Source organism: Schistocerca americana, chromosome 7 (genome assembly GCF_021461395.2).
Source record: "Schistocerca americana isolate TAMUIC-IGC-003095 chromosome 7, iqSchAmer2.1, whole genome shotgun sequence".
NCBI lineage: Eukaryota > Metazoa > Arthropoda > Insecta > Orthoptera > Acrididae > Schistocerca > Schistocerca americana.
In genome coordinates this window covers 70,309,575-70,381,663 of record NC_060125.1, presented here as the reverse complement: position 1 = coordinate 70,381,663, position 72,089 = coordinate 70,309,575, and positions in this window count along the sequence as shown.

Below are 72,089 nucleotides of genomic sequence, written 5' to 3'. Positions count from 1 at the left end.
ACAACGCTACTTGAAATGTCTAAGTCTGAGCGGCGACTGTGCAGGGAACTAGCTGGAAGCTGTAGCTAACCGTCGCAAAGAAAACAGTTTTGATTTTCACGGTGATTTCCATTTCGCGATCTATCGTTCCTTTCTTTCCGAATAGCCCTCGTAGATAAAAGAAGTGCTCTGGTTCTGGGCCCGGATGTGTGGTAATCCATATCAACATTGCTACAGTCTTGGTTCTGTACTTTTGCTATGTCGACGGTGTTGCAGTCCTGGCTGTGGCGTCGTGGCTGAGTATGTGGTACCTTATTCTACTATAAGGCATGGGCAATGGTTGTGTCAGCACAGCCCACTTTGTCATTTTCTGTGACTTCAGAGATAGGTTTCAATAAGCAACTAAATAGGCAATGGCTCAAAACTGCCTGCAATACACATGTCCGTCCTTTCATAGAGTACTGCTCTGCTTTATGGGGTTCGTTCCAGATAGGCTTAATAGAGGACATCCAAAAAATTGAAAGAAGTGACTCTCGTTTTATATTGTCGCAAAATAGAGAACAGAATGTCACAGATATGATAAGCGGGATAGTGAATCAATCATTAAAAGAAAGACGTTTCTCGTTGTGTGGAGAAATGAACTTCGTAATGAAGGAAGAGAAATCAGGAACCGTGCTGTAAAATTTACGTGAAATCATAGCTCACACCGAAAGGTTTACGTGTTAAATTTTCCGACCTGTTATAAGAGAGTGGAACAGTCGAGACATTTTTGTATGTCCATCGTTGTGATATATTGTTACAATGACTTTGGCTGTTCAATACGAAATGAAAATTAAAACACCTGCAGCCGTGTCTGTTGCGTTTGATTTACTAAGGCAACCAGTGTCGCTGTTACATTTCACGCTCTTCAGGCCCCTCGACAAACGGAATTTAGGAGGGACCCAGTTTCGTTTATGGTCATAACAGGAGCCATTATTAAGTAAGCAGTGTCCTTAGATATCTGGTTTACTTCACGCTAACCCTTAATTGTCCTGGCAGTCGTCGGTTGATGAACGAATGGATAGTGACATGTAAACCAGAGATTTAATATTGGCTCTTGTTATAACTGCACACGAGATTGCACCCTTCCCAATTTTGTTGGTGAAGTGGTCTGGAGCTGGTGTAATGGAACACCAAAGCTTGTAGGGTGACTACATTACATTCAAAAGAGACGGCTGCAGGTATTTTAATTTCCATTTCAGTCGAGAAATTGTCTCAGGGTAGTTCTGTGAGTTCCCTGCGAAACAGGTAACTAAGAATTAAAGGGCAGTCATGTAGCTCTACTTACTGTAATACGTCCAACCGCTGCCAATTTGCCCAAAAGGCCGGGAGGGACCGAGCAGGACAACCTGAGGCGAGCCTCCGGGTGCAGTCATCCTGCAGGGACACAGCGGGAAGCCAGGGCGGACGCCCTCGCCTCGCTGAAGAAAGCAGACGTTGCGAAAGGCCCGTCTGATAAAGAGAAGCGTGCCGAGAGCTGATGCACACCTGCAACCTTTAGGACGGAACGCCAAGAATGTACGCCCGAAAGCATCTGAGTTCTTCTGGCCTGGCGGCAGTTATTTCATCTGTCTTAGAAAGCAGGGATGTGCCGTTATTTCCAGCACCCAAAGGCACACGGAGCAGCGTGCAAAAAGCGCAGGGAATTGGCGCAGAGAGGCGTGTGAAAGAAGCCAGCATTCTTGATGTTTTCCTCGACAGTGAGGACAATGATGGATGCCAGCAGATTTTGAGATGGAGCCCAAACATGAGTGTGTCCAGGCCTCACGCAGAGATAGAGGTTATAAAGAAGTGTTGTGTAGCTGCTCTCCCAACAGCCTCGGAATGCAGGAAAGTTTCTTAAGAATGTGAAATCGTGATAAAGATGACAATTGACGTGCCACACGCCAGCCCACGCCAGATAGAAAATTTTCATCCTGCACGGGGAGGCGTGGCGGTGAAACGGCGATCTGTCATTGGGCTACACTGAAAATTTCGTCCCCCAATGTTAACGCCGAAAGCAAGAATATTGCTAAGTGGAGTTGAGCTGAGAGATGGGAGGAGAAGCGAGAAGTGGGGGAGTCGTGGAGACACCGCGGAAGCGACAGGACATGGACGCTCTTCAACCCAGGACCAACATCCGCCTTCCGATGCCGTGATTGCACAGCTTCGGCCACGCAACCGACGACAGGCAGAAAACTTGGGGATCGTACCTGGGATGCGCCGCAAAGCCGCGATTGCTGGTGAGGGCAGCCAATCCGTGCAGCACAGCTCCGACACGACATGCCTCACCGACGCAGCTCCTGCCGCCGACAGTAGTATACGACGAACGATAACGAAAACCGGTGAGACGATTCGTTCCCTCCTCCTTCCCCTTAATAACTGAGTCGTGTCTACGCCCAATCAATCGGCCCTGAGATTTATAATTTTGTTGTTTTTTTTTGTTTAAACAGCACGAAAATAAATACATATAAGAAACCTTTTACATTCATAAATGAACTGCTTAATTTTGTACCCGTTGTGTTTGATTCCATTTAATTATTGATATCAGTTAATTGTTGGCTACTAGTGTGGGGCAATCCCATTAGTCTTCTGCTCGTCATTTCGTGTTCGACAGCAGAGAGAGAGAGAGTAATTTCTCAAGTTCACCACATTTTTGGCGCCCAACGTCGGGCCACCGGTATCTGATGTCACAAAATAATGTCTCGAGTTCACTACATTTTTGGCGCCCAACGTGGGGCTTCGATTTTTCTCACGTTGTTGTTAGTGTGAGAACTAAGATTCGGGACAGGACTCAGGAAGAATGCCCATGTTAACCAAATTGTGTGAGATGTCAGGTGTACGGGTGGTGTGTTTGTGTGCCCATAGCCTCCTCGTATGTTTTGGTGTAGTTTTAGAATGTGTAGTTTGTTGTTATGAATATTCTGTACCACAATTTCCATAGTTGTATTCGCTGCTACCAGCGTTGTACTGTCTCTGTTCGTTCTGTGGAGTCCTTTTAGTTTTTAGTTTAGTTTTTCTGTGCAACTGAGGTCCGGGAGATTGATAAACATGGAAACAGTCAAGCTTATTTCCATGTCAGCAGGGCGCTGTTGATGGAGACTCCGTAATGGTGGGGGTGTGTGTGCACTTGAAGCAACCCAGTATACATCTACTCCCAGGGAGGACGAAGTAAGCTGGGTTGCCTACCTTAAGAGTCATGTAATATTTTGTGGGCAGATTTTATATTGCCCACTCCGTACAGTTTACTGAACCATAGTCTCCAGTTATGTAAAAAGGAACTCGGTAACGTTGGTTAAAAAAGGCAGAAGATATTCAGGCTTGAGTGGTCTACACTACTCGACTGCAGGGCACTTGGTGCTCAACTGCTCCTTCGCCGCCCCGTCCACCTTCCACTGACCGCAGTGCAACAGCCGAGAGGGAAGTAGCGAGTGGTCGCCGGCGCCTTCGCAGCGGGCACATTTCCAAGTGGCGGGCCCCGCCAATTACAACTTGGCCCCTTAACGGAAAGGCAAGCGGCGCGCGGCGGCGGACGATCTACCCTCCGCCCCCTCCACTAAACCTCGTTCCTCCCACCGTTAGCCGCAACCCGATTGCTCGTCTATTATTCATGTGCTGCTGGTGCGACAGCGGGTCTGCAAATTAATCCCTGCCCAGGGAGTTCCGACAGTCGTCTTTTCTGCCGGTCAGCTCCGTCGTCTCTTGAGGCACCCTTCCCGCATTCTGTGCGCAGTCTTCTTAGAGTGAAATGGATGACATTTTTGGAGGGTGTCTCTGTGCACCTGTAATATTCACTTACTACGGCTACAGAATTTTACACTGGTCACCGCAAAAATTGCAACATCGAAATCTTAGCAAATAAATAACTTTTCCTTGTCACACCTGTACACTATAGTAGGGAGAATACATAAACAAATTAATAGACTTTTTGGGAGTCTAAAATGTGTTAATTCAGTACATGAAGCTGCCGCCTCTACCAGTCTCTGTAAGTCCACCTTTCTACAGATGGCTCAGAACCTTGGCTCTTCAGTACGAAATATTAACTGAAAATAATTCCGGCCGTCTATAGTTTCAGTTGTTATTTTCTTTGAGCAGTAGGATTTCAGGATTTCAGCACTACATCAGAATCCTTTATTGTATAATTATATGATAGCGGAACAAACACTAGTAGCAGTTACTTCTGTAAAATATCTGGGAGTATACGTGCGGAACGATTTGAAGTGGAATGATCATATAAAATTAATTGTTGGTACGGCGGATGCCGGGTTAAGATTCATTGGGAGAGTCCTTAGAAAATGTAGTCCACCAACAAAATAGGGTGGCTTACAAAACACAATGGTTTGACCTATACCTGAGTATTGCTCATCAGTTTGGGATCCGTACCAGGTCGGGTTGACAGAGGAGATAGAGAAGATCCAAAGAAGAGCGGCGCGTTTGGTCACAGGGTTGTTTGGTAAGCGTGATAGCATTACTGAGATGTTTATCAAACTCAAGGGGCAGACTCTGCAAGAGAGGCGCTCTGCATCGCGGTGTAGCTTGCTGTCCAGGTTTCGAGAGGGTGCGTTTCTGGATGACGTATCGAATATATTGCTTTCCCCTACTCATACCTCTTGAGGAAATCACAAATATAAAATTAGAGACATTCGGAGACTTTCCGGCAGTCGTTCTTCCCGCGAACCATACGCGACTGGAACAGGAAAGGGAGGTAATGACAGTGGCACGTGAAGTGCCCTCCGCCACGCACCGTTGGGTGGCTTGCGGAGTATAAATGTAGATGTAGATGTAGATGTACGGCATCTCCAACCTTGCCCCCACCCCCGGCCCCCACCAATGTGTAGGAAGGATCCCATCTCTGGTCCAGTCAAAATAGGAGCCAGCATTCAGTAACTGGTATCCACAGATTTCTTCTAGACACAGCTATCCGTTCGATGATTACTTGTGGTCGGCAAGTGATGATCGAAGGGATTACTCTGTCAAGAAGAAGTCCATGGATACCAGTTACCGAATGGTGGCCCCTATTTTGTCTGGACCAGAGATGGGATTCTTCCCACATGTCGGATATCGGGCCTAAAAATGACATAATGCAGTGCTGAAACTGGGTAAAATAACAACTGAAAACTAAGACGGTGAAGGTCTTTTGATTCGGCATTTTATTTTGGTTCTTAGCAGGTTGGGCGTCAAGGGGAATTGAGCTTGGATCACAGGCTTGGGTATTCCATTCCATTCCACTTCAGTTGTATATCAGATAGCACCAATCATAGTGATTGCTCAGTGTCGCCGTGTCAGGCTTTCGGTAACTCTTCGAACATCTTGCGGCATTTTGCTTAGTCGAACGTTTTCTCCAGCTTTACGAATCCTATGAACGTGTTCTCACTTTTTTTTAGTCTTGCTTCCATCATCAACCGCAACGTCAGAAATGCCACTCTGGTGCCCTTACCTTTCCTAAAGGCATACTGAGTGTCGTCTGACACATCCTCAGTTTTCTTTCGCATTCTCCTGTATATCATTCTTGTCAGCAACTTGAATGCATGAGCTGACTGTGCTATAATTCTGGGACTTGTCAACTTTTGCAGTCTTCGGAGTAGCGTGGATGATGTTTTTCCGAAAGTCAGAAGCTATGTCACCAGACTTATGCATTCTACACATCAACGTGAACAGTCATTTTGTTGCCACTTCCGCTACAGTCTGGAACCGCGCGACCGCTACGGTCGCAGGTTCGAATCCTGCCTCGGGCATGGATGTGTGTGACGTTCTAAGTTCTAGGGGACTCATGACCAAAGACGTTAAGTCCCATAGTGCTCAGAGCCATTTGTTGCCACTTCCGCCCGTGATTTGGAAGATTCTGATGTTATCTAACCCTTCTACCGTATTTGATCTCAAGTTCTCCAAATCTTTCTTAAATTCTATGATAACCTTTCTAAACATGAACGACACTGATGCATCCTTTGGCCATTCTACTTGTCATAGAGATTTGCAACTCTAATGATTTACATACCCACCGATAATTTGTTCATGCACGAATTTTCATTGAAGGTGTCAATATGTATTTATGGTGTCAAAAAACTACATACACTCACATTAGTGTTCAGAGGCGGTAAAAACAAAACATGCAGACAGAAGTGACGAATGAAAATGTGTACCTGTACTAGGATTCAAACCCAGATCTCCACCTCGCTAGCCGGCCGGTGTAGCCGTGCGGTTCTAGGCCCTTCAGTCTGGAACTTCGTGACCGCTACGGTCGCAGGTTCGAATCCTGCCTCGGGTATGGATGTGTGTGACGTCCTTAGGTTAGTTAGGTTTAAGTAGTTCTAAGTTCTTGGGGGACTGATGACCACAGATGTTAAGTCCCATAGTGCTCAGAGCCATTTTAACCATTTTGAACCACCTCGCTAGCCAAATGCGCTGTCCGCTAAGCCACTCTGGCACAGTTGCTCTGCACAACTGCACGGACCACCCTAACACGCTTCCCTCCTGCCTTCAAATTCCCATTCACGCCTCAGCACAACTGGTAATCCCCTGAACACTAACAGCGCTGTAGAGACTCTCCAACTGTATTTGAGCAGCACCTCAGCATCGATCGAAATGGGGGATCCTTCCTGAAAACCAGCCAAAGGTGCTTTAATGAGGTGAAACTGTATGGCTCCAGAGAGCACTAGGCCAGGATGGCATAGCGCTTGACTCGTCTGCTTAGTAGCAGGAGACACAGGTTCGAACCCCAGACTTCGTACGAATTTCCATTCGCCACTTCAGTCTGCGTATATACTTCACAGACGTTTGATACTTAAGAAGCTCTCTGGAACCGTACAGTTCCTCTTGATTTCAACAATAGTGATGTTTATAGATGATGTTCAAGCTGCCCATGGTTTGTTGATTTGGAAACTTTTGCTGATAGCACGCAGGAATTAGCAACTGTCGATGTTACTGTGACCGTCAGTCGTGCTGGTAGTGCACTGTGAACATTTTGAGTGCACTGATAATCTTCCGTTCGCAAAGCAGTCTCATCGGTTTCATCGTACATTTCGCTTTTCGGTTCAATTCTGTCTTAAGTCTGAAATATTTTTTCATTGCGAATATTAATTTGCTATTTCTTGAGCGCTCAGTAATATGACTTAGTTTATTGATAAGCTTTACTTTTTGTATGACTGCGATGGTTGTTCAACAACCGAAATCGGTTATCTAACCGCTTCTTCATATTCCACTTGTGTGTATTATAGACATATGCACACTGAGGATCCACCAAAACCGCATAGTTCTGGGTACAGTTTGTTACAATTCTCAGTTAATAACTTACCTACTTTTAAATTTTCAGTAGACGGGAAGACGAAAAGTATGGTCGCATCTAATTCCTGGGCGGTATAGTGTGAGGACTAAACACGCAGAATTGTAGTGTAACAGATGATGCGTTCCTGGTGCGCATCTCGTTTCTTTTTCTTTTTTAGTGAACTTTAACAGCAGGTGTCTCTAGCCGTCCATTTTAGAGGTTTTGTATCAATGCAAATTTTACATCGGTAAGCTTTTAAGGCGGATGATACGAGTGTTACGTTCATTAACTAATCATTGCTCTCGCGCTGTTTCTGAGAATAGTAACGTTTTCCTCTTAATCTGTCACTTGGTTCTCGGATGTATCCATTATGCCGATTGAATTTCACATTAGGTGCAGAGTGCTCCACCACGGACATCGTCGATCGTGAGGAAAACTTGCGCACGGTCAAGTTGTTGCTAAGCTCAACGCTTTCGCGTCAGCTGACGGCCTATGTGGCCCGTCATCTAAGCAAATACGGGCTTGTGAGAGGGAGGAGGTAGTGTTGGAGAGACCAGTGACAAAAGAACAGTGGAAGAAAAGCAGCCGGCGCCCGCAGACCGGGGTGTTGACACGACCAGAGGTTAATTAGAGCCGGTGGGAGCGATGGCTGCGTGGGGCCGGTGGTGGGCGGGAGCGAACCGGAACAGGCAGCAAGTGGCGGCGGCGGCAGCGGCTCCCAATTACCGTGGGGGAGCGGGGGCGGCGGGGGCGGCAGGTGCGGAGGTGCGGCGGCTGACGTTTAATCAGATCAGAGTGGTAGCCGCGCGTGGCCAGTATTTGCACGGCGAACTGGGCTGCTGCTCGGCCAACACACACACACACACACACTGCCGGTCGTTGCCCGATGCCCGGTGCCCAACACACAATGCCCGCCCGACGAATGTCCCTTGCCTTTCCGTGTAGCGTAGGAAGTTGCGTGGGGGAGGGCTATCAGCATCTGGTTTTGTCAACATAAAAGACTTCATCGTTGGCCACTGGAGAAAAAGTGTCATTTTTTCGCTGCCACACACACATACACTAGCCGGCCGGTGTGGCCGTGCGGTTAAAGGCGCTTCAGTCTGGAACCGCGTGACCGCTACGGTCGCAGGTTCGAATCCTGCCTCGGGCATGGATGTGTGTGATGTCCTTAGGTTAGTTAGGTTTAAGTAGTTCTAAGTTCTAGGGGACTGATGACCACAGAAGTTAAGTCCCATAGTGCTCAGAGCCATTTGAACGACACATACACTATACAATTACACAAGCAGTATTTCAATGTGCAAATGTGGGAGACAACTGTTTGGAACGGGTACCTTTTATGTGTCTCATGATTATTACACGGTGGAGATAAGTCACTTGTATCATCAGAGACATTCACTCACGCTTCCACACCTTGTGTAACGAGGTATTTTAGCCAAATCGAGAAAGCGCAGTTCCGTCGTATCCTGAGATAAAGCAGTCGGCACACAGACTGTACATACGAACGTTGAGCGTTGATCGTGGCGAGTTTCTGACGTGATATCGTGGAAAAAAGCACATTGGGAAGTTTTTCCGGACGTGCACAGAACTATGTAGCATGTCAGATATTCTGAAGGTGCGTTTGAGCGTGCAAGAACTACACGTACGTCGCATGACGCCATCTCTCTTCAGTAAAGAGCCTCGAGACGCCACATTGGCTTCCAGTTGTAGTCCATATCTATATATGCCTCCTAAGCACCAGTGCATTGAGGATATCTCGTAAACACTTCGTCAATTATATGATTCTTTTTGCAATAAAAAGATGAGAAACGTCATATTAGTCCATAATGAATTATAGTAACGTTTGAATTATACACCTACACGGACTGAGGATCCAACAAAAACGCATTTTTCTTGGTACAATGTGTTACACTGAAACGCCAGAGAAACTGATATAGGTATGCATATTCAAATACAGAGATATGTAAACAGGCAGAATACGGCGCAGCGCTCGGGAACTCCTATTTCAGACAACGGGTGTCTGGCGCAGTTGTTAGACCGGCTACCGATGCTGCAATGGCAGCTTATAAAGATTTAAGTGAGTTTGAACTTGGCGTTATATTCGATGCTCGAGCAATGGGACACAGCATCGCAGCGGTAGCGATGAAAGGGATTTTCCTGTACGATCATTTCACGAGTGTACCGTGAATATAGGGATCCGGTAATTACCAAATCTGCGACATCGCTGCTGCCGGAAAAACATCATGCAAGAACGGGACCAACGACGACTGAAGAGAATCTTTCAGAATGATGCTGGACCATCAACAAGTGTCAGTGTGCTCACCATTCAACGAAACATCATCAATATGGGCTTTCGGAGGTGAAGGTCAAATCGTATACCCATGACAACTGCACGGTACAAAGCTTTACGCCTCGTCTGGGCCCGTCAACACCGACATTGGACTGTTAATGACTGTAAACATGTTGCCCGGTCAGACGAGTCTCGTTTCAAATTGTATCGAGCGGATGGACGTGTACGGGTATGGAGACAACCTCACGAGACCGTGGACCCCGCATGTCAGCAAGCTGGTGGAAGCTCTGTAATGGTGTGGGGAGTGTGTAGTTGGAGTGATGTGGGATCTCTGATACGTCTAGATAGGACACTGACAGGTGACACCTACGTAAGCATCCTGTCTGACCACCTGCATCCCTTCATGTCCATTGTACATTTCGACGGACTTGGGAAATTCCAGCAGGACAATGCGACAGCCGACGCGTCCAGAATTGCTGCAGAGTGGCTCCAGAAACACTCTTCTGCGTTTAAACACTTCCGCTGGCCACCAAACTTTCCAGACACTGTAGGTTATTGAGCATATCTCGGATGCCTTGCAACGTGCTGTTCAGAAGAGATATCCCCGTCTCATACTCTTACGAATTTTTAGACAGGCCTGCAGGATTCCAGCACTACTTCAGGTGTTAGTCCAGAGCATGCCACGTCGTATGGCGGCACTTCTACTTGCTTGCGGGAGCCCTGCGCGATATTAGGCAGTTGTAACAGTTCTTCATTCTCAGCTAACAACGTACCTACTTTTAAAGTTTTCAGGAGACAGTAAGTCGTAAAATATGGTCGTATTCCGTTACTGGGCGGTATAGCGTATGGTGTTAACACGTAGAAATGTTGTGTAAAAGGTGATGCGTTCCTGGTGCGTGTCTCGTTTTTGTCTGTAGTCTTCGCGTTCTTTATCTTCTTCGCTTAGTAGACGTATATTATATAATATTCGATGATTTGTATATATAAATTTGCTCTTTCAGAGAAGTGCGTTTGTGCGATGGTGCTTTCTGCAAGACAGCTTGCATCACTTTGCAGCCGGCCCGTGTGACGAGCGGTTCTAGGCATTTCAGTCTGAAACCGCACGACCGCTACGGTCGCAGGTTCGAATCCTGCTTAGGGCATGGATGTGTGTGATGTCCTCTGGTTGGTTAGGTTTAAGTAGTTCTAAGCTCTAGGGGAGTGATGACCTCAGATGTTAAATCCCATAGTGCTCAGAGCCATTTGAACTACTTTGCAGTAAGATATTTTGCACTTCCTTGTTTCAAGTTTTGTACAGGTATTTCACATGTCGCAAAGATTCTGCTAGTGAATAGGAACAGTGGTGACCTTAGGGTTTTACTAAAACGTGAGAATGATATAATAATTTTTATCTCTTTGGAGAACTATTGTAACTTGATAGTGCAATGTTTGTGAGGGAACTTTTGTAAGCCGATGTCCTTATTAACTGGGCATGGTACTTTCCTTGTCGCCTTATAACATATTCAAGGATATTTAAGTTTTTATTTATGTATACTGCAGACAGAACATGACCAGCATCTGGACAGGGGAGGAAATGTGCATTTAACATAGCTAGTGTATTTTATTCACACCCGTTCCGTAAACAGTGTGACTTGCGAGCCATATACAGCCGACAACCGCTGCTGCAGCGCGCTGCGATCTTATATACGACTTTGAGGCACAACCATCGTACGCACAACTTGCATCGTTTATGAGCGTTCAGCAGCACGTTGGATTCATCACGCAGAGCGTTGACGTGCGAAAGCACGGCCCACGTGCCGACGACTTAAGGGCACTGAACGGGATTCGGTCAATGGACACGCCAGGGGGCAGAATTCCGACACATTTTGCGAGACAGAGCTACTTCCCTCTTGGTCGCATTCTGGGGCAGTATGGTGTAGCAGGCAGTGTTGCCGATGTTTTGGGTAGTGTGAAGACGAAGGCGTTTTACAAAGAACCATCGGTATTAAAGCAAGATTACGGCGTACGTAAGCATTGTCATCACGTTCACATAACTGAGAACGACACTAGAAGTCATTCTGAAATTTGGCTGTTAAATTTCCGGTTACAATATTCAATTCTGTTACTGTCCATTTGAGTCATTTTCGCGTACCAGTTATCGCAGGGTTAGTGCCAAGATGAGAATCAGTACCTGGTGTCGACTACAAACAACTTTACTATCTTTCGAGGTTAGTCTCTGAGGACTACGGGAAGTATGTTTCGCGCTTTCAGGTGCAGTGGCCAATGAGAACTCTGCCCTCCGGTGTTTGAATAGGCACTTCTGTCATCCGCCGTGGAGTGAAAAGACGTGTTTGGGCTGAATGCTGCTACTGAGTTTGCTTACCATGAGACATCGTGTAATTCGGTTGCTCGTTGGAGATGGACATCTGCAATGCGTTTTCATGACTTATTCACGGCGTTCTTGTATTCTCTGGTTATTGTTTCCCTGATTCACGTAGCGAAATTTCTATCACTTCAGCATGTCGGCCTCTTATTCCACATGTGCTTACTGGTTCTTTGTGTCTTTATGAGGGCAACGTGTTGCGATACTTGGGACGGAATCTGCCTGAAATCAATTCATCTGAATGGGAGTACACTCAGTTTTATCATTCTTCCGGCCAATCATATTTTCTAAATGCTTTCCGACTTGTACTGAATTTTGTTTAAATCGTTTTGTTAACTATTAGAACTTTGATGTCTCGAGTTTGGTAGTGCACTAACAGTACTCGTATTATCATCTTTAAAAGCTTTTGCAAAGTCAGTTCCGAGCGTTTAACTTTGGGTGTTCTTGTTATTCTGATTCCATGACCACTTATTTGCGATTGGTAGGCATTAGCGTGACCATTACTATGCAGACAGTAGACTAACGCAGATCTAAAACGTAATCTTCCCCTTCAGCAGTTGGTAGCATTCTACAAGTCTGTTACAGTTACATTTCATATGCAAGCTAGCATCCACTACTGTGAATATTATCCGTCTCTATTTTAGCATTATTTTCGGCAGGTAAGCCAAGGCAAGTCTTGACAGCGCTGCAGATTGCAGGGACGTTATGCTTTGTTCTACAGAAAAATATGTGTTCGTTGGGAAAAAAAAGAATGCACGACGAACGAGTTATGCAAATTGGACACACATTGATATTCATACAGGTATCCGCGGAAAATTGCAAAATTGTGAACTTTGGCTGTCGACGGATGAATGTGTGACGCTGCACCGCAATTTCACCGCGCAGCTGACAAGGATAGCAACCAGGTTCAAATGGTTCAAATGGCTCTGAGCACTATGGGACTCAACAGCTGAGGTCATTAGTCCCCTAGAACTTGGAACTAGTTAAACCTAACTAACCTAAGGACATCACAAACATCCATGCCCGAGGCAGGATTCGAACCTGCGACCGTAGCGGTCTTGCGGTTCCAGACTGCAGCGCCTTTAACCGCACGGCCACTTCGGCCGGCTAGTAAACAGGATCTGCGTCGGTAGCGGGGAATGAAGTCTTTACGAATTTCCGTGTACTGAGTCCGACATAACTACTCGCAGATAGGCGCATGAGCAATGTATGGAAATGTCATCATTTGAGACACCACTTGTAGTTGGGCTCAAAGAAGCGGGTTGAAGTACTCGGCAATTGCTCGACGTCTGAATAGGAACGATATTTCTATTGAACGATGTTGGCAGGAATTGCTAAACCATGACCTAACACAGCGTCATAAAGGAAGCGGTCGACTTAGGGAGAAGACAGAACGTGAGACCGATCAGTCGTCAGAAAGGCACTCAGAGCCCCGGATTCATAGTTATCAACGATCCGACGTGCAACTGGTGCTTCAGTGACCACAGGGGCCACTAATAGGCGACTCTCAGGAAGGGGGCTCAGTCCACGGCATCACCTGAACCGACTATTATGGACCTCTGTCCACGCCTCGAATCTCATTGAGTGGAGGAGAATTGTCTTCATTAACGACCCACTTCGAAAGAAAACACGATGACCACCGACGATGTGTCTGGAGACGCCCCAAACAGCTGTGGGATACCAACCCGACTGTCGCCCGCCATACGGCCCGACAGCTATGAGTGATATATGGATATGGTGTCTGTTCTTTGGGACATGTCCGAAAGAACACACACCATTGATGACCTGCAGCCGTTTAGAACGAAACTAGACATGTATTAATACTTGCAGCTGATGACGGGCGTTGATATATATCAACGGGGCCAGGTGAAAATGTATGCCCCGACCGGGACTCGAACCCGGCATCTCCTGCTTACATGGCAGACGCTCTATCCATCTGAGCCACCGAGGGTACAGAGTATTGTGCGACTGCAAGGACTATCTCGCGCACTCTCCCGCGAGACTTTATATGTCCACACACTACATTCGTAGTGTCCCTACCCAACGCACTCATTGCTTGTGGAAGACATTACCCGACATTACCCGACACTACCCGACAATACCCGAACTCTTCCACAAGTAGTGAGTGTGTTGCTTAGGGACACTACGAATGTAGTGTGTGGACATATAAGGTGAGAACTTGGATGTCGCGGGAGGCGTGCGCGAGATAGTCCCTGCAGTCGCGCTATCCTCTGTGCCCTCGGTGGCTCAGATTGACAGACTGTATGCCAAATAAGCAGGAGATCCCTGGTTCGAGTCTCGGTCGGGGCATACATTTTCAGCTGTACCCGTTGATATATATCAATGCCCGTCAGCAGCTGGAGGTATTAATATATAATTCTAATTTAGTACTATGAGTGAGAGTGTGTGATGCCATTTCATTTCAGATTAGGATCCCCCCTTTGGTTATCCTCCAAATCACCCTTACAGTGTAGCGGTAATCGACTGTATTCTACGCCCTGTTTTGCTGCTCTTCATGATGATCCCTCTAGGGCTTACGTTTCGGCACGATAATGCCCTCCAACTACGCGGAAATAATATCCATCGCTTGTCTTCGTGCTTGGAAAGCGTCAAAGCTTTTCATGTTTATCAGTAAAGGAAATAATTGATTTAAAAATCAGTCATTAGTTTATTGTAATATATGAAGTGTGATGGAGGTGAATTATTGTGTCATTAAGCATCGGTAAAGGGCTATGATTCTTCTCTTTGAAAACTTGGTACACTTTGTGCATGAAACGAATTCTTCTGATGCGTTCCTAGCTAGAAAGCCCGGCAACCAGGTGGACACAGGTAATGCTCCCACGGGCGAGCGGCAGTCGCGCGCCTATGTCGGCACGCTTCACAGAGGGCAGGCCCCCAGAGGATTAGCGACAGGCGAAGACGCTGCATACATCAACACGCTGCCAAGGGAGGCCGTGGACATCGGTGCGTGTGCCAGAGGCAGCGGAAACTACAAACTTAGAGCGAAAAACAGTTTTGTCACGATTCTAGGTAACACGGACAGAGCGCCGAGTTGTATAGCAACAGCAAGACTTGGGTGTCCAAGAATCTCAAGTGGCCCGGGGAATTTTGGCCATTTCCCGCGGGCAGAACACCTGGGAGGGTACCGGCAATACTCAAAGGGAGAAGTCTTGCTTTATTTGTATACTCTGTCTCACACAAAGTATCGCTCTCTTTTCCTCGCGGAATGCGACGGCAAGGGGGGAGGAAATTTTGAAAGGGACTTTTTCATTGGCAAGAATCTAATGTTCGCTTTGAAAAATAGTACGAGCTACGTAATTTGCGGAAGGGCGGAGACAAGACGCTGGAGCGGAGCGACTCTTTCTCACCAGGTGCGAGGAGCGCACTAGTTTTGGGCATTCTGAATATTGCTTCTGAGGAGGCAGGAGTTCACTCTTGACTGCTTCCGATAAGTCGCAAGGATTCTCTTATCGCTTGTGATGAGACATTCGTCGCAAACAGCGTAGAGAGCAAAGTTTGTTAGATCCAAGTAGGCGAGGTTCACTCATTGTGCGCGTTATCAAGAGCTTAACTCAGGATCACGTTTTGATTTACTACATGTCCGATGACGGTACTACTGTTAGAACATTTTGAGCTTTGTTTAATGCAGTTTCACGTAGGTTGGCACTTGCAGGTGGACGCATACCGTCGTGCAGTAATGATAGCTTCCAGTAGCAGGTTTCGGTCACTATTTTTTAGCGTAGGGCATGTTAGACGCTATCAGCTACGTTGCCGGCACAGTCTTGACGCAATCAGCCGTCTCCACCGCCACGCCGACCCCGCTATGAACATGGTAATACAGAAAACGCCCGCTTTTCTAGCTGAGCATTCTTCTGAGGCTTTCTTCAATTTCTTTGCAATGTGTTAGATGCTCATAAAGACGCGAGGCACAGTATTCACCGTTTGCCCGCTAAGAGTGTCATATGTTCAGATGTTTTTTTTTTATTTTTTTATTCCTTTCTCATTTATTACACCAGTTCAACCCGTCTCGTGTAATTTATTTATATGTTAAATTAGAATGAAGTCAAACAATGCTCATGTTAAAAGGCAAATACCAGAGCAGGCACCTTACATTATTCTCTTGTTGTGAGCTCTTGGTGTCAATTCAGTTCTATTTGTTTTTTTTTTATATACTTTCTACGGTATCTGGCGACCCAATTTTTTTATTTTTGTTTATCATTATTTGAATAGTTTGTGGGTGAATGTTTAATGAATTTGATGAAATTTCTATAACTATTGCATTTGCAGTTTAATGCAGTTTCACTTAATAAACCACTTATATGTTGAACAGCACTCCTTGCATTTCATTTATAGGATCTAAATAAAATTCACACCTCTTTCTCCCTCCCACACGAGGTATCTTGCACGCTTGTCTTGCTTGGCCAGCAAGATCGCCGGATCTCTAGCTAACTGAGAACATTTGGATCATTGTAGTTACTGCCCTGTAATCAGATTGGTATTTTCTGACGTGGCAACTGCACAGAATTTACACGATATCCCTGAGACGGACATCTAAGAACTCTGTCAATCACTGTCAGGCCGAATGACTGTTTGTGTAGAGGCCAGAGGTGCACCAACGCGGTACTGACTTGCTCAGTTTGTGAAGCTTTTCTCTTGAATAAATAACCCATCTTTTCTGAAATATAATTATTTGTTTGATTATACACGCACATTACATCTGATTTCCCTCCAGTTGGGATACTTGCTTTGTGGAGTGTTGATTTTCTGGTCATAGAGTTTGTATTTCAATTTATTATTTTATTATTATTTTTGTATTTATTATTTATTTTATTTCATTTGACTTTATTTTTATTTTATTTTTTCATATTTATTTATTATTATTTTCATACTTTCCGAGATACTGGATATGATCTCTGTTACTCACTTAAATTCAGTTACATCTTGATATGCCTACTATCAACTTCTGCGCTCTTGAAGTAAGTGTTGACTGGTCACGTACTTTAATTAACCCTTTTGTAGTAAGATCGAGTTCCTAAAAGAGATGCACGGATCAAAACTTTCTATACGAAAGGCCATAGATTTTCCAAATCAGAGTATGTAAAGACTCACTTACACTGGTAATTCAAAATTAGACCAAGCGTTAAAGCCGCAACATAGGCGAAATGTTACTGTTTTCGCGTGATGTTAATTGCAGATTTCTCATATAATATTGCGTGTTTTTCACACCTTACTTGTTTCAGAAACGTGTTAATCTGAATATGTCTCCGGATTACGATCTGCAACTGAAGTGACGAACACCTTTCGAACTCACTTTTCAGGGGCTCTGTAGTATTATTTCCTCTGTGAATCTTATAAGGTGGTCGGAAGGAGTGGTAGCTATTTTCAGTGTAAGTTGAGCCGTCACCACCACTGAAAAATTGTAAAGTTGATGTTATAGGAGATTATATGAGTTCTCTATTGCATTTCCATAGTTTCAGCAATGTCATTCACGTGTGCTCACATACATACTAGATTTGTCACATACCTTTATGCGATGTCGTCTTGCATTCATTCTTATATTGCCACGGTTCGGGCGGCTCCCCCGTCGGAGGTTCGAGTCCTCCTTCCGGCATTAGTGCGTGTGATGTCCATAGTGTAATTTAGTTTAAGTTAGATTAAGTAGTGTGTATGTCTAGGGACCGATAACCTCAGCGGTTTGGTCCTGTAGGAACTAACCACCATTCTGTTCCTTCCTAATGTTTCCGCTTTACAAACAATTGTCAGCAGTTACTCCAAAAATGTTGGCTCCTGAGACTATGTGATTGAGGAGTATTGCATTCATCACAGAGACACATAGATTATAGGTTATTCGGCAAAATAGGTAAATCGGACCTGTCAATTCTGTTAACTCCGAGTAAGCTTTTTTCTCTCTTGTTGCGCTTTGCGTCAGCTTACTTTCTCCTGTCGTTAGTAAAAAGGTCAGATCGCGTTATCTTTCGGCCAAATTGATTGTCTGGGGATATATTTCAGGGCATAAAATGTCGTCATCACCTTGTATGAACACTTCTGTACTGGGTGGACAACTGAAAACGAGCCGGACTGAAACAAAGAAAGTAAACTGTTTATTACTTCAAAAGTAAACGCCATAGCTGTTAATACTTTTACGATATTGTAGTGTTTCTGTTCTCCCGAATTAAGATGCAATGTTCCTTTGGACGTGCACGGTTGACGACGTATGAAAGTTTGCGTCTGGTGGTGGGTCGTGTTTGGGTACCTTAATGGTAACCGAGCGAGATGGCGCAGTCGTTAAACACTGGACTCGCATTCGGGAGGACGACAGTTCAATCCCGCGTCCGGCCATCCTGATTTAGGTTTTCCGTAATTTCCCTAAATCGCTCCAGGCAAATGCCGCGATGATTATTTTGAGAAGGCACGGCCGGCTTCCTTCCCCGTCCTTCCCTAACACGATGAGACTGATGACTACGCTGTCTGGTGTCCTTCCCCAAAAACAACCCAACCCAACCCTAACGGTAAGGCGACCCCTGGCGATAAGCTTCGAGTCCTGATCTGGCATCAGATTTCGTTGTCGTCATTCCATTTCAAGGTTGATCGTTGTCCATATTCGCAACTGCAAATACATTTAATGTAGTTAATATATTTTTGTCGTTCTGTGGCAAGACAGTAAAGGCTTCTTAAGAAAAAAAGTGTGTCGTTACCTAGGGAATCATCTTCGTCCGAGGCAAATCGACGGTCACAAACATCTTTGTACAGGACTCAGGACTTCAGTCGTATAGGGATAGGATGTGAAGACATCTGCACTGTGTGGAGAATGTATAAGAGCTCTCTAGCGAAACTCCTGCCAGCCCACATCTTGCAGAAGTTTCACTGAGAAACCCTTACACGTCCTCCATAAAGTCCCTACCTCTCCCCAGCCGATTTCCATATTTTTGCAGCCCTGAAGAACGGCATTCGTGGCTGTTGATTTTATTCGAAGAGATATACGGCTGTGTACAGTCATGGTTTCGTAGGTGACGGAAAACATTTCCCCATGAAGGCGTTGCCTTTCTTGTCTGACAATGTTATAAATGATATTAACAGTAATGGTGATTATTTTCGAAGGAAAAAACAGTTAACATCCATTTTTCCATCTGTCTCGTGTTCATTTCACCACCCCTTATAACTTGTCAAAACATGAGGGAGGCTTAGAAACATGAAATGGGTACGAAGGGCTCTGTTTGCTTCGATAAGTAAATGATTGCCATCTGAGCAATGTGCTTCCGTTGCTAAGTGGGCAGTGTGTGCTTTGAGAAGGATCCGAGTTCAATTCCCTTTACCGCCAGTGGTTTTCTCGCAGTAGCATTGCCAGACTGAGGCACCCTCTGCCTTATGATTCCAACTGACGAGCTACTTGAGTGAGAAATATGAGTCCCAATGTCTGGAAGACCGGATACGGCAGGGATTCTACAATGAGAATAGGATGTTCCTATTTAAGATTTCAAAATTTACCCTCATCCCCAGCCCATGGGGTATATTTGTACCACCAGATAACTTTTTTAAAACTATTGAACATGTATGTCCCTATTTTTTAATCTGATGCACAATTTTTGAGAGATTTCGTTGCCTCGAGATTAAAAAAAAATCGCCCTGTGAAATATAAATAGTAATTACGAGTACAGTATTAAAGCTGGGAATATTACGATATAATGCGCATGGACATAATACATGATGTTCTGTGACGTAAAAACGTGAAGTAAATTGGTATTCTCCGTTTTATAACGCATATATATCAGTGTGGGCCACGTGCCACGTGTCTGTATCTGTTTTGTTTATTCGTTCCCGGAAGTACCCGGCACAGAGCAACGTTTCATTCAGTTTTGTCACGCGGCATTTTTCAGTCGGCACGTCTCTCTTCAGTTCCGCAGAATTGTGGTGTCAGCACTGTTTGCCCTTTGCTATTTGTTTGTGGTATCAAAAATGGTTCAAATGGCTCTGAGCACTATGGGACTCAACTGCTGTGGTCATCAGTCCCCTAGAACTTAGAACTACTTAAACCTAACTAACCTAAGGACATCACACACATCCATGCCCGAGGCAGGATTCGAACCTGCGACCGTGGCAGTCGCGCGGTTCCGGACTGCGCGCCTGGAACCGCTATCCACCGCGGCCGGCCGTTTGTGGTATCAAGGACGTTCACACGTCCTGTGGCTATTTGCGCAAAAGAGGCAGTCTGGCGATCTATCACCACAAACCTTTAAAAATGAAAATGAATTCTCAATATCTATTATGCAATCGCATAAGCGATGAGTACTGCAAGTTTGTAACGAAACGGTATTACAATACCACATTGAGAGAAGTTAAAAACTTAGTTGACAAAATTACAACGGTCGACAGACGGGATTCATTGTTCAGTGCCTCAAAGAGTTCATGGTGCGAGTAGTAGAATTTCTGAAGTCAAGCGCATTATTTCACTGTCAGTTGCAACATTTTCCGATGGAACTCAACGAAAAGAATGGAGAGTTTATTTATCAGTATCAAGTAGGTTGGAGCAGTCAAGGGGACAACCCTGGAACGATTTTTCGATTTAAAACTCGCTATTGTCAAACTCATGAAGAAAAAGAGAGTGCAGGAACGAAAATTAAAATATCCGAAATGGATTGCAGATCTCACATTTTAAGGGGACTTGACTGCGCAGTGTCCACAGCAAGTCACTGCAGGGTGCGAAAGACATCTTTCGGTTTTGATGGGATGCATCTAAAAAGAAAATTGCGTTATGGAGGGACACATACTGACAAACATAGTCCATGTCCTTAAACAAAACGATAAAGATTTCCGTATTCTTAGTGCCCTTGAAGAATTACAAGGATAGTTTCCTAACGTTTATTTGACACTCTCAATCTTACATGAGTTTTCGAGCTGTTTTCGAGACAGTTTGCAGTTCCAGTTGACAGCATCCCTATGCATGTGCAGATGTGACTGACTGAGCTGCAAGCTAACTTTAGTTTTAATAACAAATCCTGTTACGTTGAAACTGTTCAAGACGTCTAAAACTGCTATCCGCAGATAGAGATTTCAAGTATCCACAATGATGTTGTAAACTTGCTACAGTATTTCGATCGACATACCTGTGTGACCTTTCCTCCGTTACTGAACTAAATAAGCCACGGTTACATGACAACTTGAGTGCAAAGATCTTTCAAATTGTCAGCATCTGTCAACAGTTTGTCGCAGATAAAAATTATATTATGTTTTCAGTTCTCGAAAATAATTAAATAATCTTGAAAATTGGTTTTGTTTCTAGTGTATGTTGTTGAGAAATCAATATATATAACAAAAGTGAGTGAACAACAAATTCAGTAGCGAGTCCCGGTACGATCAAGGGAGTTACATGATGTGGTAGCCCTCTATACCCCATCCAAGGAGAAGTTTCCTGTTTTTACCTGAAGGGCATCCTTATGAAGATATAAGGGGTGCGAAGTTTCGCCCTCTAGAAATTTCTAGAACATTCCAGAACATTCTAGAGTATTCAAGATCAATCCACAACATTCCATAATGTTCTAGGATGTTCCACAATGATCAGGGATGTTCTGGAATGTTCTAGAATAGATTGGAACACTCGAAAAAATTCCAGAATACTCGGGAACATCCCGGAACATCACAGATCATTGTGGAACATTCCAGGACACTCTCGAATGTTGTGGAAAGTTCTGAAACTTTGTACAGAATTCGAAGCCTTTTTTGGTATGTTCCGGAATTCGCCACTGGTGGGGTACCCCTTGGCAGCGGCATATAAAGAAAGACTCGCCGTGGGTTCGAACGTCAGTTTCTTATCAGTGAGTGAATAAAAACAGACAGCGATGTCTGAGTTGTCTAAGTGATACAGTGACAATATAAATAGAACATAAAATGTGAAAAGTGTGTAGAGTGTACTTAGTGTAATTGTTAATAAAAAGTGGATGTGATTAATATGTTAGACAATGGCCAAACGTAAAAGAGGAGGACTATTAGCGAAACAGACGAAGAGCGCGAAGCACGTTTAAGTTCCCAACGAACGAGAATGACCACAGTGACAAGCACATAAACTGAAGAACAACGAAATAAACGGATTGAAGACTCAAGAATTGCGACTCAATCATGTAAGGAAAGACTGCGAACTTACGCCAACGACGAAAATACCTTCATACGAGAAGCGCGGATGAAGACAAGTAAACATTACAGCCTAACAAATGAAGAATTCCATTACTACCCGACGAAAGAATATAACATCTACATCTACATCCATACTCCGCAAGCCACCTGACGGTGTGTGGCGGAGGGTACCTGTGTACAAACACAGAGACATCATAACGAAAAAATGGAAAACATCTTCTAGTTTCGTAACGCGAAGAAATTCAATAGAGAAACTCCAGGATTCTGTTGCATGAATGTAAAAATTCGATTACCACCACTGGAAGCACCTCTGCTGGAATTTTTGCATTGCGCGACAGGAGAAACTGCAGAATCAGAACACTTTCCTCGAAAAATAAAAGCGTACAACGCCAGCTTCCAAATGACTTCTTTCTGTGTCACTTCCATCAGCATCGATTACGTTTATTCCTTCTAACGACAAATCTATCACAACATGGGATCATTACTACCACTGCCCAACGAAGACCATAAATTTCTGGAAGCGTATTTCATTGGAAATGAAGAAACAGAAATTGATAAGCGATGCACAAATATCAATGGATTGAGACTAGAAGTAGTCCAAGACATACAGAGGATCTTACACAAATGTAATCAACCGAAGCACATATTCAAAACAGCAATTCACCGAATGATTACTGATGACTATAACGTTATAATTCGAGTCGATAAAAGACCAACACGGAAAACACGAACGTCGATGTAATGCACCTCAGATAGACTAAGTCGCTCTCGTGATGTTGGACACTGAAAAAACAACCCGTGACATAACTGTACAACGCAGAAGAGAAGAACTACAATGCGCTGCAGAGACACAACGTCCATACGATGCTCACCACTATCCATTAATATTTCTGCATGGAGAAGACGGCTATCGTGAAACAAATCCAGTATGAAACAGGAGTAGAAAGAAACAAAAAAGTCACTTCCAAGGAGTTCTATGCTTACCTCTTAATTACCAGAGACGTGAAACATCAAAAAATACACCCCTGAAACATTAGATGCTGGATGTACACATTCGTACAGCAAAACGAGGACTGCCTCGCTCACACAATCTCATATGTCTACACGACAGAATTCACCCACGGATTTCGGCAAAATCATCCAAACTTAATTTCCCAATCCACAAGAAGATCCGGAACTGTACGACACAGTAGTGGAAAACATTGTTCACGGGCCATGAAGACCATTAAGCCCAAATTCGCCGTGTATGAGTGATAGAAAATGTACAAAAAGGTACCCAGAAGCATGCTTGGACGACACAAAAACCAGAGTTGATTATTCCAAATACAAAAGCCGATCTCCCAAAACCGGTGATTTTACAGCAAAAATACAAATACTAGACAGTGACGAACTATAAGTAGATAATCTGTGGAAAGTTCCATTTAACACACTAACTTTCGAAATGTTACAAGCACACATAGACGTACAATACTGCACTTCAGTGAGATCCATGAAATACGTCTCTAAGTGGCAGTGACATGGCAGTATTTCAAACAGCCAAAGACAGCGAACAACAAAACAGAAACGGCGAGGTCCTTATGTACCAACTGGGAAGATGTATCAACAGTAACGAAGCTGCGTGGCGGATTTTCGGTTTTCCCGTGCACGATTGCGAACCAGCTGTGCAACATGTACCAGTACATTTGGTGAATGGACAGAGAGTTTACTTCGCAAAAGACACCCTCAGAAAAACTGCAAGCGAACCACCTCAGAACACAGCACTGAAAGTTTTTTATCGATTGCACCAAACGCATCTATACGCTGATACATTACTAGATGTTGACGACCCTACCTATAACACGTGGAACACCACAGGAAAAACTTTCAACGACGAAAACAAGGAATTCCAGCAGAAGATCATCCAGTATCCATGAAAACTGGCGCACTAGGCCGAGTATACACAATCCCGAATATTTCTATCTCTGGATGTTGCCATACGAAATACGGGAACCAACAATATCAGAAAACTGTTGACGAGTACCTGCATCAGACATACAGAGAAGCGTGCCAACGTTTAGGACTGCTGGAAAACGACAACCACTGGGAATAAGAAGTACAAGAAGGCTCACTCACTTCCTCAGCTGGGTAAACGAGAGACTTACTCACCATAATTCTAACAAGATGTAACCCATCAAATCCGAAACAGCTGTAGGACTCCTTCAAAGAGAGTGTGAGTGATGACATACTGTACCAGATCCGACAACATCATCCTGAACTGATCATCGAATTCAACGATGACATCTTAATGAAACATTTATTCGCCAAGATGATAAATGTTTAGCAATAAACAACGAGACCTTAGAACAACTTAGGATGCAAGCAGCACGAAAAGATACTATCAGTGTGGTAAATTTCGAAATTACAATGGAAAAAAGCTACAGCATCAACGGACTACTTCAGTACATCGCTCACAACAAACCACGTCTCAATGGCAATCAAAAGGAAATTTACAGCGTTATCATGGCCCGAATCGCCAACAACATTGGCGGAATTGTTTACTTGGACGTACCAGACGGCATCGGGAAAATGTTTCTAATAAACCTATTGCTGGCAGAAAGACGTGATGAACAACTCATCACACATGCACTGACATCATCTGGTATTGCAGCCACACTTACGGAAGGAGGGCGAACTGCCCATTCCGGCCAACAACTACCGTTGAATATAGCCGAAGAACAATTCCGGGTATGTAAAATCTTAAGAGCCTCTGGACGGGGAGAACTTCTAAACGAAGCTAAAATTATCTTTCAGGACGAATGCACAATGGCATATCAAAAAATCACTCAAAGCCATTGACAGAACATTAGAAATTTTGCGAGGAAACTCCGAAGTGATGGGAGGAGCTCTACTCATACTCCCAGGAGGTTTTCGACAAACACCTCCAGTTATCCCCATGTCAATACCAGCAGACGAGATCAATGCATGCTTTAAAAAAATTCTCATGTCTGTCCAAACACACAAATACTGCGATTGACAAGAAATATGAGAGTTAAACTATCGAAAGATGAAAAACCATATTTTACTCAACAACTTTTACATATAGGCGACATCATTGAACTCAGCAGTGATTTCTGCAACATAGCCACTGCTGAAAACGAACTCATAGACCAAATTTAACCAAACACTGTTCACAGCTATTGATATATTGCAGGGCACTCTCACTTCTGATATTGTGTCATGCCGCTTAATGTTCTAAGGAAAGATGATCTTTATTACTTTGTTGCTGTACTGATACCATCTGACCTCATTCATATGACGAAATGGTAGGCAGTAGTTAACGCTCTTGCTTGTGTCCTATAGTGAAGGAATAGCGGTAAGCTTTACCCGCATTCAAAGGATAGGGTGCCGATTTAAACGACTGCAGTAAAAGCGTACTGTGGCTGAGGGCCGAGGGGAGCGTTTTTTCTGTGGAACCTGGATGACAGCATTTGCGGACTGCCCACTCACTCGGTCTCATTGTGCAGACACGTTGGATGGCGCCGGTCGGTCGGCGGCCGCGTCCAGGTAGGCTGAAGACTGCCGAGGAGTCACTGCTGCTATGGGCAGAGCATTGATGTCCGGCAATAACACAGAGAATGGGCCCTTCTTAGGCAGGAAGCCGATGAGACGACTGTGTGTTCCTGCGAGTTTCCGTGAGACAGGTCAGTGGCGCCCAGACGTCCAGACTCTGCCACAAAACATATCTGTGAAGGCACAAGGCTTTTAGCAAGTTTATGGCCGTTCTTTGGAAAGTTCGAAATAGACACAACAGGGGAGATAACGATCCTTTTATGGAGGGCGGCGGTTCCATCCAGGTCATGTTTTTAGGAAAAGACATGGGGTAAACGTGTGGGAAAGAGGCCGTGAAGCTGAATCTTTTTTCCTTTTCTCCCAATTAATTTTCAAAGTCAGTGGTTCTTCAAATCTGTGTATGCAGAGTAAAGGGCCGTATCCCAACTTAGAATGCCACGCTCCACCTCTTGATTGGCTTGGGCTAAAGTGGGTGTAGTCTAAGCATGTAAATGTGCTATGCTACTGAGCTGGCGAGGAAAGCTGAGAGGAAGAGAAGAGGGCACATTTTGTACTGGCACTTCGCTAGTAAAGAATTGCGGGTATTTAGCTAAATGATGAGACTTGTGTCCTTTGCTGATGTACCACTTAGAGCCTGTGCCAGCCACCATTTGAACCATCAGAGGTACTGCCTCTAGCATCACGCGCACAAATTCAAATGGCTCTGAGCACTATGGGACTTAACATCTGAGGTCATCAGTCCCGTAGAACTTAGAACTACTTAAACCTAACTAACCTAAGGACATCACACACATCCATGCCCGAGGCAGGATTCGAACCTGCGACCGAAGCGGTCGCGCGGCTCCAGACTGAAGCGCCTAGAACCGCTCGGCCACACAGGCCGGCTCACGCACACAACAAGCGATTCTTGGGTGTACTTATTTGTTTTGAGTCGGCCGTCTAAGCATTTGACACATTCCGTCACCCATAGTTATGGCACCGAGTCAAATTGGTTTGACAGACCATCAAACGGGTCCACCCGCACACTGGAATCCACTGGGGTTTCGGAGGCTCATAGGGAAGTACTTGCGTTCCGAATTAGCCGAATGCGAGGCCGCATACTTGCATTGTTTTCGGGCGAGCGCCATTAATAACAGATTGCTGCCGTCGATGACTGCAGTCGCCAAGCTCTTCAAATGGCTCTGAGCACTATGGGACTCAACTGCTGAGGTCATTAGTCCCCTAGAACTTAGAATTAGTTAAACCTAACTAACCTAAGGACATCACAAACATCCATGCCCGAGGCAGGATTCGAACCTGCGACCGTAGCGGTCTTGCGGTTCCAGACTGCAGCGCCTTTAAGCGCACGGCCACTTCGGCCGGCCAAGCTCTTCGTGGTGTGCTGCCCTGACCTGAAGAAGGGTAAGGTATTCGCTGTTATGATGTAGGGGTCCAATATATGCTTCTCAACACCCTGTTCTTTGGAACAATATCTTTCTTTATGGAGTAGTAGAGTATAGATGTTTGATAGTAGCGTAGTTTTTGGGCCATACCACCGATTCTCATGTATTAAGTCAGGTAATGTGATTGTTCTGATTAATGTTGTGTATTGATCCCCACCATTGTTCACCATACACCACATATCAATGAAAGCGTTTGTCCAATAAAAATGTTTGCGTGCCGTTTCTTTAGCCATTGTTTATGTCTTGTGATGTTCAGAATGAATAAATCTATTGTTATTTAGACCACAACTCCTCCGAGTGTTCTGATTAACATTACCTTTGCCATTTTTATTAAATGGACTGGTCATCTGAAAGGGCAACTGCAGCACTGAAGTGAAATGATGGTATGGGATATATAGGCCGGGATATCCCCTTCGGGGTTCGGCCGCCGTATTGCGAGTCTTTTTTAGTTGACGCCACTTCGGCGACTTGCGTGTCAACCGCGGCAACTACAAATAATATTGTTAACGATGTCACCTTCAATTTTCAAAAGCAAATTCTCTGTGAAGACAGAATATACAAATCGATCGGGACAATGGTAAACGTTGAAGAAAGTGTAAACTTACCTGCAGAAGTTCTAAACTCTTTGCAACATAAAGAAAGCAATTACACTGACTTCGACTCAAAATTAGATCTCTGATTATATTACTCAGAAATGTCAATTCACCAAAACTATGTAATGGAAAAAGGATGATATTCAAACAGCTACGAATAACATCATCGAAGCCGAACTTACGACTGTGAAGTACAAACGATAAACACCATTTAACCCGAGAACACCGCTGATCTCTACTGGACTGCCATTACAATTGAAAAGATTGCAATTTCCAAACAAATTAGCCAACAGTTTTACAGTTAACAAAGCGGAACGACAAACGTTAACAAATTACGCCATCAACTTCAAGGACTCCTGCTTCTCTCACAGTCAACTATACCGAGTAGGACATCCGAAAAATTAGTACATATAGACCCCCGATAACAAAATGAAAAATGCTGTTTATAAATAAGTGAAGTAAATAGTTATAATATCTTTTCAGTAACTTTTTTTACCTCTTATATGTTAACAAGTATAGCAAATAGTGAGGTTTTTTTAATGAAATTTTTTAACCTCTTATACTTTAAAGTTTATCCTTTTATTCCAACTACCACACAATCTCACATCAGCTCTCTGAGCGAAGCAGGGTACTCCAGCTAGTGTGAAATATGAATCAAGTTGTAAACATTGTGACTATTTTGCCATTTAATTGCGATACATTCCAAGTTCGCCCCCCCCCCCACACCCAACACACACATGCACACACACACACACACACTGTCCTCAAAGCGCTCAGACTGCATGGTGTCGGTATGTGGTAAATTCTCAGCAGCGAGAGTGAGCGCTGAAGCACTCGTGCCAGAACATGGCCCATGAGCCGAAATCTTGGCGCCCCTGATATACATTATAGACCAGAGGGATGATCAGATTTACAGAAATGAGTAATCAACGTCTACTGCGAAACAGGGGTCAGACCTTGGAGGATAGCCATGTGAGATGTGCTCACAATAGACGTCTTTCAGCAATTCGAGGCTGTAAAGAGACACTGAACTCATTATCAGGCCAGGCAAAGTTGTTGGCAATCGATGTTTTCCAGGTAGCTTTACGCATTACCGGACAAACAGACAGAAATGCATTTGGAAGGAAAATGAAATAAAACAACATCTAATCACAGTAAAATAAGCTCGTGCACAAATGTTTTGAGCTCCTTTCACCAGTATCACACTGTCTGAAATAGCTATATGTGGATTACGAGCATGAGGCCCCACACGAAGCGAACTGCAGGCTGCGTTCTGTTGACCAACTCATCGGGGTACTCGTGAACAAGTGATGGCTAGCATATTCTCATCTATACTCTCTGGCTCTCTGCCCCGAGGGTAGAAGTTGCTTTTACCCACCTCCACAGATTCTATAAGACTTGCAGTGACGTTGTATTCGAAATCAGTGAGGCCTGGGAATAAAGATAGATGGATTGTTTCAAAGTCTTTACATCTAACGTTATAGATCAAGTCACAGGGAAAATCTCTTATTCATGGGTCCTGCTGCCCATCACATCCGTGGCACTCGACAACCACATGTTCCCCCCTACCCCTCCACACTCATCTGGTCGCTCTAAATGGCGACCACCTGTGACGTCCCCTGGCAAGACATTCATAAAATCGTTGTAATATGTCTGAAAAAATGAAACATTTATCTGTATTATTCATTATTATTTCATTTCTGTATGAACGGTTGTCGATTATATAGACTCTGTAAAAAAGAAATAATATTTTTTTCATTTTTTTGTTTGTGCAATAATTATGTATCTATATTTTGCAAATAACGTCTGTGGTCAGCGACTGCAGAAATCAAAGCAGACAATGTTAATCAAATAGATAACAAAGATGCACATTAAATTGCCTATAAATACTGGAGGTTAAATTATTGCTCTCTCTGTCTTCTTGTAGCCGTTAAAGTTGAAAGAGCCTGTAACGCTCGATTGAATGCTTGGTTAGCTTTCTTTTGTTCCTTGTTTGAGAAAGACGCCATTGGAGGCTGATGAATGAAAAAGGTATGTAAATTTTTGCTGATTTTTTAATATAGGAATTGTTAAAAATACTTGTAATAATTTATTGCCAGCTTGCCCAGTATTTCATCCACATTTTTAGCCGTTTCAGCATATTTAGAATTTTTCGTGGCGCAGAGCTATGCAGAATTCGCGGGAGCCGCTGCCGCGGCAAATTCAAATTAAATTGAATGAAAGCAGTTTTCCCGCAATTAAGCAGACAGGTAACGGTGCATTAAGATTATTTCTTTCAGCTTCACGGAGACCTCGGAGGTGAATGGTGGATTTTATTACGTTATTTTGAGGTGGACATGGGCAACTGCTATTACAATGTCAGTGACGTAAATAATTAAAGTAAATTAGAGCAATAAAATTTTACTTGTGTGATATCAAGGACTGTTGTGATGAGACCTGTTCTGGCTAATAATACAAAAACCAAATTTCGTTTTTAGTTTCTTGGTCTCGTGTTAGTCGTGGCAATCAATAGTGTTTATGTATTAAAAAATCCACTGCAGCTTTTACGTTTAGCGAGCTAGCATGCTGTAACTACTGTACGTATAATAAGAGTAATTTTCAGTGCACTTCAGAGATGAAAGTAGCGAAGGACATGTTTAATTTCATAATTAGTTACAGTAATGATACCGTGTTTCATTTATAACAAGCCAGATCATGGTTATATAAAAATAGTTTGCAACTTAAAGATTATACGTGCACAGCAGGAAATCTTTTAGTGTTGTGCGAATCCCCACGATATAGATCAAGGTGCACGAAGTTAAAGTATCTTCAGCTGCAGAAACTAATAGTGAGAATCGCATTTTATCTGTTGTGCTCGCAACAATAAGCAATATACAATTAATTAAAATATTGTGCCATATAAACTGCAAATAAAGTCAAAGGCGACACACCTCAGAGACCTCAGCATTCACTTACTGGGTACAGGCTTGGCCACCCTGGTTCTTGAACACGAGACTGATAAGTGCCGCCAGCCCTCTGCAGCCACGACCTCTGGACATGCTTCACCGACCACCGTCAGCTGTGGCGATGGAACGTTGTGTACACACAGGATGGGGATCTTGGGTTCACAGTGTCGTTCACTAGGAGAGTGCAAACCTCAATAACATAAACCTTAATCTTAAGGTGAGTTACGCGACAATAAAATGCTTGGCTGTTGAGGCGACCTCTGGGGAACATGGCGCAACTCAGTTGTAGAAGGCTAACCTAGGCAAGTGGGGCCCTGTCTGGGCAGACAAATGAATCCCTAGCGAGCTCACGGAACCAGGATGACTCAAAATAACAATAATCCTTAACTCCAAGTGGAAGGGATAGGCAACGTGATGGTCTACCTCCCTACTCCACCAAGAGACATCAGGTGCACAGTCCACCTCATACATCTATTTCTATGTCCAGCACCACCACCAGAACAATACCATTTCGTAATAACTTATTCGCTGTTATAAAGCTAGCTGCGGACCGATTCCAGAGATTATCCGCATTCTATGTACAGAATGAAGTGGAGTGAATTGGTGGAGCTCCAAAATCTATTAAGTCGTTGTGGAATGGTAAACCGCTGATAGAGACAATAACGTCCCGTCAGGCATCAAAGTTTACTCACAGCACAAAACTTGGAGAACAATCAATTACAGCATCAATTACAGCAGCCTCAATTACAGCAGAGATGTATCAAGTACTGACCTTACGTATATGGAACACAATGAACTTTTAGCACAATCGCAAAGCCAAGATATAATTGAGATGTGAAATGTTTTTAAACAGGCGGATGGTGAATTAGAGAAGACGTGTACCTTGATGCTTACCTTTAATTTCCTACATTCCATCCATACATCACAAATTCTATTTATTTCTTAAGTCCCAGAGATCTGAATACACAGTTCCAGCATGAAAAGGGAAAATTATGAGTAGAAGTTGTGGTCAAGACTCTCTTAATCCAGGCTCACCAGGCACCTGATCCCCTTCTTGTCTTAAATGCTCCAATGCACATGCCTTCTGGTCCAAGGAATGTCCTCTAAATGTGGAGGCACAGACGATTCAGGCCCTTCGGGACACCTGGTGTTTACTATACATGGCAGCAGAAAAGACATTGATGCCTCAACACAAACAGTTAGTGCAGATGCTAGCACGCCGGCCATCGTCCAGCAACCAGTAGCCAAGTGCAAACTTATAGTGCAGATGCTGGCAAGCCCAACTGCACTTGTAGCTGCATCTGCAGACGCACTGCTGTAGTTATTAGCCTGCCAGATCCACCTGTGCTGATTTGTAGAAAAAAGCACGAGCTTCCACTCCAAAAACGAAGTCTGGTCTCAAGACAACTACTTCTACTTGTTTACCACATCGTCTCACCTCTCCCCCCCCCCCCCTTTTACAATAAGGGAAACTACTGGGTGCAAAGGAAAAGTCTAAAGGGCAGGACGTCAAGCTTCCATAATTTCTGAAGTGAAAGACTGTCTGATGGATCTAGACTGTAAATGGACAATCCACTGATCTCATCTGTTCCTTCTCCCAGACGTTTGAACTCCTCTCATAGGGCACAGGACTGGATGAGGGTTAAGCCAAATGGGTAATCCAACTCGCATTTTTCAATGAAATTTGAATGGTTTTTGTACTCATTTGGAGGAATTAAAGCTGCTCTTACTAAAGGAGCTTATGAACATCTGCCTTCAGGAGACGCACTTAAAGACCATGGATAAACCATTGTTGCAAAGGTTTAACCGCCACAGAAAGGATGACCTCATTGGCGACAGCAAAATGTCGGTGTAGCTGTGTGTAACAAAGAAGCACAGCACTGGTCGACCATCACCTTCGCTACTAAGTTTCAAGTGGTAGCAGTGGCAGTATATGCGTCATCTCGCCTTATAGTATGCTCTGTGTACTTTCCACAACACGAACCCTTTGATGCCACAGCGCTTACTGATCTCATGCTTATTCCTGTTACTTGGTGACATCAGTGCACGACATGCGTTCTGAGGTTCTTCCACCGTCTGCCCCTGGAGTCAGACAATCACGAGACTGTTGAAGGACGTCTGCTTAGCTACTGTTGGAGGACATCTCGTAGTGTTCCACTGACGAGTCCTAAGAGGGCGTAGAAAGACTGCAAGAATGCGCGACAAAGAACTTACTTGGCAGGAGGCCTCGTGATCGCGGGCTGCCTTCTGTGCACCTGCTCCACTGAAAAGAGGAGCTGGGATCTTAGGGTACACTGGATGCAATCGTAAATCCATGCATGCCAATATATACACTGGAAGTACCCCTGTCACATCCGGTCTATACAAAATTCTATATACAAAGTTTACTAACTGCCTTCTTAGTAGTGTAGCTTGTCATAGTTCCCTGAGTCTAAGTCCCAGTATAGCAGAGGCGGGCGCAGCAGACTAAGTGTCGACTGCATGGAAATAAGTCTAAGTCCCCTCATACACTGCTGGCCACCGTAAATGCAACATCCTGAATGAAGCATCCGAATCGAGTGAAATTTACACCATGAGTTTGCAGCGATGAGATATGCAACTGATTAGAATTTCAGCGCAGACGCACATCACGCGTGCCTGTGGCGCCACCTCATATCGCCATTTAGGGCTTGGCGATTTCGACGAGTGTACGTTCGGCACGTGTGTTTACCTTGTGGTTGTTTCACAAGACGATCAGTTATGCCTCGTAGACAACAGCGAATATCTTTTGATCAAGTATCCGAGTTCGACAGAGGAAGGATATGGCTTACCGAGATTGTGGATTATCATACAGAGAAATCGCTAGTCGTGTTGGACGAAACCAAACAACTGTAATGCGGATATGTGACCGTTGGATGCAGGAGGGTACGACGGACCGACGTGGTCGATCGCATTCACCTCGGTGCACCGCTGCACGTGCTGATAGGCAAATTGTGCGCATGGCAGTGACGGATCGCTCAGTGACATCCCGAACCATAGCACAGCACATTGCGTCTGTAACGCATCATCCAGTGTCTGCGCGTACCATTCGACGCCGTTTACAGCTGAGTGGTTTGTCCGCGAGACGTCCATTGCTTCGTCTACCATTGACGCAGAACCACAGACGTCTCCGTCGCCAATGGTGTGATGACAGACGGATGTGGACGGCAGAATGGAATGACGTTGTCTTTACTGCCGAGGCACGCTTCTGTCTGCAGCACCACGATGGTCGGATTCGAGTATGGAGACACCGTGGAGAGAGGATGCTGGACAGCTGCATTATGCACCGCCACACTGGTCTTGCACCGGGTATTATGGTATGGGGCGGTATTGGATATTACTCTCGCACGCCTCTAGTACGCATTGCCGGTACTTTAAATAGCCGGCGCTACATATTTGAGGTGCTGGAGCCAGTTGTCCTTCCTTACCTTCAGGGCTCGGCCACAGCCATATTTCTACAGGATAATGTGCGACCACACGTGGCACGCATTGTCCATAGGTTCTTCGTCAATAACCAAATTGAATTGCTTCCCTGGCCGGCTCGCTCTCCGGATCTTTCGCCGATAGAAAACATGTGGTCCATGGTTGCTCAAAGAGTGACCCAGATTACATCCCCAGCTGCCACACCAGATGATCTTTCGCAACGTGTGGAAGCTGCTTGGGCTGCTGTACCCCAGGAACACATCCAACGTCTCTTTGACTCAATGCCGAGACGTGTGGCAGCGGTGATCTCCAACAATGGCGGCTACTCTGGCTACTGATTCTGGCAGGAACCACATGTCACAGACGTCTGTAAACGTAATCATTTGATACTTGGTCAACATGTTATCTACAAAATAAATTTTGTTGTGCTACCTCTTGTCTTTCTTGGTGTTGCATTTACGGTGTCCAGCAGTGTAGTTACGCAGCACTGCACTGCGATCTCACAGCATCAGAACTCCAGCTAAACCATATCTGACCGACCGACCTGCTGCTCAGTCACTGCCATTACTCTCATCAGTCTCATCACTGTCCCAACACTATGGCGGCTAGCCTTTCTATAACGCTAATGCACCCGGCACCACTTGTTCTAGAAGTTTCCAGTACTCTTGAGCATTGCGTGTGTGTCACGCGGTAGCACGTGACGAGCAGACCGTATGTCGCTGTCCGAGGGTTGCGGCTTGTAATGGCTCCCGAGCCTCGTGATGCGACATAGTCCACTCTTGTTAGCAGAGTCAACATTACACATAATCCACGTCCGGTCACGTCCGCCTTGCTGGTACCAAGTCATTATCACATCTCACTTGAGTTTTAACTCTATTTTATATCATTCGCGACAATCTGCTTACTTAATACTGGTGAAACGACGAACTTTTGCACATCTACCAGATCGTTTTCCGCTATAGATCTCTCCCTCCGCTCTCCTGCCCTTGAAGATACCATTATGTGGGAAGTGGCCAACGATTTAAAGTACAGTGACCACTTTCCCATCTGGCTTCACATCGCCTGAACAGAGGCTACCTATTTGTTTATTTGGCATGGCGGATTCGTCGCTATACAGCCGGCTGGCCGTATATCACAATGTCATAGTTCAATGGAGTCGGTGGATGGACCATGCTGATGATGCCTGTATTCATCTTCTGGCCAGTCTAGATGAACAGCCGTCCCTTGGTGGAATGCGGAGTGTCGTTTAGCAATTACGCACAAGCCTGCTACGTAACGTCAGTTTAGCAACAGACCAACTCGCACTTCAGTCTCGCATCCTTTCAGGGGACAAGGGCTACAGCTAGGTAAATTGTTAAAAGGAGGCAATGGAGAGCCTGGAGAGAGCTTTTAACGTCCGTTAACCGTTCCATACTAGCAATGAAGGTGTGGCAGAGGTTAAAGATTCTTTCCCCGTTTCTGGCATATTAAAGAATGATGTCCTCCAAACAGCACCTAGGGCACAGCGTAGACGTTGCCGAAATACTTTGTGATGTGACTTCCACCTAATATCAAATCTCGAGTCTGCCAGTAGGGAACATATGCAGAAAGAGCAACTATCATTTGCATCTGACAGTTCAGGGGTGTATAACTGCTCTTTCTCCATATGGGAACAACAGTCAGCATTGACTCTTTCGCGTCGCATTTCTCCAGGACCCTATAGGATTCAATAATGCTTGTTACGACACGTAAGCAAGGTGGCGAAAGAGCACCTCCTATGCTTCTTCAATCAAATATGGCCTGAAGGCTATTATCTGGATTGTGGTTGGAGGCGATTCTGATACCACTTCTAAATCCAGGTTACTAGCTGCGTAGGAAAGACCCTCGAGCAGACGATAAACCGACTCCTAACGTGGAACCATGAAAAAAAGGTACTACTCAGCGTTTCCGGTCTTGGGATACGTAAATACCGCTCTACGCTTTACAATCTCCCCCAATTGCAGAGTGCGATAAAGGAATCATTCCTACGCAAACAGCATTTTATTGGCATCTTTTTCGACCTGGAGAAGGCTTATTATTCCTGCTGGCGACACAACATCTTCCGTCAATTTCATGATTGGGTTTTTTTATGTCTCCTCATCTTTTTGCGGTCCTTCCTCGGTGAACGATATTCCCAGTATCGAGTCTGTGCTGCATACTTCGATCCATTCCCTCACGGAATGGTGTTCCTCAGCAGAGAGCCAATTACTCCTTATATCTGGATATCTTTCCGGTTTTCTGATCTTCCTCCAGCCATCTCTGGACTAGCACACGTCACCTGCAGCTGCTCCTCAAGAGTCTGAATGAATTCTCGATGGAAAATATTGTAGGTGTGTATTTTAATCGTTAACATCAATACTTTGAGTGAGGAGAACCACATTGCCTTTTAAGACTACAGTGAGGTTCTTGGGCCTTATATTTAATCAGAGGTTATCATGGTTGCCATATCTCCATGGCCTGAAACGTAGATGTCTAAAGGCTCTAAACATTTTATAATGTTGGGGAGTAGGTCAATCCAGCTTGTTCACATTCTAAACAACCTTCGTCCACACACGGCTTGACTGCAGCATAGCCTATGGGTCAGTTAGACCTTCTTATTTAAAGGCTTCGGATGCTGCCCACCGTGCAGATGTTAGGCTGGCTTTAAATACCTACCGAACCTGTCCCATTCCTAGCATATGTGCAGGGACTGGTGATCCAGCTCTGTATAACTCTTGTACAATAATACGGACATTGCTGGCCTTTAAATCTGCGACATCATGGAAGACAACAAATAACGAAATTTTGCTTAACATATATATAATGTATAACAGGAAGAATTAGTGATGGAATCAGTAGGGGATATTGCCTGAGAAATCTAGTACACAGAGCCATCATATCTGGCACCGACAGCGTCTCCAGAGCCTGGATGGCAGGTAGTGGTACACAATTAATTCTTGCTGCTCTATCTCTATGCCAGTGTTGAGCGACTGGTCGAGTGCCACATTCCCCCGAACCCATGACCAGACGGTTTCATTGGGTGAGAGTTCTGGAGGATGTGCTGGCCGGGCAACAGTCAACACAATCTCAATGAGGACACTGTTGGCAAAATGCCATTTTACGTTATCTCTCTGAAAAATAGCGTCACGGGCACCTTGAATACAGGACACAGCCATCAATGCTACGGTCCAGTTTGCTGGCTATTCAAACCAGAGATGAGCGTGTTGTCTAGCCCACGGCACCTAATAACATTAAGCTACATGCAGGCCTTGTACTGATACGGTGATGGGATCTTTCACTGTACCAGCCTCTGCACAGATCACCCACTGCGATGCTGTAGACCAAACCGGAGCTTGTCTGGAAAGACGACGTGGTGCAGTTCTTGTATGCAGTGTTGGGCGCTCCAGTGTCGGCGTGCCTCTCTCTGCTGCTGCGTCAAGAAAAGACGCAATAGCAGTCGTCCTATCAGTAGTCTGAGGTACTCCGGACGTCGCCGGACAGTCTCTGTCGGTACTTGTTGTAAAGAAGCCCATTTCGTGACTCAAGGTACGTTGGCCGATTTTGCAAGGCCTTCAGAACAAATGCATGTCACCTTGGGTACTTGTGGCATCGAGAGCCAGAACCTATGGATTCGTATTCTCACGGCAGTCGAGGAATTCCGCCCATCGCCAGCAGCTATAGTGAGGAGCGACAAACCTCAGTCTCGACGTGACATGGTCCTGTAGTTGTCGAATTCCGACACGTCAGTGTAGACGTTTCTATTCCTTGCGCAATGAGAAACCCACTTCGTTATTAACTTCGCGACAATCTTCTAGGAATTTCTGACTGTGTCTTGTTAAACCAATTGGGGTAGCATCCTGTGTCCGGGATGTCACCCAACGGCGCTACACAGCAGGGAAGTTACAGGCGCTGACGCCTACGACCAGGCAACTCCTTCGACAGCAAACGTGACTTTGCACGCAGTTGGACTGCGGACGGAACGACTGACAATGTTTTTTTTATTATTCAGAGAACGCCGCTGTTTTACTCAGAGAACGCGACTGATTGCCGCGACTGCTAGCGTAGAACATGTAGTTAGCTGCTGCGCAGGCGGGTCTTGTGTCCCACGAAAACAATACTCTGCTGCTTTGTGACTGTCGGATTCAGATATGGGTTTCCATCCGCAGATTATTTTTACACGCTATACCGAAATCATTGGAGATTTCAGTGGGTTTCAACTGAAAAATAATTTGCAGATAAAACTGGTTATGGTGAAATAAATAAGATAACCGATCTTGGATCATATTGTAAGATGGCAATAACTATGCCCCTTACATGGAGTCATTAAAGATCCCCGAACTTACGTTGAGCAAACAGTAGGACTGAACAAAAATGACTGACAAGGCACAATGCATCTTGTAGAGGGTATAGTATGGACGTATTGGAATAATTGATGTTGGGTGATGGTTTTAAAGTAATTCACGTGACATGAAAACTTAGTGGAAACGCGTTGATTTACTGGAGGCTAGCTTATCCCAGGGAAGTATTCAGAGTTGACCACGGCCAGGTGGCGGCGCGTGGCTGGGGAGCAGCGAAGGGAAGCGTCAATAGGCAGCTTAGGGCGGCTCAAACTCTGAGAAAGCGGTAACGGGGTGCGGCCTCCAGCTGCCTTAAGATGAGTGACAGTGAGGGGGTGGTTGACCCCATGCTGGTGTACCGGGAAGCAGACGCAGAAATTGTACACCTGTTGATAAATGTCCGTCATCCCGTTTTCAGTGAAACATGCGGGAAATCCGCGCAAAACTATGGTGAAGCGGTCAACAGAGGCCACAATATGCGTGTTCGTAACTATAGCAACTTCACGCTGAATTCACGGTCCACAGAGTCTGAAGTAAATCAGGTGAAGAGTGACAGAATGAAATATGCCGGGCTCCAATGGACACGTAGGACCAAGGAATTTGAGGTACTCTCCTGGGAGTCAGAATTTCGGAAAAATTGGTGTTTTATGCAGATGTGAACCTTGATGGGTGGCCTAGGAGAAGCTAAATAGCAGAAGTTGAGAGGAAAGGAAATTTTGTGGGAATTTGTTTACTTCCCAGAGCAGGCATTGGTCAGCACTGGGAAGCGACGCGTAATTAACGCGACTAGAGCTACAATTGGCGTAAGTGATTTTGCTGGAGGGGAAACAGAGGCGAAGAGCGGACTGGGAGATGTCTCCATAGTTGTCTTCCGTTCCCAGCTTGCCTAGAGTGCGGATGTGGCGTTCTTTACTCAGCTTGCCTGAGAGAGAGTGAGCTTATCTGCAGTTTAGGACTTAGTAAATGGAACGATTGAGCTTGGAGATAGAAAGTTTTCGTTCAGCTATGTACTGAGCAAGACAGCTAGGAGTGAATAGATGAGTGCAGCCTTGCAGCACCACGAGGCTAGCTGAAGTCCGCACAACGACGCCACTGTGCCACGCTGAAGTCGGTGATATTGCGCCCGCTCCGGCCACTGATTAGTTTGTTGGATAACGTCGGCAAAGTTTCCACAAGGGTTTCATGGGCCATGTACTGTAGAATTCTTCTCTGACTTCGCATTATGCCTGGGTCAGTCGATAGGAATTACTTTTGATTTATCGAGCTTTACTCCACGCAAACGCAATTTATTACCACTGCCTGTTAGGAGAATCATGTATTGTGATGATTGAAGGTAGTGAGTTAAAATAAATTTGTGCTAATCGACTGGATCTGTTTTCAATCAAGTAGTTGAAATCCCAAGACACATTCTTCATTAATTTTATGTTCAACATTTGTATCTGGTGTTCAGTAGCTGAATATAACATCAATGTGCACCCGTTTTTAATTGAGAGGGATCAATTCCGAGTCAATTAATGTTAACACTGCCACCGCAGTCCAATCAGGAGTCTTTCTTTGCGTTATCCGATATTGCGGCAGTTTTGCACTCTCTGTTGATCTGTTAGTCAATTACCTGGGGTGAACACACGCCAAAACCAGGTAAGTGACGGGTGGGGTGTTACAGTATGAAATGACCGATACCCAAGTTGAAGACTTGAACCCCAGAAATCCACTACTATGTAGCTACACGAAAATGTATAGCGTCACCATATAAAAAACTTTATGTAATTACAGAGCAGCCTCTGCACGATACCAGGAATCGTCTAGAAGCACTCATGGCGCTTATTCAGGTAATCGTTTATTGCGACAACTGTTGGCCACAGTTGCCTCCTGCCCTGGTCAGGGAAAGACTCGGTGTCGGACGCTGCGCCAGTCCTTGCGCCTGCGTCCTAGCCAGACGTCGTTCCTCTTGCCTCGATACGGATGCTTAGTCCAGCCTGGTACAGCATGAATAGGTGCTACCGGCTCCTTGAATCTTCTTCCCTGCACCACCCCATCCGTGGTGTGGTGCAGGCAGACGCTGAAGCTAGTACTACCGACTTGGTAGGCCTCGCTCCCGGATGCGCTTAGGCGTACGGGACGGTGATCCGCCAGGAATCCTGGTCGTCGTGTTCCGGCCCACACTCAGTGAGTACAGCACCTGGTACTGCACTGCTGCTGGTAGTTCGTCAGCTCTCCCACCTGTATGTTTGGTGTGACACAGCATGAAGTTTGTCAGTGGAGTTCAGCTCTGCAGCACTACACGGCTGGGTGGTACTGCGCTGGTTGATCTGAGACAAGACTTACTAAAATAACATGTTCACTGAACGGAATGTCGTCGACACTAACTCCATCATTCCCACTGTCCTGAAACGTTCTCTCATGCTTGGAGCTGGGGCTCTGGTATTTAAGGAGCTCACTGTAGTTCTGTGACGAGCGGTTTACTGGCGATGACCGCATGCCGGCCGCTGTGGCCGAGCGGTTCTAGGTGATTCAGTCCGGAACCGCGCTGCTGCTACGGTCACAGATTCGAATCCTGCCTCGGACATGGATGCATGTGATGTCCTTAGGTTAGTTAGGTTGAAGTAGTTCTAAGTCTAGAGGACTGATGACCTCAGATGTCAAGTCCCATAGTGCTAAGAGCCATTTGAACCGTTTTTTGATGACTGCATGTAGCCTCGTTATTCTGCCAGCCTTGCCTTAATTCCCTCTAAGCAGCTAGCTGAATTGGTCTGTGAGTGTTTTCCCTAGCCGTGTTTATTGCTTCATGCTGCATCCCCCCGCGGGAACGAGCGAGTGTGTTATTTTGCTCAGTCGCTGTCCGTTTCTGTTTTCCAGTTGCATACCTCTCTTACTCAGTTACTGCAGAGTCGCAGACAGTGCTGCCCGTCTGTCTTTGATCATCGTTCTTCCTTAGTGAATCGTAGCGTATCCACCCGATCTCTCGTCGAGATGGCTGAACTCCGTTAAAAATTTTACATCCTGGAACCAGTATTACTATGTGCCGTAACATAATTATAAGGATGATTATAGACTTCTTAGACAAAGGCAGTGACAAACAATTATTGGTACTTTTTTTTTGTAATGTGTTTCAGAGACGATTTTGCACGAAGAGATCGATGTATGATAGTATTTTCTTTGCTATATTCTGTTATGGGCATAACTTTGTTCTTGTTCAGTACAAGTAGAGTGTACTAGCGTGGAGTACAAGTTATGTGTTTTTTGTGTTAATATATGGTTCATGTAAATTTGTATTGTGAAGTGAAATGACTAAACAAGTATATATCCAACAACAGAAACTCCACCAGTGTTCATATTATTTAACAAAACAAAGCCGAGCATCCTCTAGACCAGTATATAAAGTTGCATTTCTGAATGCGAGCTTACAACTTTCAACAACGAAGAACAATAAAAGTTGAGTATTATGAAAACTGTTTATTCAAATTCTACGGTTGCTATCTCACTGTGCAGTCTGTCACCAACTCACGATGCCAACTGATGTGAAACTGTGACCAGGCGCTCAGATTTAAACTTACTTCGAAATTAATGAATCGACTTTGTTTGACAAGATGGTGGTGACGGTCAAAAGATGTAAACCCGTGTTCGAAACTGTGATCCATGAAGACAACAGAGCATCATATTCTCTGGAGACAAGGCCTAGCTGCATCTTCTGCCCTGGCGATCGTAGCAGTCAGTCGCTATCACTCAATAACAAACAACATTGCGAGACGTTCCACGTACGGTCCGTCGGCGTACAAAGTTACGTTCACTTCCAAACTGTGTGGCATAATGGCAGGAGGCGGAGCCTACATCTATCTACATCTACGTCATACTCCGCAAGCCACTTAATAGTGTGTGGCGGAGGGAACTTTCTGTACCACTATCTGATCCCTCCAAACGTGTTCCACTCGCGAATAGTGGATGGGAAGAATGATTGGCAGTAAACCTCTACATTAGCTCTAATTTCTCTAATTTTTTGCTCGTGGTCAATCCGTGAAATGTATGTGGTGCGAAAGTAATACGTTGTGCGACTCCTGATAAGTGGTCTCCCGAAATTTCAATAGTAAATTTCTCCGTGATGCACCACGCCTGTCTTGCGGAGTTTGCTTAGCATCTCAGTAACGCTCTCTCGCTAGCTAAAAAATCCCGAACGAAACGCACCGCTCTTCGTTGGATCTTGTCTATCTCCTCTTCCAGTCCTACCTCATATTCTTCAGATGAATGTGAGTCTGGTATCTATTTTTCCCTCTATATGTTTTATGTGGTCATTCCACTTAAGGTCGCTCTGGATAGTTACGTCTATATATTTTACGGCAGACGCTGTCTCCAGCTGTTTGTCATCAATAGTGTAGCTATAAAGTAGTGAATTTCTCTCCCTATGCCAGCGCAGAATGTTACATATACTTACATTCAGGGTCAACATCCAGAGCCTGCACCATTCATCAGTTCTCTGCAGGTAGTTCTGCAAATTCTTCCTATTTTCTGGCTTTGCTACTTTGATACAGACAACTGCTTCATCTGCCTATAACTTCGACACATTGTAAGGTAGTTTTATGATGATTTCAGGAACAGGATTCTATGCTCGATTTGTTCCCCAAAAAAACGCTCTACAACCTCTCTAAGTTTACTGCAACATTTCCAGTCCACTTTGTGTATAGAATGTAATCGTTGTGTAGGTGTCAGTCAAAACATCAACATGAAAATATCTGCACACACACACACACACACACACACACACACACACACACAAAATGGTTAAAATGGCACTGAGCACTCTGGGACTTAACTTATGAGGTCATCAGTCCCCTAGAACTTAGAACTACTTAAAGCTAACTAACCTAAGGACATCACACACATCCGTGCCCGAGGCAGGATTCGAACCTGCGACCGTAGCGGTCGCGCGGTTCCAGACTGTAGATCCTAGAACCGCTCGGCCACCCCGGCCGAACCACACACACACACACACACACACACACACACACACACATTCACCATTATCCACAAGTTACACACACACATGCATAGAAGTTGACCTTTTCGCTGCTACTGACGTGCTTTTTGTATTCCTCGCCAAGGGAAGCTTTTGTTACGGCAGTACTGCTCGGCAAATGCTGGCGCCTGTGCTGAGAGACGCCAGTCTGTCCGATACGAAGTATCTGTCACCCGACGTTAAGGAAACTATTAGGCGAACAAAGTTGATTTTTGCACGTCTTACTCTCCAGAAGGCCTGAATTCCTTTTCATTATGGGCCATAGTTACTGCGGTGCATCAGAATAAGTAAAGAAGCAGTTCGTAAACTTTGCGTATGGCCGATTTTCGTCCGTAGATTGCAGAAAATGGAATGTAGATAAGCTATCGAAATGAGGTTTTTTTCAAATGATAGCACGCAGTCAGGTACATGCATTGTATTGTAAATACTGGAAACTTTCTTGCTCGCCGAGACATGGAAGTAACTCGTCCGCAGCAGTGAGGGATCAGCTGCTCGGGATGCATACAGTCATCTATAACACTGCAGTAAAACCAAATGGGCGCGCTACTGGGGAAATGGCTGCGAAAGGGGGAAAGACATCTACATCTACATCTACATGGGTACTCTGCAAATCACATTCAAATGCCTGGCAGAGTGTTCGTCGAACCACCTTCACAATTCTCTATTATTCCAATCTCGTATAGCGCTCGGAGAGAATGAACACCTATATATTTCTGTACGAGCTCTGATTTCCCTTATTTTATCGTGATGATCGTTCCTCCCTATGTAGGTCGGTGTCAACAAAATATTTTCGCATTCGGAGTAGAAAGCTGATGATTGGAATTTAGTGAGAAGATTCCGCAGCAAGGAAAAACGCGTTTCTTCTAATGTTTTCCAGCCCAAATCCTGTATAATTTCTGCGACACTCTCTCCCATATTTCGCGATAATACAAAAATGCTGCCTTTCTTTCAACTTTTTCGTTGTACTCCGTCAGTCCTATCTGGTAAGGATCCCACACCGCGCCGCAGTATTCTAAAAGAGGACGGACAAGCGTAGTGTAGGCAGTCTCCTTAGTATGTCTGTTACATTTTCTAAGTGTGCTGCCAATAAAACGAGTCTTTGGTTAGCCTTCCCCACAACATTTTCTATGTGTTCCTTCCAATTTAATTTGTTCATAGAACAAGCGAGCAATAGCATCTGAATCCCTGAGCGAGCCGCCGTATTTTATTTCTTCAGATGTACTAGTATGCAGCAATGGCAACTTCTCACTGTTTGTTTCCGTAATACAAGAAGAAAGGCATTTGTACATTTTTTGAAATTTTCACAGATCGTCTCTTCTGGTCTTTAACGTTACTGACTCAGCTGGAAGAAGACTGTAAACTCCTTGAGCAGAACAGCAGCTAACTGCCATTTCCCATTGTCACTCCCATGACTGCAGGCCAACAACGTCACTGATCTTCAAGAGAGCTTCCATGCACACAACTCTCTTCAGCTTCAAAATGTAAGGCGTTGCGGATATAACTAGAAATTGCCTAACACGATTCTTTCATAATTTCTGAGACTGTTCTTGTTCTGCAAGACAGAAATGTAAGAAAGAGAAAAGAGTCTTGTTATTTTGCAAGAATAATACACGATGAAACTGGCTGTCTGAGCTCAAGAATGCATTAATACTAAATAATACTGAAGTCTCCTCCTAGCAGGATTGGAAAGCTATCAGCGACGAAGTCGAACTACTGTTTCTAACCGTAACGTTGATACGTTTCTAACTGCAAATAGTGAATCAAGCATCAACAAAGCCATTTAAAATCATTAATGATAAACCAAGATAGGTTTGCATCCTACATTTCAAAAAGAGAGTAGACGATTTCAATCTACAATTAACAAAAAAAAAAAAAAAAAAGAATCAAAAAAGGTATCGGTTCCACATAAATTGCTATTGTCCAAGTTTGGTGAAATTTTATGAATGTGTATCAATAGCAAGAGCGTGATTATCATTGTACGTTAAGGTGGTGAATCTGATTCAGTCAGTGTTACGAACATACTTAAAAAAAGATGCATTAAATTTTCCTACCATTTCTGAACTGAAACAAGCACACATATTTATGGAAAACAATGAAACAGTATCTGTTAATTTGAATGGTATTCTGAGAATTGATTGATACTCAGGGAAGGAAAACGTAATTAGTTGAAAGATGTGCCCTTATACATCACAAAACATCGTAAGTGTGATGAAAGTTAATTCCTGATACGATGTGCAGTTGGGCGCGCCTAGATTACTTTGGAATTACTTGAGAGGTAATCTCGTCGGAGGTTGAACTTTGTCAATTTGGACGTTGGTCCACAGAATTAGGAATAGTAAACGTCCTCTTTAGCTGGATGCCGGAGCAAGACGGAGCTCCCTGTTCTGGCCGATGTCCTTTAATGGTCCGCACCAATGAACACGTGATTCCCCCCCCCCCCCCCCCCTCTATAGTAGCACTCGATAACTCACAAAACCAGAAGGATAGCGACGTTACTACTCTCAATGTCGTGGGAGGAATCTTCAGCAAACAAGATTTACAACTGAAGACTCGCCTGCCAACGATAAAGGTTTCATCTCAATTTCCACGCAAACATCCTATAGAGGGGCTGAAAATCCATTCCGCTGGAATATATTGGCAACGGAAGGCAAATATAGTCTCCACGTAGACGGGATGGAAACGAAGAGGTAAGTAAATATGGACTGGAGTGCTTTCGGTAAGCCAAAAATGTTTTTCAAACACAATCTTTCAATGTGTCTGAAAATAAAATCTTCATCCACCATGTTTTATCAGTTCTGACCTATGGCGATGAACCTTTTAATGTGAAATTTATTTAAAATATCACGAATGCCAGAAAAGAAATAAGGTTGTTCGCGTTGCGAATTACTGAGAAGCGACAGGAAAAGATGAAAATGAATCAGGAAGAAGATTGGAGTTGGTATTACAGTTTTAATAGTAATGAAAGGATAATGAAAGGAAGAATGATAGATGGACCAATAAAGTTATTCGGTGGAAATCTAGATTTCAGGGAAGACTGAGGTAACGATCTCCTGGAAGGTGGATAGACGAATCAGATATCATCTAGAACCAGCAACTATCGGTATAACTTAGGACCACTATGTTCGTTACCATTAGGAAATTGTTTTTCTGTTTTATTAATTCTTGTATGTTTTTATTTACTCATCAAATTGCAAATTTTCACAGGTTTTAATACATTCTGAACAGTTCCAATAAATTTTCAAGAAGATCATTATCTTCAATGGAGTTTGTATTCTCATGAGCACAACTTGCTTTACTTGTAGTAGGCCATGTATAGTATTATTTACTGGGGCAACATAATCATGATACCAGTTTCCTTTTCCTCTCTCATAACCACATTCATTACAGACTGCACTTCTCACTACAAATGTAAAGAGATGCGGGATACAGAGTGGCGTGGCAACTGTCGTCGAGGGGAAGGCTGGGCAGGAACAGAAAAGATTTGCGAACGAAGATTTAGTTAACTTGTATTTCTACAAGTGTGTAAAGACTCATTACAAATACTGCAGCCAGCCGCGCGGGATTAGCCAAGCGGTCTAAGGCGCAGCAATCGTGGATTATGAAGCTGGTCCCGGCGGAGGTTCGAGTTCTCCCTCAGGCATGGGTGTGTGTGTTTGTCCTTAGGTTAATTTTGGTTAAGTAGTGTGTAAGCTTAGGGACTGATGACCTTAGCAGTTAAGTCCCATAAGTTTTCACACACATCTGAACACACTGAAAGGACTCTGTTGGATTCCTTTCATGTTAATTTTTTTAAACTGTTGTCATTTACGGCATACATTCCACTTGTAAATTTGCTGTGGTGTTACTGACTATCTGGTAGGAGACTGAGCAGTGGAACGTGTTACTTTTACACATAATCAAGAACGATCTTTCACACTACTACACTTTAAATCACAGTTTATATGTAATTCATGTCACACAGTCTCATACGGAACCTACATCTGCTTTCTTTTATATACTGTGTATGATAAGATACTGTCATCCCCCTTCCCTTCTGTGTGAAAGGATGAATGAGCAAATGTATTTCTAGTTGCATGCTTGATGGTAGCAGACTAGCCTGTCTGCTAGAGAACAGTAGGACCAACGTCGGAACAGTTAGCTACGCTTCCTAAAAGCAAAAAGGTTTCTATTCTTAGTATGGTCCTGTCCGTCCCTTGTCATGTTGGTATAGGAAGCTGCCTCTCTGGTCATTTCCGTTTTGTATCTGGAAGCACCCTTGGTAGGGGCCCAGGGCAGTCTGTCCACGGCGAGCGTCTGATGTGGTAAGATCTCCAGCTAAGCATGCCTCTGCTAAGTCTGTAGGACACTGGATTTCTTAAATTCAGCCTAACTGAAAATTTAATCACCTTTATTTCAGGTTTAGATCTAAAATATCTAATGTTATCTTAAATTGCAATACAGTGTAATTCGAGTGTGAAGTTCAGAATATCTTCCAGTAGTTGCTTTGTCACTACTTTGTGAGTAAAGTGGAACCACATGTGGATGATCCGTAACTCTAACTAAGATCATTAATCTTAAATGCGAATTTGCGTCTCGTCTTGACAATATTTTTCAATATAGCAACTTTTCTTTATGTTCAACCCACGTGGGGTGTACTTTGTGAGACCAGTACCAAGTGCTTATACAATTGTTTGACCCATCAGGTTAATAGTAAGACGATAGTAACCAGTTCGACGTTTTTCTTTTGTAATTTGTGTTTCGATGTAATTTATTTTAATTATCAAAATTATTATGGAGTTACACTCTTTGTGTAAACCAAGTTGACCACATGAATCATGTAGTGTAATCATCAAAGTAGCCCTCAGCTATTCTTTTCGGGAAGATTTCACAGAGAGTTAGTATGAATTTAGTACACCAGTGTGTGGTAATTTCATGACGGACAGGATTGCGCTACGAACGTAACTTCTTTGGGTGAAAATTGAATCAGTTGGTTGTGGTTATGTTGTGTACATAGTTTCGCGTAGTCAGCGCGTACACAACTTTCCCAATAGAACGCGCCCCGCTAAGCACAACAGCGCAGGCGCAGCGCTCGTCCATCTCCGCACTACGAGATGGCGCTGTCATAGACACGGACCAAATTTTGCTTCCGCCGATCCGGGTGTTAATATGTAACGCAGCCAATGAGATTGCGGCTAACGTAGAACCTTTTCTCCTTGCGGATCACACTCGCGCAGTGATACCTGAACGCGCGAGGTATTATAACGATTGTACGGACCTCCGATTAGTCAGTCTGCATTAGTCTGTAGTCAAGTTTCAGTCTGCACCTAATAAGATTATCATATTCCTGTACATAGCCATGAAGAGAAATGTATAGACACTTTTGTCAAGTATCAGAGATATGTGAGAATAAGATTAACGTACCAAGACCAAAGGAACTTCAGATTGTCAATTGTAAATAGCAACCAGAACCAAGTTAAGTTATTTTTATGCTTGTTATTATATTAATAAATGTGTGTGAAAATTAATCAAGTTCTGTTTGAAGTTGTTCACCGTCAATCTGCTACTCTAAGCGTGCAAGTGGCATTTCTATCGTCTGACCTAACGGCAGAAGATAAACACGCCACGATAAGACCACGAGACATATTGCTGACACTCGCCTACTTCGTTAGAGTGACAAGTCAAATAATCTGATGGTGTGTGTACCGAAGGTCTCACAGTGCGCACACCACTGGTTAATTTCCTCTTGCATTTATTTCAACGTTCTTCGTGTGTTATTTTATGACTGCAGTGTTGTATGCAGTCTCCCAATCTTGGCTCCATATTTGATGTATTCCGTAAGATTACAAAGTCACATTTTCACAATCCTAAATAAGGCACCAGTTTAGTTATGAATCAAGTTTAATATGCTGAAATTATAACGGAACAATGATCAATGTTAAAATAAATGTCCAAATATAAACTGATTTATTTCTTTTTATTTAAATTGTCTTTTTATACATATATATCACCGGTTATCGTAAGATGACTACTAAAAGATTATAATTAATGTTAGTCTGGTTGGGAATTTGGTAAGCTAGACTGGATACCTGGTGAAACAGTTGCTCAGTAATGCAAGGTTAACTTCCCCAGATAGCTCACAGCTTTTAACCCGCTTTTATTGTCTTAAATATCAGCACAGCTTTCAGAACAAATTAATGCATCAACATTACAACACATCTGAACATTTTTTTTAAATACTGCAGCAAAAAATAAGTCTAGCTATTATAACAGCAACGACGGTTAGGGTCTCTGAACTAAGCACGAAAGATATATCATACCAAAGAGGCTCCAAGAGCGAGTGGGGAGTCTGGCCCTCGCCGTCCTATATTGCGGTGGCAGAGGGCGCTTATGTAACAGACCATCTGGAGACGTGGCTCAGTGAATGAGTATCATTGGGTCCGGTGGATCCCGCATGACCACTAGCGGCATCTGACGGAAACTTGCAATCCCGGTGTCAACATAAAGACTCCAGTGGGGTGATGTCGATACGTCACACAACACACAGCTTTCAAATAGCCATGTAACCTACAATCTAGTTGTGTAAGGGATGGAGTTCTAGCTGGCCAGGTGAAGTTTCTACCAACACACCAACTAAGGAAATTACCATTGAGATCTTACACATTACAGAACTTGAAAAACCGGTATTACAAGTAATTGCGTCCCTTTCGTCAATAAAATTTCCTATAGTTCTTAAAAATGTTGTTCCCAAGAGACTGTTACTGTCCTTTTCCTCCTTTGTCCACAATACTGGCACGTACGACTGATCATGCTGTGTTACAAGTCATTTCCTACCCTCCCAGGTGCGCCAACCCTGTTCCGATGTAGTAGTCGCCTTAGCCAATTTCCGGCGGTCGGAGGAGGGGGCTTTGTTCTATCTGAAGAAGGTTGGCTGGGTTTCCCTTAATCCTTGTAAGTTGGTGCTGGTCGGAGCTGAGTATGCTGACTTACAGGCGGACAAATGTCCCCATGACAGCCGTTCCGCAAGGGTTCTTAATGTAGTGCCATGGCGCATTTGAGCTACAAGCAGGTGCAGGGGAATGGCCAGTAACAATGCCGACATTCTGCTCCAGATTCTGTCTGAAAATTTTATGTGTTAAACACTTTCACAGAGCGGTTTAGAGCTCGACAAAGGGAGGAGTCGATTGGGGCAGCGCTCGTGGAGCCGCAGAGGCAAACCGTGAACCATGAGGGCTGAGTCCTTAACATTTCACAAGTCTGCACTGAACGAGCCTTCGAGATCAACGGAGCTACCTATCCTGTACGGAATACCTACCAAGTATTCGAAACTGAGTTTTCATACACGGGTATCGATATGCACGCAGGAATTTTCCTGGTGTTCTCTTTGAGTATTGCGGAGGAATCAGCATAGATGTAATCGGCAGGATAAGACCTCAAAGGAATAGTGGATATATCAGCCAGTTGGAAGTGATGCTTAGATAAGAAGTTGCAAACCTGTCTATGGTTGTCTGACACCAGCAAACGTCATTTGTTTCCGTACAGATTCGAAAGTAGGCAAATATTTTTAAAGTGTCCTTTTCCGTATTTACTTTGAACCACATTCCCATTTATTTTTGCGGTAATTATGAACGGCAATTGCAGACAACAAGCTGAAGTTATTTACTGAACTATTAGTGTTAAGTTCTTCCAGACCTATGCACATAATATCTTTCACAAAACACAACACGAAATCAAACATTTATTTTGACTACAAGGGAGCTAGCATACGTTTGTCATGGAAATATGAACTGCTTTTATATAACCTTTACTTTGAACTGAATGCCTGCAGTACTAGTGCAGCATTATATGAACATCAGTTACTACTGGTTTTTTTTTTTTTTTACGACAATTACCTGACTGAAAATCAGCTGTAAATTTAACAGAATCTGTTTATTTTAAATATTTCTTTCATTCACGACTTTCTCGGAAGTTCTGGTGAGGAGGACAGGACAGTGCTGATGGTTAACTACTTGGGACAGTGAAATTTATCTCGCCAAGTGTATGCTTTGAGTAAACATAAAGGTTCCAAAAAAATTGCGATTACGTTGGTGTGCCTATTACTCAGCTGTAAAAGTAATAGCCGTACCATACTTTGTGAAGTGTTGCTTGTGGTGCGATATAATGCTTATCATTAAATCCATTACTGGCAATAGGCTCTTCTGGATTAGCGAGCAGATTGAACAAATTTGGGCCACACGATATGCTCCATTCATTCGAAAATCTTCTTGCGACCTTGTACTATGCCCACAGACGTCCTCGGTCACGTATATTTTGCCTTGCTGCATATTATAACACCATTTCCTACACACGTCTTTACAACTTCCGGATGCTCCACAACTGCTCTGCCCTCACTTCTACGACTGCGCTCGCTTACACCAACGATGTTATTGTTACATGAAAGATGTTATTTGTGTTTCGTAAAAAAAGTAGCAGAAATGAGAAGAGCAAGAAACTTAGCATCAGGATTAAAAGTCTCACGAAGTAGTTGAACTTAAAGAATTCTGGCACCTAGGCAGCCAAATAACCAATCACGGACGGAGCAAGGGGAACATCAGAAGCAGACTAGCACTGGTAGAGAGGGCATTCCTGGTCACGAGAAGTCTACTAGTATGACCCGCCAGGGTAGCCGAGAGCGTTAACGCGCTGCTTCCTGGACTCGGGTAGGCGCGTCGGCCCCGAATCGAATCCGCCCGGCGGATTAGCGACGAGGGCTGGTATGCCGGCCAGCCTAGGTGCGGGAGAAAGGCCCAACAAAGAAAAAAAGAAGTCTACTAGTATCAGATATAAACCTTAAGAAAGAAATTTCTGAGAATGTACGTTTGGAGCACAGCATTGTATGATAGTGAAACATGGACCGTGGGAAAACCGAAAAAGGAGAGAATAGAAGCATTTCAGTTGTGGTGCTACAGACGAATTTTAAAAGTTAGGTGGACTCATTAGCTAAGGAAAGAGGAGATTCTGTGCAGAATTGGAAAGGAATATGTATGTGGCTGGTCCTGGTGGAGGTTCGAGTCTTCCCTCGGGAATGGGTGTGTGTGTTTGCCCTTAGGATAATTTAAGTAGTGTTTGAGCTTAGGGACTTATGACCTTAGCAGTTAAGTCCCACACATTTGAACATTCTCTTTTTTTTTTTTTTTTTTTTTGGAATATGTAGAAAACACTGACAAGGAAAAGGGACAGGATGACAGGACATCTTTAAGACGTTAGGGAATGACTTCCATGGTACTAGAGGGAGCAGTAGGGGGCAGAAACTGTAGAGGAAGACGGAGATTGGAATACGACCAGCGAATAATTGAGGACATAGTTTGCAAGTGCTACACTGAGATGAGGGACTTGAGACAGAACGGAGTTTGTGGTGGGCCGCATCAAACCAGTTAGAATATGTATGATTAAAAAAATAAATAAAAAAAAGCGCTTGCATTGCCGGCGTGTGTGGTACATCGATTTGACGTAATTGTTTCCTGTTTATTCTTCCTGCATACATTTCATTTTCATAACACTAATTACTGACAAAGTTTTAAATACTAATAGTTACAAAGAATGGTTTCTATGTCATGAAGAGAAGTACCTAAAAAATATGTGAGTCACTACATTGTAGTGTTACAAGCTAACAAATCTTTGCAGTTAATTTTCTGCATAGCTTCAGCAATAACTGATTAGCGAAATGTTTATTGTACCTCTGGATCACAGGGCGCCCGGTTCGACTCTCTGCCGGGTTGGGGTTTTTCCCTGTTAGTTGACTGTGTGTTCGTATTGTCTTCATCGTTTCATCATTATCCTCATCATTCGTGACAGTGGCTAGACTGGTCTGTGAAAAAAATTGGACTGTTACAAAAGTGGGACTTTGTACGGGCGCTGATAACCTCGTCCCACAAACCAAACATCATCGTCATTGCGAAATGTTTACAATGGCTGTCTTACAGACAACGCTCAAGGTTTTCCTATGTGCCGAAAAACTCTCTTTAAGAAGTTCCTATTACCTTTAAACATCGCGTAAAAAGGCTGTCACGACTTGGACCACTTTATCTAGTTGGCAACTTCCTCCCAGGAGACGGTGCCAAGAGCAAAACAGGAACCGTGGCTTCTTTGACCCCGTTCCCGAACCAGAAACAATAGCGGGCGCTGCGGTTGGACGGTCCGCATTTTGTAAGGACGCGGCCACAAGAGCGATGTAGGGGTGGGCGGGGAGCGTGTGGGGAAGTGTTGGAGAGGGGGATTGGGGGGGGGGGGCGCCCTGCCGGTCTGGGGGTTTCGCCAGCAATCGCCAGCGGCCGCATAAAAGCTGTTTACAACCGCCGCGCCGCCACTTTATTGTCGGGCTCGGTAATTCTGTTTTACGACTGCGCGATCCGATGGCCGCCGCTGCATGAGCCCCAGCCAGCTAGCGCTCCCACTGACCCACTGTGTGTCTGCGCGCGCCGCCCGCGTGCGTCTGTGTTTGCGTATCGCTCGCGCGTGCCAGCGACAGCGCAGTCACCATTAGGCGGCGGCAGCCCGCTGTTTGTCGTAGATGGTGGCACAGTTTTGCGACTCTGAGCGATGTCGCCCGACCGATGTTTCTTGTCGCGGTTTCTGTCAGCGCTGTAACACGCTGCAGGTCATTGGCTCTCCAGGAACATGATTCGTTCGTGAACAAAATGAGAAGGCAAAAGAATGTGTTCGACGGGACTGACATGAAGGGCTCTAACATCTAGTATATATTAATCTCGGATCGGCAGATATTTTTCTGCACGAATGTCAGCATCAACGAACAATGGTCTCTTTTCCTTTGAATACTCTTTCTGATATCCATATCGGTATGCATTCGGCAGCATACGCTGCCTAATATGTTCCGAAACATCGCGCTTAAAAACTGGATTCTTCCGAATCTCATACGTCAGGATAGGTGATGGAAAGGTAGGATCAAACATATCATATCAGAAAACAGAACTAATGAACAAATGAAAGCATAATCAAACATAATACAAATATTTTTCCATTCCTTCTGGCTATGATATTAAAAAGGATTGCAAGATATTTGCAGTTTGTTTAAGCCCTGTTTTTACTGTCCTCAGCAGCAAAATCTGATGCATCCTCCTGATTAAAATTAAAACTAATATTCAACTGAAAACAATTAGTGTGTAATCAACAACCACAACTCCTGATCGTAATCTCTACATCATATTTGGGCTATTAAGATCACTTCTACTTTTCTATTTACTGGAAATGACTCAAATGGATACTTTTCAATTTCATTCACTTATATATATATATATATATATATATATATATATATATATATATATATATTTGTTGTGCTTATCTGCGCCTCAGCATCTCTTCTACATGGTCAGTAGAAACTTTCCATTTCATAATATTGTTACATTTCCTGTATTTTCCATTGTTTGATTTTATCTCATCTCTTTAGATGGAGATACATCAGCTACATCACTATGAATTATTTCATGATTTATTTATGTAATAGTTAGTATTAAATATTGAATGTTATCATGTACTGCTATGGTAACTGACTCTAGAAAGGGACTGCCTTCAAGATTAAGTTTTCATATTTGTTTTAGTTCCTTGATAGAACACAAACTTTACAATAATGAGAGTAAATATAATTATCCTAACAAAAAAAAGTGCTAGATGAATAGATGAGTTCTTGAGCAATTTCACACTTAACTTGTAGTTACAGCGGTTACAATATCAGTGACAAAAAATTTAGCAGATCATAGCTTAAATGAATACAAATATTCTTCAGACTAATCACACCTCATATTTTTCCCTGCAGTTCAGAATCATAAAATTCTTCATCTTGAGTTTCGAAAAATCCTTGCTCACTCAACACAAGTGATATATTTGCACTACAATTACAGCAAACTGAAAAACTTAACAAGTACATGTCCAAAATTCCTGTAAACATGAGAACGCAATGGTTGAGACAGTCACAAAAGAATCTCTTACCTTCACTGCTGCTGTGTGAGGAATATTTATCGAAATTGACGACAGAAGTCAGCATCTGTCAAGAGACAGGTATGGGAATGTCTATGCAGAATCAGTCCAGAATTACAGTGATAAGTGGTTTGCACCTCCGAGGTATACTAAGACTTGGTCACCAAAGTGTTTCAAGAGCTGGACTTAAATTTTGAAGTAACATCAGAAGTAAGAGGTGAAAACTAAATCCAAATAACGCAACTTATTCAAATCTACCTATTTATAAAAATAATCGTTTTCAGAAATCTGAACATCCAAGAATAAACAGTCTACTCATTTCTACATTGAAAAACTTCAATGAAATAAATTGCAAATGTAAGAAAATACAATAAGGTAATGAAATACAAAAATGAAGAATTATTATTTAGTTCACTGGATTATCAAATTATTAGTCCAACTTGGTGTAAAAAGTGACACTAAATATCGAAAATTATATTTTAACTCATGACAGTTAGGCTTGAATAAAATTAATCATTTATATGTTTCTGAAAGGTTTCAACGTATCCAAGCAAATAGAGCTAATAATATAGAAGGTAAATTAGAATCTAAAGTAGCAATTTTTAATACTATAATCAAAGTTCTGGAACTCTTGGTGATTATAAATTTCTGTTGGTATGGTTTCATCTTGAAAACTAAGTTAAATTAGAAAATTCTTCTTCTGATGAAGAAATAAAAGAATTAAACCTTTGCTAATAACAAATTCAAAGACTCTAAACCAGCTAACTAGATGCAATCATTATGGGACGATTCTTTCAACAGAATGGTACAAAAAAATAATTCGTGTTAATAATGGGCTTTGGGTGGTGTTTTAAAGTTTGATCAGTGTAAAGAACTGTCATAAATTCTGAAATTATCGAATCAATTGGTGGCAGGACGAACAGGGCTTTTGATCAGTACCATTCATCGTTATCAACACAAAATCTAATAGGGTTAACGTAGCAGTAAGCCTAACAATGAATAAAAATAGCTATTTCGGTAAGCTACTATGAACAGCATGATGAATGGTTTAATGTAGCCAAAACAAACAAAAGGCCACTGCCCACCGCAAAAGTACAGATTTGTATGCCAAGTAGATCCACAGAGGATGAGGAGACCGAAAGATGATTATTTCAAAGAAAGTTAGGAGGGATAAAGGTTTCTCATAGGTAGCTGGAACACATTAATACAAAAAGGTACAGAAAGAAAAATAGGTGGAGAACATAGACTGGTGGAAAGAAATGGAAAGTGAGACCACCAGATAGAGCATAATGTAATCATTGCTAACTCTGGTTTAAGTATTCACGAGAGAAAGTTGTGTACTTGAAAGTGACGAGAGGGCCACTGGAAGGTTTCAGTTTTATTATGTAATGGTACGAAAGAAATTTCCAAATAATGTTTTAAAGTGACAGACATTTCCATTGGCAGATGTGGATTCTGATCATAATTTAGTGGTTATTAACAGCAGATTAAAACTGAAGGAAGTAAGAAGACAGTACATGAATAACCCCAGTGAATAAAATATGCTGCTTTTTAAAACGAGCATTGGGAATGTTTGGACAAACAGGGGAGAGGAAGACAACAGAAGACGAGTCAGTACCTCTGAAAGATGAAATACGATGCAGCAGAGGCTCATATAGACAAAAAGACAAAACATAATAGAAATCTCTGGATTACACAGGACATACTAAATTTTACTAAATGAAAATTTATGACAATGTGGCAAATGAAAAAGTCGAAAGAGAATACAAACATCTAGAAAATGAGATTGACTGGACATGGAAAACGGCTAAGCAGGAAAGTGTACAGGACAAATGCAAGGCCACAGGAACATATATACATAGAGGAAAGGTCGATGTCACCTACAGGAAAATTAGAGGGAAATTTGGAGAAAAGGTAAGGAGCTACCTGAATGTCAAATCTCAGATAGAAAGATATTAATAAGCAACTAAGAAAAAGCTGAAATATGGAAGGAATATATAGGTAATATATATGAGGACAATATCACCGGAAGAAAAGAATAAGTAGATGAAGATGAGGAGGAAGTTATCATACTGCTTGAAGAACTGGACATAGCACTGAAAGCCCTACCTGAAAACAAGGTCTGTGAACTACATGACATTCCCTCAGAATTAACAGGATCCTTGGCAGAATCAAGATCAGATTATTCCATGTGGTGTGCAACACATATGAAACAGGCAGAATAGTTACAGATTTCAGCAAAAATGCTGCAATTCCAATTACAAAGAAGGTAGATACTGACTGGAGAAAATACCACTAAACCATCTGTTTAATATGTCATGGTTGCAAAATAGTGCCACAAATCATTTACAGAAGAATGAAACAAGTGGTAAAAGCCAACCTCATGTTGGGCTCTGGAGAAATCGTGGAACACGCAAAGTAATATTGATCCCACAACTTATCATAGAAGGTAAGTTGAAGGAAGACAGATTTATAGCATCTGCAGACAGAGACAAAGCATGTGACAATGTTCACTCGATCACATACTTGGAGATTTTTAAGCTTACAGGTATATAATACAGGGTTCAAAATGTTGTTTATAACTTGAACATAAAACAGTATCCTAGTTAGTTAGTTAGTTACTAGTTCAATAGCTCAGATTCACAATAAATGCTATCAAGTGGAATGTGTTAACAGAGCAAACATAGAACACTTACATACAACTAAAAGAATTATTCATGTGCTGGGCATTCATAGATTTGTTTAAAATGATTAATTTTCTCTACACACTAATTACCCCATAAAACAGAAGGAGTTGTTGAGGAGAAACATCTTTAATCTACATTTTAAAGGAAGTCTGCTATCAAAGTGACACAATTGGATAAGCTTGACAAGCCACAGAAAATCATAATTGGTAATATCTTATCGTTTAAGTATTTTATTACATGCTGAGTAAATATCTATGTAACTGACTGAGTATAAAGTCAGTTCTGAGATCGAAATAGTGACTAATTATGCCATTACTAAACAGACGTTTGAAAAGACTGGAGCGTATTACCATCCAAACATTTAGAAAATGATGCTAGGAGTGACACCTGTCGGTACTTATTGGCTTCAGTGGGTTCACCTTCTTTATAGAGAGGCCTAACGATGGTGTATTTCAGTATTTCTAGGAAAACAACCAACAATGCAGCATTAAGCGTCTAAGAACATTACATAACATAGGAGCACAACTTTTTGGTCGACCCCATACGAAATCTAAGTCATGATAATTTTCCTTTTCTCAGATGGGATATGAGATTATTTTTAATTTCGCTAAAAATCCTCTATATGGTTTCTGAAGTGTATGGTTTCGCTTTTTCCACTGAACTATTTTCCCCTATTTTCTCACTTACTTTTAAAAAGCAATTATGAAAATAAGTGCTACTCACCAACTGTCTTTTATAATGCTCCCCCTCTCTTTAACAGTAATAGTCCAATAGTCTATGGCTTCTTTCTCCATCTCTAATTCAACAATGTTGCATATTAATCTTACTTTATTAGATGTCAATTTGAGACAGTATGCGCATACTCCAGAACTTTTTAAAAGTTTGTATGTATATTATAGTATTGATTGGCGACTCCATGTTGTCTTGTGCACTTCGACCAGATAACAGGTATACTTGAAAAAAGAGACAGCATTGGTCGTATATTTTTTACTATTGCAAAATCGATTTTCTGTCACTGAGTGAAGATGGTCACTCAGTGACAGAAAATCGATTTTGCAATAGTAAAAAATATACGACCAATGCTGTCTCTTTTTTCAAGTATATATATTATAGTACTGACAATGATAGGACAGTACTTTAGGTCATTACATGTACTGGCTGTTTTGTGCAAGTCCATCTTTAGCTGTGAAGAGAACCTGAGAGATGTAATATTCCAAGGTTTCTTTATTGACTTTGCATTATTACATTTAACTGTCGTTTTAGGAAAAATACTTACAAAAATGGTTAAAAACTTAGTATGAAGAATTTTCGATCTCGAGTTTGTGTTAGGCTCATTGTAAATACATCTTACTCAACATTACTTAAGCATTCCTTAAAATCTTTAGTATTGTTATTAATTCAGGCTCACTGTTTGGTTAGAGTGTTTTCAAACTGTAAATGGGGCTAATATATCTGATGTGACTACCTATGCATCAAGATCTAACAATCTATTTATCACTATACAGCCATGTGACTCTTTAACTTCTGCTTGTTGAATGAACACATAAACTGTCAGTGTTCTGCAAGATGAGAAGAGAAATTTGTGACTAATACGAATTTATAAGTGGCTGACAGTACCGCTAATCACTTTTCCTGTCAGATTCCTTTAAGAATACTCCTTTAAAATCAATACAAATTATTAATCTCTTATTTTTCTGATAGGAGCACAATAATTCATCAAAATATTTTACGAAAATATCCCAATTACCCAGTAGATACCTGTATACTGAACAGTCACATTTCCTGAAAGTAACTCACAAGCACATACCTCTGTAATATGATCTATATGGAAATTATTCATTTCTTAATTTCTTTATATCCCTTTTTTATCAACATGACTACTTCTTCTTAATCCATATGGAACCTACATGATTAAGTAGCTAGCCTGTAACCCCTCCATACCCTACTATGCACGTGTAGGCCACGAGAAGTGAATTCCTGCTTTCCTATAGTAGCTACTGAAGCACCACCAGTATGAGGTTTTGCATCCTTCTGAACATCCTCAACTGGTTATTCACTTGTTATACAGCAAAATTTAACCAGAGCTAGTTGTGACATCACAGAACCTCCACAAATACCACATGGGAGTGATCAGTACCTGCTCCTTGTCCAGGTCACCGCTAATACAGTATTTTTAGCTTGTAGCCAGGACGTTTCCAGATCGCCCAGCTATAATCACCTAACCTCCTTTGTCAAAACTGTTACAAATTTGTCCTAAGTTTCCTGTTACCTGGCTAAGATTAGCATTTGGTTCACAAAAATTGTAACCTGGCGCTAGGAACCCAGTTTTTCCTGTGGCTGCTGGCCTTCACCCCTGCCATGACTGCTACCTATCACCAGAAGCATCCTTTTACTGTGTTGTTTCCTGCCCAATTTATTTTTATATCTCTTAGTATTTTTACATTTCTTAGTACCGTTCTACTGCAGCCTACATTCCGCTCCATCTAAATGAGGCTCTTCCTTCTCTGATTTTGGTAGCAAGTAAAATGCCAAAAAACTTTTCACCTGTCTGCCCTTTGATTACAACCTTTTCCTAGCGCCGATTCAGTTTTTACCCTCTCCACTGTCATTATTCATATTTGGGTTCTGTAAACCTGCCATGAAGTGCACCACATCTACACTTCCTGCTCCTATATTTTACAGTCTTTCTGGCATAACCTATAATACCATGGAGGAGCCACAGGAATCACTCCAGCCTCTTTCCCAATGTAGTCACCCCAATGAAACATAACCTACAATTTTTGCAAAAAACTGATAACCACTCTTCGGCTGCACACAATCATTACACATGACTGAATAACGCTAATTATAACGAAACAAATAAAAAGAGAGATTTATGTTAATATCTTCTCTCACATAAAGTTATACCTAAGTTTACTACTTTAAATGCAATGAGAAAAATAAACTTTTTCGCCGCTTTATGTTACACGACACCCACACTTACACTAATGTAATTACCCTTATGTAATATTTATGCCAACAAGAAAAGTTGGAAAATAATTTCAAATTTCTTATTTGTGTAATTACTTACGATATCCAAATTCTCAACACTCTCTTAAGTGTATCGCTGAAAATCCCATAGTCTGCCATTATAAGTGTCAACGAAGCTCTGGTTGAGAACCGAGTGAGACAAGGTTGTACCCCCCCCACCCCCCCTCCCCCCACCCCCATGTTATTCATTCAGTAAACATACGTGTACCGCAAAAACGCTCACGTTTTCCATTTCCATCAGTCCCTTATCCTCAACAGTCTGGTCCTTCATAATCATAGAGTCCCAGTTCCAATCCTTTCGAAAATGCTTCTACTCCACCAGCACAATTTTCTGAATGCCAGCACTGCAATAGAAACTCTTGCCCTTCGACATCTGAAACAGCATTCTCAGCACCAGCTGAGGAAGCTGCCCCATCTACTCCTGCTTGTGCCTGCATAAAACTAATTACAGCCACTCTGATCCAACTCCCACCTACAACCCGTATCAACACCTCAAAATAACTGGCCATGCCTTGCTGACTTAGTTCACCTTCCAAATCCCCCAAAACTTACTCTAAATTCCATGATACACATTGTTCCATAACATTGTTGTCAACCAGCTCTTATCCTAGATTCAGCAAAGTTGGGGTTGTAAAAGGCCCACTTTCTGTTACTCGACCGAGAGAGGTGGCGCAGTGGTTAGACACTGGACTCGCATTCGGGAGGACGATGGTTCAATCCCACGACTGGCCATCCTGGTTTAGGTTTTACATGATTTCCCTAAATCGCTTTAGGCAAATGCCAGGATGGTTTGAAAGGGCACAGCTGACTTCCTTCCCCATCCTTCACTCATCCGATGAGACCGATGACCTCGCCATCTGGTCTCCTCCGTCAAAACAACCCAACCCCTAACTCCAAATTGTTGTCTGTGATCTCCAGTCCTACATCCATGGCACTGCGTGCTTCCTTCACTGCCTCTCCACAGATTATGTCCCACAGCCACCAGACTCCTTGTTGATCAGTGTCGATGCAACTCATTGTACACCAACAGCACCTGCACCCATAGCTTTGCTGCCATGGAACTGCCTTTGCCAGTGTCCCCCTGATACCATATCCATCACCTCCTTTATGACCCTCCTTGCCAACCACATTCTGACCCACAATTATCTCACTTTCGGAGACCAAACATATGTACAAATCCCTGTGTTGCCAATGATAATTGCATACCATCTACCTGTGCGAACTTGCTTGTGAAACATCTGGACGAATCCTTTCTATTCATTCAACAGCTGCAACTTCTTGGTTGTTTCAGATTCTCTGATGACAGTTTTGTGATCTGGACCCATGGCTAGGACAATCTCTGCTTTTTCTTCCATTACCTCAAAACGTGCTCCCAAATTTGCTGGTCTTTCCCAGCTCAATGAGCCACGTTCCTAGACCCCGATATCGATCTATCACATGGCTTCATTAGCAGTTCTGTTCATATCAAGTGTACCATCCACCAACAATATTTTTGTTTCGTCTGCTGTCACCCGTTCCATGGCAATAAATCACTTCCTTATATCCTGGCCACAAAGGAGTGCGACATGTGCAGTGGAAATTAAAAGTTGGCAAAGTACAAATATACTAATAACCTTGCCATCACAAACAGATCTCCCCTGCCATTTCCTCCTCTAACACCAGTAAATCTATGAATCAGGCACTGCCTAGCACCTCCTGTGATCCACCAGTATTCACCTAGCCCTGAAAATCTCAACCAGATCCTTCACCAGGTCTTCGACTACCTCTCGCTGTGCACTGAGATGAAGGATATCCTAATCAAAGTTCTAACCATATCGTCCCAAGTAGTGTTCCTCCAACCACCACCTACTGAATACCCTTGTCCATCCCTACTCAATCCTACTCCCAACTCTGCCTCTGCAGTCATTCACTTGTGGTCATCCCAGGTGTAAAACGTGTCTCGTACACTCACCCGCCACTTCCCACTGCATTCCGGTCAGAGGCATTTCCTATACTATACAAGGCAGTGCTCTGTGTGAAACAAGCCATGTTGCATGTCAGCTATGCTGCACTTACTGCACAGCATTCCGTGTGGTAATGGCAAGTAATCAACTGTCTACTCGTTTGAATGGCCACCGCCAAACATCGACGAAACGAAAAGTTTAACTATCCAGTTAACAAGCATGTTGTACCCCACAACAGAAAGGACTTCAACGGCTGCTGCACTACACGAGCCATCTGGATACTCCCTTCGAGCACTCGATTCTCTGAACTACGCAGGTGGGAATTGTCCCTCCAGCATATCCTGTGGTCTCTCAATCTCATTGTCCTGAATCTCTGCTAACCTGTTTTCCACTCCGTAACCATACCTTTCACCTTGTATTTTTTCTCCACACTGCTCCTTTCCTGTCCTTATTACATTCTGCCTTCTCCCATCACGCTCCCTCATCCAGTATGGGCATTCTCTCTCTCTCTCTCTCTCTCTCTCTCTCTCTCTTCTCTCCTTTCCCCCCCCCCCCCCCCCGCCCCTCTGTCTCTCTTCCGATTTCACTGAAAACATTCGTAGAAACGGAATACGAGTAAAACACACGTATGTGAATAGACCCTACTGTGTTCGGATCTTGAGCGCAACAGATCTCGCTCTTGTGACGGTCTCACCTACTGCTTTCGGAAGGCTGTATAGTACATGATACAGTGCGTTGTCACCCAGACTGATGATCCAGACAGAGAGAGTATAAAATAACAATTTTTCCACGCAACGTACGATCTGAAAGATGTTTTTTAATACTAATAGCCTCTATTTGACTAAGTACCGTGTAAGTGTTTGTACGCAAGTGAACAGCGCATTTTGGAATTTCAGGGGTCGGAATCATGACGGATAGCAACAGTTCCTAATACCAAGCTTACCCATATGTCATTGTTAACGAGAGCGAACAGGTGGAAATTCAGAGAACCGCGTAATGTTGCAGATTATCAGGGACCCACACCCACAGAAAAGTGCAGTAAAGTATACTAACATTGTATATGTTGAATGTGATTCGTTTGTGTGACCGCGAGTAGCGACTTTTGGAGTAATTGAAAAATGAGATCCAAATACGGAGAGGTTTATTATCGAAATTACGAGAGAGCACATTCCGGGAAGAGATGGGCAACATATTACTACCGCCCACATATATCTCGCGTAATGATCACAACGAAAAGATCCGAGAAATTAGAGCAAATACGGAGACTTACAAGCAGTCGTTCTTCCCACGCACAATTCGTGAATGGAACAGGGAAGGGGGGATCAGATAGTGGTACAATAAGTACCCTCCGCCACACACCGTAAGGTGGCTCGCGGAGTATAGATGTAGATGTAGATGTAGATATAAAGATTACTTAGAGACCAGTTCTAACTCGTACTTTGAATCATGCATTTGATTCTAACTACCATCATTTGGTAACACTAACTATTAGAGAAATTCAGTAAGAAGTGTTAGGGCGAGTAAAAGAAATTTACAAAAAACCGTAGCGGAGATTAAGGAATGTGTATTTATTCTGTGCTAGTAAACAGCAACATTAAAGTATTCCTTTCATTTTGAGCTGATTCGAATTAGAGGGTACTGACATTAAATTTATCTCATTAGGTATTTTCTTTTCTGTTTTCAAAGGAGCGTAATAATCTTTTGAGATGTATGATGCAACAACTGTCCGAAATGGAACATAAGGAACAAGAACACTAGACAGTGACAGAACGTAAAAAACAGGAACATGGTAGAAAATGAAAGAACAGCAATGTATGGGCGGTAAAAGAACGCAAAAGGAACGCTTTGTCAACGAATAACGGAAACAAAAATAGTTATCATGCGTTAGAGCTGAGGAGAGACAAGAAGACAGAGAAGCTTTAGAATCCATGAAAGAACGAAGTGATGAACAAGTTCACAGTTTGTTCAGTGGGACTCAAAAAGTAAATGGAACTGCCAGTGGTCATATGTTGGAAACAAACTTCAGAGAACTGATGGTCAAAACAAGAAGAAAAACTGTCAGTTGATTGAAAATTACACAGGCTATCCCCGATGTTCATGTGTGCGTTGTGTGCAAAATGTCGACGATGTGATCATAACGAGTTTAGAAAAGCGTGTCCCAAGTCGCCGATTCTGTAGCAAGACAAACTACTTTCAACAATCCGTCATTAAGTAGTAAAAATTTAATAATAATAATGACGGGCGATTGTGGGACGATTTTCGACTCTAAAGAGGTAAATAGTGTCCCAGAAATTTCCGACTTTGGATTTTAGAGGCAAAAGTCTGCCAGTCATAATTCCTAAGAACTTAGAGATGTAGTTACCTAGTTATTGGGCCAAGGAAAAGAAATCTGAATTGGGGTGAACCACATGGAGAACTGTGCACGTCTGCGGGAGGTGCCTAAACTTCAGTGGTTTTCACTCACTTGTCCGTCTTGAGCAATGTTTTAATGTTAAGTCCAGGTCTCAAAGGAGCATAAAAGGAACTTAGATCAAATCTACTGTGATGAGAACCACGTTCAAGTAGTTGGGTAGCCTCAGGATCAAAACGTCTGGATGGGCCTGTACCTGCGAAGTATTAAACCACTGACCGCCAAGCTCGTGGAAGCAGAATTTGGTATTACATTCGTGGAGAACTCTCAAACTACGCTTAATCTATTGTATAGGCTAGATTATCTCTACATCCGTCATGACTGACTACGAAGTAGACAACGGAGTGATTATCAGTGATCCGTTGTCAGTCACGAGCGACAAGATCCGTGAACATCAGTATAATGTTCATTAGAGCTATATCGAAAGAGAATCGGCCCGCCAACCGTTGTGGCCGAGCGGTTCTAAGTGCTTCAGTTGGGAACCGCGCGACCGCTACGGTCGCAGGTTCGAATCCTGCCTCGGGCATGGATGTGTGTGATGGTTAGTCAGGTTTAAGTAGTTCTAAGTTCTAGGGGACTGATGACTTCAGATGTTAAGTCCTTTAGTGATCAGAGCCATTTGAACCATTTTTGAAGAATCGGCCCAACCAGCCATATATAAGTAATAGATCGTCATGTAAGTGCCATTGTCAGCACAATAAACGTTTGTACGTGGAAGGAAACAAATGATATTAAAGTAAACGCAGAAATCAGTTATTCAGCAACTACCATTTCCTATTTCAATCATATGGGTGTTGGCGAAATTGCTGAGTTGGTTGTGAAAGGATATCACAACAGACATCAGGAATCAAATTAGCGGCAGGCATGAGTAGCTGTTACAGAAATTTCGAACACACACACATACTGTAGATACACGATTTAACTCAGAATTAAGGGTCAGTGGGAAATACAGGTCAGCCATTGTTAAGTTCACTTAAAAATGAAACAACCGCACATCACTGATGACCGGGAGTCCCCATCTGGAGAATTTCGGCTGCCGAGTTGCAAGGATTTTCAGTTAACGCCACCTCGGGCGACTTGCGTGATGATGAAATGGTGATGGGGACAACACAACATCCAGTTCCGGATTGGAGAAAATCTCCGACCAGGCCCGGAATCGAAGCCGGGCCCGTTGCAAGGCAGTCAGACACGCAGACCGCTCAGCTTAGAAGACGAACGTTACATTCATAGATGGAGCAATAATGAAATGGAACTGACGTTGAAGAGTTACAGTTTCTGTGGCATACCCCGTGTTCTGTCGCATACCCCGCGAAAAAACGAAGTTGCTCCGTGAGCAGTTTCCGGATCGCATCATTCGTGTACCATGGTGACGAACAGTACTCATGAAGGTCACTCTTGTCTTTACGGTTATCTCATATCATTAATGTATGCCAATAATCCCCGAAGCATCCGCGTGTCAGAGGAGGAAATACAACGAGTTGTTGACGAAATGAAAATGGAATCTTGTCAGGTAGTCACACTCATTACACGGACAGCGGAGTAAAAGATGTCACATGCCAGACATCATTTTCCGTACTTGAAATAAAAAGGTGTTGGGAACATATTTTTATATTCCGTTAACGTATTATGAAAAGAAAAGAAAGTAATGTTAAAACTTTAATATATGAAAGCAGGAAGAGCCTATCGTTTGGTGAAATGAAAATTAAAGCACCTGCAGCAGTCTCTTTTGGGTTTAATTTACTTATGCAACCAGTTTCGCTGTTCCATTACACCATCTTCATGCCCTTTCACCAACATACGTTGAGAGGAATCCAATCTTGTGTGCAGGCATAACAGAAACTAATATTAAATGACCTGTGCCTGTAGATCTCTGGTTTACACACATTATTACTTCCTCCATCAGCCGGAGAATGTCAGGACAACATTCAAACCCATGTTGTCGTGAGAGACGTCGGTTGATGAAAGGTAAGATAGTGACACGTATACCAGAGATGTGAAAACACGACTTATTTAATATTGGCTTCTGTTATGACTGCATAGAAGATTCAATTCATCCCAATTTCCGCTGGTGAATGTGACTACAGATGGAATACTGGAACAGAGTAATTGGTTACATAAACATGTTAAACGCAAAAGGGGAGCCTGCGGGTATTTTAATTTTAGTTTCGTACAGAATAACTAAGACGTAACCATTTATACACGGATGGACATACAGAGATCATTGATTCATTGCTGGCGTGAAACAGACATATTTTGTTGCGTCCGCGCCAAAGGACGCAAGCGGAGCTGGCACGCTCTGACAGTTACAAACTGGCGCCACGAGCTGCGCTTTGAAGTTCACCGCTAACCAAAAGCACGGGCCAATCAGCAACCTCCGTGCCGCCGCCAATGAGATGAACTTCCGCGTTGAAATAAGCGGCGTCCACAGGAAGCAACGGACGATTCATATTCGGCGTTGGCGTACGACAGTTGTAGTGCGGTGTTCAAGGGCCGCTGTTCGTAGCTACAGTTGGAGCTGAGGCTGTGAGACTTAATCTGTAAGTGGAGTCGCCTATAGCCTTCTCATAGGGACAAGTGTTTACTACAGTGATTGACAGTATGGCGCCCAGGACGGACAGAGTCTTGTTGACACTGTTGGGGGGAGGGGGGTGTTTGGGGAAGAGGCCAAACAGCGAGGTCATCGGTCTCATCGGAATCGGGAAGGATGGGGAAGGATGTCGGCCGTGCCCTTTCAAAGGAACCATCCCGGCATTTGCCTGGAGCGATTTAGGGAAATCACGGAAATCCTAAATCAGGATGGCAGGACGCGGGATTGAACCGTCGTCGTCCCGAATGCGAGCCCAGTGTGCTAACCACTGAGCCACCTCGCTCGGTATTGACACTGTACTCAGTAATGCACACCCTCACTGGCCACTGCTCAGCTTTATCTGACCGTAAGAGTATCCAACGTGTTGCTGTTGCAGCGCAATAGAGTGTATATTTGTGTGTCACTAATTTGCTTGCCCTGTCACAGTTTCTCCGTCAACCTCGGACCAGCTAAACCTAGTACGACGAGTGGAAACCACTCTACCAAGACGACCCGTACACATCAGACTGCTTATGAGAAACCAAACTGATGTTCGGTGACGCATATTGCGAATGAAAGTGCAGCACAATTTCTGTACAGTGATGAAACAGGCAGACGCGCCTTCGAGTCGGAGCTGTGGAACTGCGACCGCTATGAAACTGCGGACGCGACGGCACAAAGTGGCAGGGGAGGTAAGACCGGCGGCGTGGCTGCGCAATACCTTGCTCAGCAGATTTTATCGCGCGTGTGGCCCGTGCAACGGCCGTAAAGTGACCCGACCGGTCCACGGGGCTTCGCGAGGCAACTGCCGCGAAATACGGCCGCAGCCGTTGCCCCGCCACCGGCCCCACAGATCCTAATAACGCCGCCAGAGCCGGGCCGAGCAGAAGTGGGGCGGCAGCCGTCCTCGTCTCGCAACCCCTGCTTTACCAACTCGTCTTCACCTGCCCCCCCTCCCATATCCCTCCCCCGACGAGTTACAAATGGTCTCCCATATGTCTAATGATAATTTCTACCTTCATCTTTTAACCTCTAAATGTTGGTGTTCTTTCTCTCTCTCTCTATTCGTTTAGTCTGTTCCGACTCTTCGTGACCCCATGAACCAAATAACGTCACTTTTTCCTGTCTTGCACTTTCTCCCGTAGACCTTTCAGATTGGAACACATTGCTTCTGTGATGCCACCGATCCATCTCATCCTCTGACGTCCTCTTCTTCTAGTTCCTTAAATCTTCGTCAGCTTTAATGTTTCTTCCAGCGAGGCATGCCTTCGCATTGTGTGTCCAAAGTTGCTCAGCTTTTGTTTTAACATTAGACCTTCCAGGGAGAAATCTGGTTTTATTTGCTCCAATATTGATCTGTTAGTTCTCTTTGCAGTCCATGGAACTCTAAGAAGCTTCCTCCAACACCACAATTCCAAGGAGTCAATTCTTCGCCGTTCAGCCTTTCTAATGGTCTAGGTCTCACATCCATACATCACAACTGGAAAGACCACAGCCCTCACAATACGGATCTTTGTTGCTAGTGTTATATCTCTGGACCTTATAACCTTGTCAAGGTTTGACATCACCTGTCTACCGAGCAACAGGCGTCTCCGAATTTCATGGCTGCAGTCGCCATCAGCAGAGATCTGGGAAACGAGATAACTGAATGTGGTCACTACCTCCATGGTTTCTCCTACTATATCCCACGAAATGGTAGGTGTAGTTGCCATAATTTTCGTTTTCTTCACATTCAGCATAAGACCGGCCTTTTCAATTTCGTCTTTCACCTTCAGCAACAGTGTTCTCAATTCTTCTTCACTTTCTCCCAACAGGTTCGTATCATCCGCGTACCTGAGGTTGTTTACATTTATTCCGGCTATTTTAATTCCTATTTCATCTTCATCTAGCCTCGCATTCCTCATAACATGTTCTGCATACAGATTGAATAAGTACGGTGACAGTATGCAGCCTTGCCGGACCCATTTCTGAATCCTTATCCATTTCGTTGTTCCATACAGAGTTATCACCGTGGCTTCTTGGTCAAGGTATAAACTCCATATCAGATGAATGAGGTGATCTGGTACACCCATGTTTTTCAGTACGTTCCATAATGTGCTGTAATCGACGCAATCAAAGGCTTTGGCGTAGTCAATAAAGCAGAGGTACACATCTCTCTGGAATTCTCTTGCTTTTTCCATAATCCACCGAATGTTCACGGGCCATTTTTTACGGCAATACGTAGCTTCAGTAGTTGTTAACACAGCTGCAATGTGGCTGTATTGGATTACAGTACCGGTGCGGCGCTAGGGGTTATTGCTGATGCAGCAGTCTGCTGCAGGTAGCTGCTAATGTACTCACACACACACACACACACACACACACACACACACACACTCGCGCACACACACACACATTTAGTAATATACTGAAGAGCCTAAGAACAGATACACCTACCTAATATCGTGTAGGGCCCCCGCGAGCACGCAGAAGTGCCACAACACAACGTGGCATGGACTCGACTAATGTCTGAAATAATGCTGGAGAGAACTGACTCCATGAATCCTGCAGGGCTGTCCATAAATCCGTAAGAGTACGAGTGGGTGGAAATCTCATCTCAACAGCACGTTGCAAGCCATCCCAGATATGTAACTTGCTGGCAGATTAAAACTGTGGAGTCGCCTATAGCCCTCTCATAGGGACAAGTGTTTACTACAGTGATTGACAGTATGGCGTCCAGTCATCAACAGTCTCGAGTTCGAGTCACGGTCCAGCACAGAGTTTTAATCTGCCAGCAAGTTTAATATCAGCGCACACTCCGCTGCAGAGTGAAAATCTCCTTCTGGAATCATCCCAGATATGTTCAATAATGTTCATGTCTGGGGAGTTTGGTGGCCAGCGGAAGTGTTTAAATTTAGAAGAGTGTTCTTGAAGCTACTCTGTAGCAATTCTGGACGTGCTTGGTCTCGCATTGTCCTGCTGGAATTGCTCAACTCCGTCGGAATGCGCAATGGACATGAATGGATGCAGGTGATCAGACAGGATGCTTACGTACGCATTACCTGTCAGAGTCGTATCTAGACGTATCAGGAGTCGCATATCACTCCAACTGTACACACCCCAAACCATTACAGAGCCTCCACCAGTTTGCACACACCCATGCTGACATGCAGGATACATGAATTCATGTGGTTATCTCCATACTCGTACACGTCCACCCGTTCGATACAATTTGAAACGAGACTCATCCGACCTCGCAACATGTTTCCAGCGATCAACAGCCCAATGTCGGTGTTAACAGGCCCAGGCGAGGCGTAAAGCTTTTGTGTGGTGCAGTCATCAAGGGTATACGAGTGGGCCTTCGGCTCCGAAAGCCCATATCGATGATGTTTCGCTGAATGGTTCGCACGCTGACACTTGTTGATGGCCCAGCAGTGAAATCTCCAGCAGTTTGCGGAAGGGTTGCACTTCTGTCAAGTTGAACGATTTTGTTCAGTCGTCGTTGGTCCCGTTTTAGCAGGACCTTTTTCCGGTAGCAGCAATGTCGCATATTTGATGTTTTACTGGATTTCTGATACTCACGGTACACTCGTGAAATGGTAATACGGGAAACTGTCCACTTCATCGCTACCTCTAAGATGCTGTGTCCCATCGCTCGTTCGCCGACTGTAACATCACGTTCAAACTCACTTAAATGTGATAACCTGCCATTGCAGCAGCAGTAACCGATCTATCAACTACACCAGACACTTGTCTTATATAGGCGTTGCCGACCGCAGCGCCGTTTTCTACCTGTTTACATATCTCTGCATTTGTATTCGCATGTCTGTACCAGTTTCTTCGGCGCTTCAGTGTATCTGTGCGCTTAGACAGCTCACAGAAGCTTCACTGCGGGACTCGCCAAGAGCTGAGAGCGAAGAGGTTAATTGTCAGTGGACAGCACTAGCGTATGAGATGTTGAGAATTTGCGTCGGATGCGAAGCTTATCTGGATGGCCGAGGCGGTTAAAGTGACTCCTCGCCTAAAGATGAAAGTCTAGGTTCGAGTCTCAGTCCAGCACCAATTTTCATTTGTCGCGGGTTGAATTTCTTCTCGTGTCCAACTGCGGCTTACGTCTTCGTTTATCTTGAAGTCGTGTATCTACACGATATGTGATTCAAAAACGGTGAATAATCCTGTAA